Below are 72,089 nucleotides of genomic sequence, written 5' to 3' on the forward strand. Positions count from 1 at the left end.
GAGATATGATTAGATAGATTAGATTCCCTACAGTGTGGAAACAGGCCCATCGGCCCAACAAGTCCACACCGACCCTCCGAAGAGTAACCTACCCAGACCCATCATAAAGTCAAGGTCTGAGTTGTGGAAATCAGTATTGAGTCCTTAAGGTGGTAAAGAGGAAAATGAGGGTTTGTTCCTCAAGCTTGTGCTGTGCTTTTCTCCCACTCTCCCGTGAAGTGCATTGTTGGTTTCAATCAGAGCACACCATTTCCAACCAGTGGCCATGACACTGTCACTCTCTCTCTCTATGTCTTGCAGCTAAATCCAGCCTCAGTGTGGGGCCTGCAGAGACAGGCCCAGCTCCTGTAGAAGCCACCACCTTGCCCCCTGAGGGCTCAGAGGAATGGTCACTAAGGCTGCCTTTTGTAAACCCCACAGGCTCTGACCCTGAGACCTCGGTGGAAAGGTTAGCCTTAGAGATTGTGGGAGCACAAGCTGGTGAGCACCTCACTGCCACAGCTCCGCAGCTGGCTGAGGAAGAAATGCCCCAGGCCGCTGACACTCGGAAGGACCGGCAGAGATCAGTCAGCTACTCAGGCAGGAGAGGAGCCCGTGGTGTCAGCAATCAGGACCCACATCTGAATGTACAGGGAGGAGCGGCAGATGGGGAAATGGGACACAAAGGCTGCAGAAGGGCAGTGAATCCTGAGGGTATTTGATAAGGTGCCACATCAAATGTTATTGCAGAAAAGAAAAGCTCATGGTGTTGGGGGTAATGTAGTGACCTGGATAGAAGATTGGCTGGTGAACAGGAAGCAGAGAGTAGGAATAAGTGGGTCTTTTTCAGCCTGACAGGATATGACAGCGGTATGTCACAGGGGTCAGTGCTGGGCTCTCAACTCTTTCCAATTTACAGAAATGATTTGGATGGAGGGATCGCAGGTATGGATGTAAATTTACTGATGACACAAAGATAGACAGGAAAGTGAGTTGTGAAGAGTATATAAGGAGCCTACAAAATGATATCAGGGGCTAAGTGACAAAGATCTGGCAAATGGATACAATGTGGGACATTGGGAAATTGTCCATTTTGGAAGAAAGAATAAAAAACAACCTCATGATCTAAATGGGGAGTGGGTGAACAGCTCTGAGATCCACAGGGATCTGGGTGGTTCTCAGTGAATCCCTGGATCCCATTATTGTCCATGTAAGAGGAGACTGGGAATGAGTTGTGTAAAAGGACTCAATGCCTGTTCAGAAAAGAATGAGTGAATGGGTCAGGAGAGCAGCACAATATAACTCTCTTGCACAGTTGCACTTCCCCAGCTGAGCAGTTCCCCTCCTCTCCATTAAATGCTAACACATTTTCCTCAAAAGGGGAGAGGATCCCCATCCCCACCACCCAGCACTGGCCACCTGGCCATGAGAGATCTCATTCCTGCCAATGGGACAAAGGGAGGATTGGGTCTGATGGAAGTGAAGGTACGAGCAGTTCATGGTGATGCATGAGCAGGAGAGGTGGTGAGGTGTCCCCAGTGAGTGAGTAGGAAGCACAGAGGGTGGGAATAATGTATAGTCTGGGAGGATGCGGTGGGTAAGAGTCGATGAGTGGCCATGATACATACAACAGTGAGAGTTGTCGTCCATGAGTCTTGGTGAGAGGCATGTGCAATGGTACAGTTAGAGGGAGTGCTGACCCTGACCTGTGAGTGTGAGGTAGCAGAGAGAAGATAGTGGTACTTACACTTGCAGAGCACAGTCTGTCACTGACCTTCTCCATGCACTGTTAGACATTTCCTTCAGCTCAGGTGTTATGGCCCAGGCCAGACCCGCGCAAAACAGTTCAAGTAAGTAATCCAGACCCTGTCTTTTACCAGTTGCTTTAAGCAAGTGTAACGTGGATATTCCAGGAGGGATGCAGCTGACCCAACCACTTAGTTTTAAAGAAAACAGAATTTATTTCCAAGATTGCCAAATAAAACACAAACAAAAATAGAATACTGACTAATAACTTTACCAAAAAGCCAATTATCATCCCAACATAATGATGCTGTTGCAAATACTTATAAAAAATCCTCTAAACACCCCTGGGCACAAAAGATAAAATCCAATAGTGTCTTCCAGGAGAGAAATCAGAGAGAGAAGGTCAGCATGGAGCTGCTTCTCTTGGGTCCAGCAGCTTCACAACACGACTGCTTACTGACCCAACCAAACCAGGGGTCTGCTGAGCTGGGAGAACCTGCCACATCCCTTTCACTGTACAAGTGTTTTTTTTTTTAAAACCCGAAAGCCTTTTGCCTGAGACAGTATCTGTTAGGTATCATCAAACTGGCCCTAAAACCCAACTGAGCTGAGACTTTTGGAAACCTGTGCTTTTCAAAACTTCTCAAAAAGAAACTAAGAACAACATAGTCTTGTTAAAGGAGCAGCCTCATTACAGCATCCCCCCCCCTTAAAGAAAAATGAACCATCCATATCCAAAGGTGGCTTTACTTTAAAGCATCCTTAATGCTAAACCGTTTATACTCGTATACATTCCACAGACAGTAACCACACAAACTGCATGACTACAGTCTGTTTGAGTCTGTTTTACTCCTGCCACCGAACCCCTCCATTTCTCATTCACCTCTCAGCAATGCGGCGGTAATCATGTTTGCTAGTCCTGACACCTGCACCATTTTGAAATTGAATGGCTGTGCCAACAATCTCCATCTAAACAGTCTCACATCTTTGTCCATATATTTCTCCACAAAGTTCAGTGGGTTATGATCAGTGTATATGATTATATCAGACACGTTATTGTAACACAAACATTGAAATGTTGTAACTCCAACACCAAGCTCAGTCTCCTTCGCAAATGTCGAATATTTCTTCTGAGGAATGTTCAATTGCCTGAACAAAGTTCATTATCACAGAAAACCAGGTTATAGTCCAACAGATTTATTTGTAAGTACTAGCTTTCAGAACACTGCTCCTTCATCAGGAAGCTGTGGAGCTGCGAGAGCAATGCCCGATATGTTTTTCTATCGACTTGTTGTCTTGTTGCAAGAGCACAGCACTGATCACTGCACCACTTTCACTGATAGCCATCTTGAGTGACTTTGCATGATTAGCTGTGAAAAATACCAGGACAGTCGTTCACTCGGCTTTCAAAGCTGTCAAATACCTCTGACAGTCTGCTGTTCACTGAAACGTCTTGCTTTTCTTTAGCAATTCAGTGAGTGGAGCTGCCACACTGCTAAAATTTGGTATGAAATTTTAATAAAAACCACTCAATCCCAGGAACCGGAATACTGCTCTATTTGTTCAGGTGTGGGAAACTCCCTAATTAACCTGGTTTTTGTATTCCATGGGGCCATGTGTCACTGTCCAATAAAACGGTATTGGAAAGTTACTTGGGCTTTGGCAAATTCACTTTTCACCAAATCTATCACCAGGTCTGCCTTCCGCAGTCAATTGAACAAGTCTGATAAATGTTGGAAATGTTCCTTCCATCTATGACTAAAAATCACCAGGTCATCTATATATATGACACAATTGGATAATCCAGCAATGACCTTATCAGTTAGAATCTGAAATGTAGCTGATGCATTTTTCACACCAAATGGTGTGACTGTAAACTGATACAGTCCATTCAGCGTTATGAAAGCTAAAATTGCCTTCACTCTTTCTGATAAAGTTACCTGCCAGTATTCTCTGAGCAAGTCCAAATTAGTAAGTTGCTTGCCCCATCTTTTCAACAGAGTCTTCCAAACATGGAATCGGATATTCTTCAGTCCTTGTAACTGTGTTGACTTTGCAATAGTCCACACCTGATCGTTGGGTACCATCTGGCTTTGGCACCATTCATCTGGGTGAGCTCCAGTCACTGTAACTCACTTTGATGATGTCATTTTGCAGCATGCTTTCAACCTCTTTTTGAACCTGTGCCAACTTTAGAGACTTATGTTCGTAAGGATGTTGCTTAATCAGAGCAGCATTTCCTATATCTACCTCATTCTTAATTTGGTTTGTATTTCCCAGCTTATGTCCACATATCTCCCCATGCGATGGTAATAAGTCTTTTAGGTCATTCCGATTTTCCTCTGGAAGGTAACTCAGCTCCTTTGGCTTTCCTTCCCTCTGTCAAAATGCCGTTTGAGCATATTCACAGGAGACACTGTCAGATTTCTGTCTGGAGTCCTTATCAAATAGTCCATCTCACTCAATTTACTTTCAACTTGATAAGGTCCATTAAAACTTGCTTTGAACATTTCACCTTTCACTTGAAGTAACATGAACAATGTATATTCCTGATAGTAAAATTGTGAGTTTTTGATTTCTTATCTACCTTCTGTTTCAATGCATGCTGTGATACTTTTAAATGCTGTCTAGCCAATTCCCAGCGTAATTTAATGATCCTGAACATTTGACACGTAATCCGAATATGAATTCTGATTTACGAATTGACCCTTGATCTGATTGTATCTCTTCGGATAGTCCGAGAGAGTAACTCCTCTCCAATCCTTTTATCTGTGATATTGCATAATGGAATGGCCTCTGGAAAACTAGTGGATACATAGGTTATTGTTAACAAATACTGATTCCCTCTTTTTGTTTTAGGTAGTAGTCCTATGAAATCAATTAAGACTCTTGTAAAAGTTTCCCCAAATGTTGGAACAGGTATTAAAGGTGCAGGTTTTATTACTGACTGTAGTTTTCCAATTACGTAACATGTATGTTATTTCTGGCAAAATACAACAACATCCTTGTGCAGTCCAAGCCAGTAGAAATGATTTTGTATTTTAGCCTGAGATTTTCTCATTCCTAAATCCCCCCTCCCGCCGCCCGCCAGAGGGAGTCATGCACCACTCGCAGCACCTCTTTCTCTTCACCCACTGGCAATACAACTCAATGAACTTCTGCCCATTTCTCATCTACCTGAATAACAGAATGCGAAAATGACATGATGCAAGATTGCAACGCAATCATGCAGCAAGGATAGAATGCAAGAATGTTGGAATGGCAGAGTGCAAGGATGACAATTAATAATGCAAGCATGCACAGACATCCAAAGGAGAGAATGGAAGAACAACAGAATGCAAGATCCAAATGAGAGAATAGAAGAACAGAATGCAAGAACGCAAGAATGATAGAATGCGAGAATGCAAACTTGCAAAGATGCAAGAGTGACAGAATGAAAGAAAATGCAATAACACAAAAATGACATGATGGAAGATTGTAAGAATGCGATAACACATTCCATTTCCTCATTAAGAAAGCATTTTTATGATAGTGACAATCAGGGATGAATTTGGATTCTTTAACGATGAATGCCTTTAGATACAATTGCTTTAATTTTCATCTTTCGGCTGTAACTCCATTAATTTATCTGAGCAAAAGATATTTACATTGTGATCAAACTGGTCCTTGTTTGTGACAACCATCTGATCCAGAATCATAGAATCCCTCCAGTGTGGAAACAGGCCCTCCGGCCCAGCAAGTCCACACTGACCCTCCGAAGGATAATCCACCCAGACCCAGTCCTCAACATTTACCCCTGACTGATGCACATAACCTGCACATCCCTGAACACTGTGGGGCAACCTGGCATGGCCAATGCACCCAGCCTGGATTGAGGGAGGAAACCAGAACCCACGCAGACACAGGGGGAACATGCAAACTCCATTATACAGCCACACGAGGGTAGAATTGAACCCAGGTCCCTGGTGCTGTGAGGCAGCAGTGTTAACCACTGAGCCACCGTGCCACCCCAACCAGGGTCTCTGCTAATTCCACTTCAACTTTCTTATCTGAACTCTTTGATCTCTCCTGTTTCAACTGGTGACTCTGTGACCTTGTTACCACATTGTCAGGTAAAATCCCAGGATACGTGTCCTGCAGTAGCTCAGTTGCCTGAGTTTCCACTGGCTTTTCAACCACAGTAGGCAGCACTCTTAGCTGTGACACAGCTATATCATTAGGAAGGACAAATTATATTGCTGGAGCTGAGAGTTTGTTCAGTACTCCCACCACAACATCTCCACTCTTCACTGGACACACTAACCTCACTTTACATAACTAAGTGCTTCTTGTCTCACTGTGAATTCCTGTAACTCGTACCTTTCCTGGTAATATTCCTTCAGTGGTACATATCTCCTCATCTTTCATCATCACATACTGAGAGGATCCTGTATCTCTGAACATTGTAACCTCTTTACCTGCTGCTCCTGCCCTATGTGAGTAACCTTTACCTTCACGGCTATATGGTAGAAGAAGATCTGGCACTTCCTCCTTTACCAACCTCTGAGCAGCTTGTAAGTTCCTGGTGCAGCTTTCTATCCTCCACTGTGCTTTTCATTATCACTCCAACAAAACTCACTGACTTATCCTGTTTTCCAACATCAGGCTTCCCAGTGCTTTTCCTCACCCACCAACACTGTGGTATCATGTGGCCTGCTTTATTGCAGTGAAAATACTGGAGCTTTTTAATTTCTCCCTCCTCTTCAAGGGTTCCCTTTTTACCCTGTGGGTAAATTATCCTTCTGAGATCGATCTGTACTGAGGTCTACCTTTCCCTTTCCACGTGAGGATTTCTCTTTTCCCCAATTTCTATCCCTCATGGATTGAAATTGATTTTGGAATCCAAACTTTGATTTATGGACCAACTCATAACCATCAGCCATTTCAGCTGCAAATCTTGCCATTTTAGCTCTCTGCTCTTCCACATGAGTGTGCACTGCTTCAGAAAGGGAAGTTTTGAACTCCTGTCTCAGTGCCAATTTCTGAAGTTCAAACTCCCTCTCTTTCTCTCTTTCCTCTCTCTCTCTTTCTTTTTGTTCTGTAAAAGCAATTTATTCTTTTTCTCTTTCCTCTACTTTCAATTCTAATTTAAACTGTTTCATTTCTGTTGCCCTTTCCTTGTGTGTTGCCTCTAACTCAAGCTGCTGCATTCTCAAAAGAATTTTAGCCAGCTCTAAAGATTGTGACAGTGTTTCTAGCAAATTGAAATGCTGAGGTATTGCTGTAACTATCTGTCCTTTCCTCACGGAAGGGGGCAGCTCCAACCCCAGCTTGTCTGCTAATTCCAGCAGCTTGGCCTTAATCAGCTTTTGTAAAACCCCAAAGGTCACTTCTTCCATCCCCAGAAAACTCCCGGTGACTGGAAGGGCCATTGCTATCCCAAGTCCTGTTTAAACCAACCGAATACAACACCCGAAACAAAAGACACAAACACCTACCAGTCACTGCCTTCGAGTCCAACAACCTCAATCCCAATTTGGAACTATAGAACAAATCCTACAAAGAGCCCCATTCTGTTCTGGACCAGGTCAGACCCCCTCAAAACATTTCAAGAAAGTAGCCCAAACCCTAACTTTGCCCGTTTTTTAAAGGAGGTGTAACGTAGATATTCCAGGAGGGATGCAGCTGGTCAAACCACATCGCTTTAAACAGTACTTTTTTTTTACATGATTACCAAATGAAACACAAATAAAAGGGAACAAAATACCGCAAAACAACTTATCGAAAAACCCAAAAGTTCATCCCAATGTAATGATGCTATTCCAAATATTTGCAACAAATCCCCTAAGCAGCTGTGGGCACAAAAGGTAAAATCCAACACAGTGTCTTACAGGAGAGAAGTTAGAGAGAGAGAGACAGAGAGAGAGGGGGTCAGCATGGAGCTGCTTCTCTTGGGTCCAGCAGCTTCCCAACACTACTGCCTACTGACCCAATCAAACCAGGGATCAGCTGAGCTGGGAGAACTCGCCTCTCCTCTGTTATTGTATTATTTTCTTTTAATCTTAAAAGCCTTTTGCCTGAGGCAGTGTCTGTCAGCTACAATAAAACTGGCCCAAAAACTCATCCAAGCCCAGACTTTTGGAACCTATGTTTTTATGACCTCCTGAAAATAAAGCCAATCACAAACTCGCCTTGTTAAAAGAGCAACAAAGTCACACAGGAACCACACTGACACAGGCCTCGGCCTCTGTCTCTGTCCAGGATGGTCGCTTCTACATTTCTAGTCAAACACCCTGTCCATCAGCTCCTCCAGGACTTGGTCAGCACAGTGATGAGTTACTGTGCTTTCTGGGCCTTGCTCTATGGGATAAGGGCAGTTCCTGGCCTGTAACGTGTGACGATTTGTAGAGATGAGGTTTAACTATGGGATCAGCTGCATAAACGGAATAACATCCTGGCAACGACAAGCACAGCACCCTCTCGTGCTGCACAATTCCATAAAGACCGGCTCCAATATTAACATGATGGCATGGTGGCTCAGCGGTTAGCACTGCTGTCTCACAGTGCCAGGGAACTGGGTATAATTCCAGCCTTGGATGATTGTGTTATTGTGGAGTATACACAGCCTGCCAGTGTCTGCGTGAGTTTCTCTCAGGTACTCCAGTTTCCTGCCACAGTCCAAAATGTTCCGGTTAGGTGGATTGGCTGTGCCACATTGTGCTGTAGTGTCCAGGGATGTGCCGGCTGGGTGGGTTAGCTGTAAGAAATGCAGGGCTATGGTTTAGGGTGGGGGTGACTGGTGGGTAGGTGAGCAAGATCTGGGTGGGATGGTCTTTCAAGGGTTATTGCAGATTTAATGGGCCAAATGGCCTCTTTCTGCATGAAAGGCATTCTGTTCTATTCGTGTACAGATGGCAGTGCAGAAAAACACTGGGCTGTGGTGGACGAAGTACCAAAAATATCAGTGAAACAAAAATACACTTTGTCAACAACTTAGAAATTCAGTCCATAGTCAGCATTCGAAGCACTGTTCTCTTGGTATATGCCGATACAAATAAAAAATGTTAAAATCTATCTCAAGGAGATAATTTGAGCATAACAGAGAGCATGAAATTCAGTGAGGAGGATATGATTAGACTTCAGGGGAACATTGTCAAAGAGTGTGGTGCTGCAAAAGCACAGCGGTCAGGCAGCATCCGAGGAGCAGGAGAATCGACGTTTTGAGCAGAAGGTCTTCATCAGGAATGAGGGGGAGGCCCAAGGGGGCTGAGAGATAAATGGGATGGGGTGGTGAGAATTGGGGGGAAGATAGCTGGGAATGTGGTAGCTATATGAAGGTTGGGGTGAAGGTGATTGGATGGAGAAAGGGGTGTACCGGATGGGTGGGAAGGTAGATAGTTGGGTATGACAGTTCAACAGGGCGGTGCTGAGTTGGAGATTTGGATCTGGGGTAAGGTAGGGGAAGGGAGATGAGGAAACTGGTGAAATCCACATTGATGCCGTGTAGTTGGATGGTCCCAAGAAAGATGTGGCGTACTTCGTCCAGGCGTCTGGTGGCTAGAGTTTGGTGGTGGAGGAGGCCCAGGATTTGCATGTCCTTGGCAGAGTGGGAGGAAGAGGTAAAGCATTCGGCCACCGGGCGGTGGGCTTGTTTAGAGCGTGTGTCCCAGAGATGTTCTCTGAAATGTTCTGCAAGGAGGTGTCCTGTCTCCCCAGTGTAGAGGAGACACAAACAAGCTTTGGTGAAATAACAAATAAAATGTAAGACAGAGAAGCAGGGAAGTGATCCAGAGTTTTGGTCAGGATAATGAAGGGATTGAATATATAATGAGCTGCACCATTTAGAAGGTTACACAGGACCAAAGAGATTCCACACAGAAACATTGTTAAAAACAGCAATATGTTGTCAAAGCTTTTGGTCTTCCAATAATCGGGAGAAATGCAAGAAAACCAATTTTCTAACCATCAGAACAATGTAACCCAGTGGGGAGAAAGACTGCTGATTGGTTGATAAGTCTGTGCTAATTGATTTGAGGTGTTAGATGTGGAACACAATGCAGAACATTTGATTTTCAAATTTCGAAGGTAATTTGTTTAAAAAAGATGCAAGTTTTGAACTCAGATCTTATGTTTGCAGAGGATCAATTCCCTATATGCCAGATACTGAGCTGGAGAATGCGCTCGGTGTATTATCTTAAATCGGTTGTTGGTGTAGATACTAGCACACTTTGGATTGTTCAGCAAGTCATGTCCAAACACAATCACATCTGCTGAAAGTGACTTGCACATCAGCTAGTGCTGGTACAGGTGGGAAAAGAGGGTGAGGTGTCCTGAGTAAGAGATTAAGCAGTGCAGAGGGCTGTTGAGCTAGTAGTCTGGGTGGCATAGGGCCTGGGATGCAGTTTAGTTAGATTTGGGTGAAACTATTTGAGGGAAGATTCTGCATGCACCAGTAAGAGCTGATGATCATTAGTCTTGGTGGGATGCATTAGCAGAGTTCGAATGAGTGTGAGGTAGCAGAGAGAGCATAGTGACACTTACCCTTGCTGAGTCCAGAAGCTCCTGAAACATCTACCCTCACCACTAGGTGTTCCTCAGGACCATGGATATTGCACTGACCCAACTGGCAACTTAAAGCAAAGTTGGCAGATCCTGGTCCCACGGTCTCCACTGTTATCCCTGAAGAAAAAGCACAGTCCATCTCTCCCACGCCCTGGCAATCAGGACATCCAGGTCCACAAGAAGTCAGGTCGCATCTGCCTCTGTTGGCCAATGGTAGGCCAAACCTTCTGACACTACAACTCTGAAGGGCAGTCCCTGGCTTATAGAAATCCTCCTGGTGTATAGCTGGCAATTCAATGTGATGCTCCGGGTCGCGGGTATCAGAGAGTGTCTCAATAATAGTACCTACTATTATGGCTGGTGAATGTGGCAAACATGTTTCTCACTGTTTTCTGTATTTTTCATTGTGGACTGGAGTTAAAAACAAAGAACAGTTGATAAACCAAAGGATTTCAGGAGGATTGACGCATGTTTTGAAAGCCAGTTATCTGACATTCATTGTGAGCAATGTTTACACAGCTGCTTGATTGAGCAGTGGTTAATGTGTCATTGCAGATGAACTGGAGTGAAGGGGTTACATACGGATGGAACTTTAGACTGTACATGTAGCTGACTAGTCAGTGCCCTAGCAATTAGGTATGTACAGTACAGGCCTCCTGCCTCACAACCAGCATGTGTCTGTTTCTCAGTTATCCAAACAGCCTGAGGTTGTGAAGAGGTTCGGGAGAAGCTTTTCAGATGCGGTAGAACTCAGGAGCTCTCTCTATTCTCTGCCATGAAAAACACTTTAAGCCTGAACAAAACCAATTCATTTCCTCTCCAACAGTTGCTATAAGTTGTGACTTTCAATAACTAAGTCTGAGATCTTCTCGACATGACCCAGCCACACTGTGCTCTTTGAGGAAAAAGTGAGGTCTGCAGATGCTGGAGATCAGAGCTGAAAATGTGTTGCTGGAAAAGCGCAGCAGGTCAGGCAGCATCCAGGGAACAGGAGAATCGACGTTTCGGGCATAAGCCAGCAACACATTTTCAACACTGTGCTCTTTGCAAACCAGTGGAAACATCTGGAGAAAGAAGACTGAGAAGCAGCGTTCTGACCAGCACAAGAACCATTTCAGCATATCCCATGAACAGAAAACACTCAACTGCTTTCCCAGTTTTCCCTCCATCCTTAACACCCATGTTATTTCCTGTCCGTCTGTCTATGTGTAAGGGACAGTTTTTAAGAGATTAGAATTAGAACATTGTCAATTGTCACATGTACTCAACTTCACAAGTACAAGAGCACAGTGAAAGGTTTGCAATGGCACCATCTTCGGGACAAACTACCTCGGGACAGTTTTTAGATAAAAAATAGAGAAATAAAGGGGAATAAAAGGAAAAATGTTACATTACTTACACTTATTCACAGTATCAGTTGGAAAAAAATGAAATAAAGTTAACAAGATAATCATGACGGTAAAAACAATGGCTGCAGATGCTGGAAACCAGATTCTGGATCAGTGGTGCTGGAAGAGCACAGCAGTTCAGGCAGCATCCGAAAAGCTTCGAAATCGACGTTTCGGGCAAAAGCCCTTCATCAGGAATAAAGGCAGAGAGCCTGAAGCGTGGAGAGATAAGCTAGAGGAGGGTGGGGGTGGGGATAGAGTAGCATAGAGTACAATAGGTCAGTGGGGGAGGAGATGAAGGTGATAGGTCAGGGAGGAGAGGGTGGAGTGGATAGGTGGAAAAGGAGCTGGGCAGGTCGGACAAGTCCAGACAAGTCAAGGGGATCGTGTTAGCCTTTCTACAAAGGGCTACAGTAGATCAATGCAGGGACTTCCACACGTGGTCTGACCGGACTCACAAACCTCTGACCACCCGCACCATTCCCCAGTATAACATCCATCCTGCTTCCCTCTGGCATCTCACCCACTGGCCGTCCCCACTCCCCTTGGGCATCTCATCCAGGCTGTCCCCACTGCCAACTCACCGGGTGTCCCAGCTCCCCTCGTGCCTACAGCCTGCTCTACATCAGGCAAAAACACCGAAATGGGGAAAAGGGGAAAAGAAAAAGGACCAGAAAAAGTGAAATAAACTGATGGATTGGAGCAGCTCCGGTTGGAGCGTCCCACTCCACCTCCATCTTGTCGTCTTACTGGAGTGTGAGCTACACTGTAGTAGAGTTATATGCTGACTGTTCCTCTTTGTTTACCTGAGACTCCAGTATTACCTGAAACAAGCTGTAATTCATGTTCAGTGGCAGAAACCAAGTTTCTGACAATCAGGGTCTGAAAGGAATGTGATTTTGGGAATTTTGGATATCTTTTAAAATGAATAATTTGGACAATAAGTACAGAAATAGTGGGGCTTGATTAACAGTGTATTATCTTTGTGAGCTATAACAATGTTTGGGCACTCGTGTGAGATCGATTTGATAAAGAATCAATAAGGGTTTGGGAATGGTATATGTGTTGGTGATGGAAAGCATCAGGTTCTGTATTACCTTACAGCGATGGCACTTGTTAAAACAAAGAATTTCCTGCAGCGGGCAGAGTTGTCCCTCACAGTTTTCAGGGAAATTACAAAGACCATGTTGCTTGACTTGGTGGGTGACCTCGAGGTGGCATTGCCTGGCAGAGTGAGGAATGCAGCGATAATTGAAATACTGGCACAGCACTTGGGTTGAGAGGAAATACAAGAAAGGCTGGGTCCTCCAGGGAGTGAAATATCAAATCAGGTCGTGCTCAGTAACAGTCATAGCAGCTTCAGTGAGAGGAGACAATGGGATAACTAGCGAAGGCAGAACATGGAAAGGACAGAGCAGAAAAATACAGAGATGAGCAACAGAAAAGAATAAAGAAAAGAGCAGGGAAAGATAAGGAAAGGGAAATGCTGTTGGAAAGAGTGGAATGAGTAAAGGTGAATTAGACCTGCAGAGAGAGACAATGTGAGAGAATATGTCTATCAGGTTAAAATGATACCATCAAACCAGAGACTTCAGGCAGAGAATCTGAATAATTTGAACAATTTGAAGGCTGGCGCAGAAATGTTTATCCTTGTTGAAGCCCTACCAAGACTGTCCTTCTCCTGAGTACAGCCGTGATATTCTCCCCAGTCAAATACACAACTCCCACTCCACTCTTGCCTCCCCTTCCCTCCTTCTGGTAACATCTGTACCCCGGAATATTGAGCTGCCAGTCCTACTTTAACAGGAGATCTATCAGCACAGGGTCAGGATTTAAGGACACAGCCTGGACAAACCTGTATTGAATGCAAAAGTGTTCAGCAAAGCAATTGTGACAGGTGCATCCGAGCATTAGGAGAATTTAAATATTCACCAACATCCCACGGTGAGGACCAAAGGCTAGTAACTGATCGCCAGGCAGCAGTAAGGGCCAATGATTCAGAGCTAATCCATAAAATTAAACCTTTCTTCAGTCACGCTCACAACTTCAAAATAGCTAAAAAATGGCACAGGAAAATGAAGGCAATGGCCAAGGTAAGGAACAGAGAGCTGGAAATGCCCCAAGATCCCCTCCACAGATCAGAAGCCAAATTATTGAGGGTGAAGGTGAAAATTAGGAGCCAAGGTGTACCCGTTGTTCCAAAACGAGGCACTACTGCTCAGAATGTAGGAAACTGAGAAGGAAACCCATGGGGTACATTAGAATTCATAAGAATGAGGCTGAAAAGGAATTGAATAAAATAAATACCACAGATCAGATTGTAACATTAATGACAAAGGACAATCTGGTGGACACACTCCTGTGAATGCAGAAGGATTGCATACAGTAGACGAGAGAAATGAATGTCTTTTTTTCTCTAAGAAAATAACTCCAATTTGTTCAAAGGCAGCATAACTATACGAAACCATGCAGGGGTGACACAAACTCTCTTGATGGAGATGCATTTACTTTTCACCACAGAGAGGTTACTGAAGCCAGTCTGTTAGTAAGTAGGATGGATGGAGAGTATACCCTACTTTCTCTGTTTAACGTCCAGTTGGAGTGTGACTTGTTGACTGGACCAGTGGTAAAGCAGTTAGCTAAGAAATTTCCTGTAGAATGAGGTGATTTATTCCTGGGGAATGATTCATTTGGAATAATAGTTGTACCTTTGCTGAAAGTCCAGATGAGCCGAAGGAGGCAAAACAGTTGCAGAAATGGCTTCCGGTATTTTCTATGAGGTATAATGGCCAGAGAAATAGATAAACAATGTCCACGCCAGTCCAAACCCGGCTCCTCCACATGATAAACAAAGGACATCACCAGAGAATCACAGGGTCACTGCAAGCAGATGTGAGGGAAGCTGAAACTCTGTTTAAAAATTAAAATGGCTCCAAAGAGGTATTTGGGATGTCCTCGTTAATTGAAGCTCAGGAATTAGAACCAGGGTTAAGTTAGTTAGCACAGGCAAGTCATACTGAAGCTGAGGCTGAAGGAGTTCCAGAGAGTTATGATGTTAGAAACAGAACATAGATTTATTTCAAGTTCTGTGGAGAAACCTAGATTGGACTGTTTTAAAGATAAAAGAAAGGATACATTGGGTTATTTTTATAAAAATGTTTTTTTTTTTGCGTGTGCATACTTTCAACGAAATGCTCGAGTTATTTGCTGCAGGTCACCAACCTGAGTTTTATGACTACGAAAGAGCTAATATCTGGATTTGCTTTCAGGTGAGGAAAGGCATGCTGGGAAAACATTGCTCAGGTCAGCTCCCTCTCTGTCATTTCTGTTCCAATGATGCCAACAGCGACAAGGAATCCTCGGAAAAGTCCACCTTTTCCCTAAACAGAGGATTCCCCGCACAGTGGTCGACAGGGATCTGAGCTGTGTATTTAACTTATCTCCCTCACTTCGGCCCTCACCCCCTCTCTTCCCTCCCACAACACTGATAGGGACCCACTTGTCCTCACCTTCCACCCATCCAGCATCCACATCCAGGGGATCATTAGCTGCTATTTCCGCCTCGTCCAGCTGCATTTCATCACAGAGACTTATTCCCTTCCCCTCTCTTCTCAGCCTTCCACAGGTACAATTCACTCTGTGACAAACTGGGTACAACCCTCCTCCATTCACAAAATGTCCGCACACCCACATGGCACCTTCCCCTGCAACACCAGCCCCTTTACTCCCTCCAACCTCCCTATCCTAGGCCCCAGACCTACCCTCCAGGTGGAGCAGCACTTCACTCAATCTCGTCCATTGTATTCACTGCTCACAATGTGGTCTCCTCTCCACGGGGAAGACGAAGCATAGACTGGGTGATCACTTCACAGAACACCGGCATGCTGTCCACAGAAATGGCCCTGCACTTTCTGCCACTTGTACACACCACCACATTCCCCTGGCCAACATGTCTATCTTGGGCTTGCTGCAGTGTTCCAGTGAAGCTCAGTGCAAGCTGGGAGAACACGTTTCTGCTTGGGGAGCCTGCAGCTTTCTGGACTCAGTACTGAGGTCAACAATTTTAGGGCTGACCACATTCTCAAATGTCCTTATCCCACCCCCTACACATCGGGCATTGCCATCACATGGGCTGTGTTGTTTTTGCAGCATCCCATGGTCAGAGGTGGCACAATATGGCCACCCGTTGGGATAAATATTAGCTTGCCTGGTCCAGCATTAAAGTGAGGTCATAGGGTAGCACAAAGGTGGTTTTGAGAAGGTACATATCATGAGATTATGGGTATCGACACCTGTCCTCAGAGGGGTCCATCACTGATCAGGTATTTCACAAGTTTGGATGTAAAGAATAACAGGGAAGGAACAATGACAATGTTGCATGTAATTATTTTAACGCAAAATGTAAACAAAAAACACATATCCCACTGGGGAAATCAGAGTATCATTGACATATCCTCCAATCTGAGCTGGGAATAAGTGACTGACTGGGCCCCATGTGAAAGCCATACCTGGAGTGGTCTCTGGCCTCTCCCCCACATGTTGTGGAACAGCTCAAATAAAGATTGATTGTGCCACTGAATACCAATCTCAAGGCTCCTCTTCAACATATCTCCCCAAAAGGCTGCTACTACACCCAACCCATCGTCAGCCTGTAATGGTCACCATGAGCAGCTATTCATTCTCCCAGGCTGACCTTTACCCTCTCCTTTGTTGCTCTATTGATTTTTTCTCTCTCTCTCTGGGCTCTACCTCTGACTATAGTTTAATCCTCCTCCCTTCTCCACCCCATTATCAGTATAAATACCAACTCTTGCCCATCTACAGGCAGATCTGAAGAAGGGTCACTCAACCCAAAACATTAACTCTGTTTTGTCTCCACAGATGTAACCAAAACCACTGAGCTTTTCCAAGAAATTTCAGATATTGATCCTGATTTCCAGCATTGACAGTTCTTTGGTTTCTTTGAACACCATTCCTCAAAGCTGCATAACTTCGATGTTAATGTTAGAGTTTTGGTGGAATGTCCAAGATTGTCTGTTCCTTCAGTTCTCATAAGAAACACACAGATACTTGTGTATTTGCAGATAAGAATAAACGCGTGCACGCGCGCGCGCACGTGCGCACACACACACATACACACACACACACACAAACACACACACACAGACACACACACACAGACACACACACACACACACACACACAGTTACACTTGGCCTAAATTTAACCAAAGCCTGGGGATTAGCATCCAATCATCGGTGATTGGTCCATTCCCAATGGCAATGTCTGTACCAATTACAGTTTACTTACCAACCACTCTTCCCTTATCCAGTATAAATGTTGCTGTTGAACTGTACTCTTGAAAAATTATCCAAATGCATGTAAGACAAAAATCTAAAATAAGGCATCTTTTTTCCAGCACTGCTCAAGTTCTGTGAAGCCAAATGACTGTCAAATCTGACTTTTCCCAAGTCCTGTCTCTTATTTTTATCCGTGATGTCCTGGTGCCAGTGTTGGACTGTGGTGTTTGTGTTTGCTTCAGAGAGAGTATGTGTGAGTGTGGGAGAGTGTGTGTGAGAGAGTGCATGTGGGAAAGAGTTTGTGTGATGCACAGATTGTGTCTGTGAGAGAGGATCTGTGTGAGTCTATGGGTGAGTGTGAATGTTTTTGTGTGCATGTGAGAGAAGGAGCGTGTAATAAGTAATTCAAAAAAGTATTTCTAACTCAGGTAGAATGAACAAAAGTACTTCTCAATGTAATGCTGTTAAAACAGGAGAGTAAGGACGATGTTACAGGTATACAACCATGTGCTGGGATCACCTGTGGTGTGACACGAACACAAGATCACAGCTGAGGCCAGCTTCATGGGTACAAAACTTGTCTATCAGTCTCTGCTCGGTAAATCTGCATCGTTATGTATCTCCAACTCCATCCTGGAGTAAGCTTACCTGAAGATTGGAGGCTGCATGCCCTTGACCATTGAAGTGTTCCTTGACTGGGAGGGAGTCATGGTGAGGAATCACTAAAACAACTATTGAGTGATGTCAACAAGTTTCATCCCACTCTCAGACTTACCATGGACTACTCTTCCAAATCAGTCTCATTCTTGGAGACACATATCTCAGTACCTCACTCTACTGCAACCCCACAGAAATCCTCACAATGCTGCACCTCTCTAGTTTCCATCCTAAACTTGCAAAAGAAGCCATCCTCAACATGCAGTCCCTGTGCATACACAGGATTGGTTCAGATGAGGAGAAATGTGATGGACCTCTGAAGGTTTGGAGGGATGCTCTCATAAGACCAGGATATGATGCTCAACTTATTGATCTCCAGTTCCGACATGACACAGTGAGAATCCACAGTGACCTCCTCAGAAGACAGACACAGGGTAAGACCGATAGAGTACACTTCATTGTCCAGTACGTCCATGGTGCGGAGAAACTACACCATGTTCTTCACCGCCCTCAACATGTCATCAATGATGATCAGCATCTCGGCAAGATCACCCCTACACCTCTTAGCTTTAAACAACTGCCAAACCTTAAACAGATCTTTGTTTGCAGCAAACTACTCAGCCTTCAGGACACCTTTGACCAACACCATGGCAACCTCTGCAGGACATGTCAGATCATCGACATGGACACTACCATCACACGTGGGAAGACCACCCACCATGTACACGGCAGATACCCATGTGACCCAGTCAATGCTATCTCCCTCATACACTGCAGGCAAGGATGCCCCAAGGCATGGTATATCGGTGAGACCACCCAGACACTACAGCAATGGATGAACAGACACCACACAACAATTGCCAGACAGGAATGTTCACTCCCAGTCAGGGAACACTTCAGCGCTCAGGGACATTCAGCCTCTGATCTTCAAGGCAGATTTCGAGATACACAACAATGCAAAATCACCGAGCAGAGACTGATAACCAAGTTCCAGATCCATGAAGCCGGCCTCAACCCGTATGTCCTGCTACAGGTGACCCCCACAACACAGTCCTGTATCTATTAAACCTTCCTCACTGTCCTGTTGTGACAGTATTACCTTGATCAGTTGCTCTGATCTCTTTACCTTATTATGTTTTGAATTGATAATTACTCTCTCTCTCACACACACAGAATCACACACATCCTTGCTCACATGCCCACACTATCTTGCACAAACACACACACAGACTCACACAGACCCTCTCTCACAGACACACTCTCTCTCACACACACTGTCTCACACAAACACACAGAGACAATCTCTCACACACACACTCTCACACTGTCTCACACAAACACACATGCAGACCCTGTCTCTCTCTCTCACACACACACTCTCTCACACACACTGTCTCATGCATACACACACACAGACCCTCCCTCACACAAATACACACACTCTCTCCCTCACACACATACACACACACACAATCACACAGACCCTCTCTCACATACACTCTCTCGCATGAACACACACGCACAGAGTCACGCAGAACATCTCTCTCTCACACACTCACAAATCTATTGGGTGAATCATTTCATTCAAGACATTTGTGTATTTGCAGATACATCTTTTTTCAAAAAGCACACAATTTGTAGTAACAGTCAGCCATTGCAATCCTGTAAATTCCAACTTTTGGAATTAAATCAGCTGGATTCCAAATTAAATCTCTGGACAGATTCTGGATAGGCCCTCTCACCTACAATGCAGTGTCTAACCTGAGGTATCACCTTTTTTATAATCCTATCGCTCTGGCTGGTTGCCATGACAGCAGAGCACTGACATTGATTTTATAAACACTTTACACACTGTCTAACATTATTGGTCACCTGCAGAGACATATTACCTGATACTCCACTGACACCAGTGGTATGATCTTTTAATCTCTCTGCCCTTGATCTCTCGGCCGATAACCTCTGTGTCTTTGCCCTGCTCACTCCCTGCACCGAATGAAGGAGCAACACGCCGAAAGCTTGTGTGATTTCAAATAAACCTGTTCGACTGTATCTGTGTGTCGTGTGACTTCTGACTTTATTTATATCAAGTATTATTTGTGCTACATGAAATTTAAAACATGTAAACTGAATACCATGAAGATGTTTTATATCAGTATTTTTATTTTTGTGAATATTTCAAGGATTTTTACACAGACGTTCATTCACACGACGTGGGCATCATCGGTAAAGACAGTATTTGCTGCTGATGCTGAATTGCCTCTGAGAAGGAAGGAGCAAGTTCAAATGGGGTCACATCAGTGACTGTCATCCCTGTCTTTTAAATATTACACAGAGTGAGCAGTTTAAATGTTCCTTGTTGTGAGCACGTTAAACAATATTTGCTGCAATGATTTAAGCGACATTTGCTGTAACCATTTTATGTAATAATTTTGCTTTGTTTATGCACTGCAACCAGCGAAAGTTACATCTGTGGTGACTATTTATAAATATCTGATGGAAGCTTTTTTTAAAGTGCTCTTCAGAAAATTTCCACAACATGAGGAGTGATGGACAGTGTGGATAAGGGCTAATTTGTGCACCTTAACAAAGTGAAACATTGTGTTTGTCTCACTGATCCAGGAAGGACTGATCGAGTGCACTGTGTCTGTTTAAAGGATCATGGGGAGTGTTGAATGAACCTACTGTGTGTCTCTCACAGACGTCAGGGAGAGCAGACTGACCTCACTGTGTCTTTATCACTGACCCAAGGAACCTGGATTGTTCAATTGTGATCCCAGAATGACTCAATTCACCTCATCATTTCATAAGTTTCACTAATTGAGCAAAAGGGTATGTTACCATGCTCTTCAGCTGTTCTCTGAACTTAGTCTGGGTCACGGCATATATACATGTGTTTGTGCAGCAACTGAGAAGCTGGAGAATGAATCCTATATCTCGTGAAAAGTAATGTAAATATACAGCCTTATACCCTAAACGATACATGCGTCTCCACATAGAATACACCAGAAACATTGACCATAACAGGATGAAATTCCCTGAGATAACAAACATTAAAATGATGGATTTCCTTCGGCTCTCCAAGTGTCGGTCCTTGGAATGCTGCCCCCTGCTGTCAGACTGGAGTCTCCTGCGGGCTCTGCTGGCCACGAAAATGTACCTCCCAGTGAGAGCATTGAGCAGCAGAACCAGAACAAATGGGAGCACTGGGGTCAGAATGTAGTGAATCAGCTCAATCGATCCCCAGACTTGCGATAACATAACATACCTTTTCACCAAACAAAACCAAGGCTTGTTCCTCAGCTTATACCGAGGTGTTAACATAAAATACCAGGAAATGTTCTTTAAACAGCTGAGCACAGTTATTGTTCCCAGAACCACGGCTGCTGTTTTCTCAGTGCAATAGTTGCCTTTCATCTTTTGACAACAAATGGCCACAAATCGATCAAAGGTGAAAGCAACAGTGAACCAGACAGAGCAGTCCATAGCTGCAAAAACCAGGATGGCGTGGATGTTACACACAGGGATGGTCTGCAGAAATGTAAATTCAGTTTTATAAATAATTCGATGTGTCTCAATATCAGATTAATGATGTTGAGCAGTAAGTCCACTGCTGCCATGGCCACCAGGTAGCGAATGATACATTTTGAAAGATCACACTTTCTCTGCGACAGAATCACTATTGTGACTATATTAACTATGAGAAAGGGAGATAAACAAGATCATGTTATGTTAATCTGAGAACAAACCTTATTACAGTTACAGTCAGTAAGTTACAGTACTTGTTGAAATATTCAAAACTGTTATTACATCCAGTAACGATATAATAATGGAACATTAACTGGAATTATTGAATGGATATTTCGTGTCTGTCTCCAGAATGCAAACAACATGCCAGACATAAGTATGAATAATAAATTGAAAGGAAGGGATAAATTAGACACAATTAAAATCATTGCGAAATGTTGCTCAGTATATTATTCAAACCAAGGACCGATTTATCCCGAGTTCTGAGAAATTGCATCTAATGGTTTTCAAAGGAATGCTGGATGCGTTAGCAGATGCGCTGGTTTTAATTTTGCAATAGTCCCCAGAAGCTGGTGAGAATGGAGAGCAACTGCTTCTCCAATCACAGGCTGGTTCTCTCCATGCTTTCTGTTGGTAGGTTAATGATGAGGATGTCAGTGACCAATAAGCCACAACTAAATTAAATGGCAGGGTAGGCTCGATGGGCTGAATGGTCTCCTCCATTGCCTACACCCCTAAAAACTTGTAAAGTCAGTAATCAGAGCACACAGATTTAATATGATTGGCACAAGGAGTAGAGGATGACATGAATATAATTGCTAAACACAATAAATGATTTGGATTTGGAATTCACAGTCTAATAGAGTGACAGATAGATTCAATCGTAGCTTATAAATATGGAACTGGAGAAATATGTGAGGGAGGAAAAGTTAAAGGACATGGGGAAACAGAGTGTGAGGGAGAGAAGAGTGAGTCCAAGATCAGTGTTGTGAATTTAAGGAAGGGTAAATCTGAGAGCATGAAATTAGATCAAACTAAAAAGAACAGGGAAATGAGGTTCAGGGAGAACACAATAGTGGCAGAATTTTTTTATAAGATTAGATTACTTACAGTGTGGAAACAGGCCCTTCGGCCCAACAAGTCCACACTGGTGTTCTGAAGAGCAACTCACCCAGACCCATTCCCCTACATTAACCCCTTCACCTGACACTACGGGCAATTTAGCATGGCCAATTCACCTAACCTGCACATTTTTGGACTGTGGGAGGATACTGGAACCCTGGAGGAAACTCACTGAGACACAGGGAGAATGTGCAAACTCCACATGGACAGTTGCCTGAGGCGGGAATTGAAACTGGGTCTCTGGCACTGTGAGGCAGCAGTGCTCACCACTGAGCCACTGATTATAGATAATAATTACATTCAAAATGAGAAAGGAAAATTTCCAAATGGAGCACCCCACCATCTGTGTTAAAAATGGCATCAAACTTCAATAAAAAGCAAATAATTGTGAAAATTTGGCTGGCCGTCAGCAGTTTGAACAAAAAATAATAGTCTGCACAGAATGGGTAAAATTTTAACAGGAGTGAACAATTAGAGTACAAGAGAAACCTAGCGAGCAATACAGGGGCAAGAACAAGGTGGGCCACAGTGAGAGGCCTTCATTGACATTGCTCGCTATTACCCTCATTAACACCAAATCTCACCTCATTAATATGCAGATTCCCATTCTACCATCCACTGGATAGAAACTAGACACTGAGAATTCCCAATGTGGAAGTCTGACTGGGAACCTGGTGACTCCAGCTCACTGCTTGTTCCTCCAGCCCTCCAGCTTGGAACCCCAGCACCAACAGCTCAAGGTCCGGTTTCTGGGTGGTGACCGCACACAGCCCACGGTCACAGACATTGGAATCTGACATGTGCCAGTCTCACCACACACCATCCTGGCACATCTCCGAGCCACTCGTAGGGCACTGCCAAGGAGGCCACTCCTGTGGAATGACGGCTGGGGAATATAATAGTGGGAATCGGAGTTGGGAAGCTGGGGAATGATGATACTGAAGGGAGGCAACTTACTATGTAAGGGGGAGGGGTTCAGTGAGAGTCAGCAACAGCCTGGATACAAGGAGGGGGCCAGTGCATTCCCAGCCCTGGCACATTGACCCGACCGGACTGGGGTTACAGCTGGAGGGTACGTAGATGCAGATGAGTTGGGCGGGGACTCGGGGAGGTGTGAGGTCTGAGAGGTTACCAGGGCAGGGGGTGCTTGCAGGAACGGTCATTTTATCCTTGAGAGTTCCCCTGTGTGCAGAGGAGGAGGCTGGAACTCAGTGTCTGAGGGAAGCCTGCTCTTGCCTTCCATCCTGCTGTGACTCAGAAATGAAGATGGCTGCACCTGAACATGAGGCCAGCAGGGTAAGTGTTTGGATGTGCAGCCTCGGGTGGGGGTGGGGTATCTGCAAGTCCATACAATGGGAGGGCCCTTCAAAGGGCACGGTCACTCGGCACACACCCAGACACTGAAAGGCAGACCCTTTAATATTGTACATTGCAGCTCCTTCCCCAAACAGCTCAGAGCATTTAGTGTCATACAGGTTTACAGCATGGAAACAGGCCCTTCAGCCCATCTTGTTCATGCTTCCCAGTTGGTATAGTTAAATGTACCCAGTTTGGATACATTTAGTCAATATCCCCCATAACTGTCCCAACAACGTGCCTGTCTAAATATTTCTTAAATGACAAAATTGTACTCACTTCCACCACCACCTCTGGGAGCCCATTCCAGACACTCACCACTTTCTGAGTGAAAAATTGCCTGATGCACATTTCTGTACCTCTCCCCTCTGAACTTAAGCCTTTGGCCTCTAGTTGTAGACTCCCCTACCGTGGGGAGAAGCTGTTGGCTATCTACCTGAGCTATGCCTCTCATGGGTTTACAGACCTCTATAAGGACTGTGACAGAAAGGACATTTGATGACTCATTTACTGAGGTAGTATGGGCTGAGGTTCCATACAGGAAAGAAGAGGTCACCCTGTTGGGAGATTTCTATAGGACTCTGAATAGTTCCAGAGATGTAGTGGAAAGGATAGCAAATATGTTTTTCGATAGTAGTGAGAGTGACAGGGTAGTTGTTATGGGGGCTTTAACTTTCTAAATTAAGACAGGGCATAATGTAGTTCAAGCACTTCAGATGGGTCTCTTTTTGCCCAATGTGTGCAGGAGAGTATCCTGACACAATATGTAGGGAGGCCAACATGGGGCAAGGCCACATTGGATTTGATATGGGGAAATGAACCTGGCTAAGTATTAGATTTGGAAGTAGGTGAGCACTTTGGTGATAGTGACTACTGTTCAGTTATGTTTACTTTAGCGATGGAAAGGGACAGGTATATAACACAGAGCAAGAGTTATAGCTGGGGGAAAGACAATTACGATGCGATTAGGCAATATTTAGGATGCATAGGATGGGGAGGGAAACTGCAGGGGATGGGCACAATTGAAATAGGGAGCTTATTCAAGGTACAGTTACTGCGTGTCCTTGATAAGTATGTACCTGTCAGGCAGGGAGGAAGTTGTAGATTGAGGGAACAGTGTTTTACTATAGAAGATGAAGCTCTTGTCAAGAGAAAGAAGAAGGCACATGTTTGGATGAGACGTGACAGCTCAGTTAGGGCACTTGAGAGTTAGCCAGGAAAGACCTAAAGAGAGAGCTAAGAAGAGCTGGGGAGGACATGAGAAGTCATTGCTGGATAGGATCAAGGAAGGCTAAGGCCATCTATAGAAATATCAGGAACAATAGGATGACCAGGGTAAGATTAGGGCCAATCAAGGATAGTCATGGAAAGTTGTGTGTGGAGTCAGAGGAGATAAGGGAATAGCTAAATGAATATATTTTGTCAGTATTCACACTGGGAAAAGACAATGTAGCTGAGGAGAATACTGAGCCAAAGGTTACTAGCCTTGAGGAGTTGTTAGCAATTCTGGCAAGTGTGAAAATATATAAGTCCTCTGGACTGGATGGAATTTATCCTAGGATTCTCTGGGAGGCCAGGGTTGAGATTGCTGAGCCTCTGGCTTTGATCCTTGTGTCCACATTGTCTGCAGGAGTTGTGCCAGAACATTTGAGGATAGCAGATGTTGTTCCCTTGTTCAAGAAGGGGAGTAGAGATAACCCTGGTAATTATAGACCAGTGAGCATTACTTCCGGTGTGGGTTTGGTTCAGTTAGTAAAGGTTATAGGAGATAGGATTTATAACCATCTAGAAAGGACTAATTTGATTAGGGATAGCCAACACGGTTTTGTAAAGGATAGATTGTGCCTCACAAACCTGATTGAGTTCTTTGAGAAGGTAACCAAACAGGTGAATGAGGGTATAGTGGTTGCTGTGGTGTATAGGGATTTCAGTGAGACGTTTGATAAGGTTCCCCATGGTAGGCTATTGCACAAAATATAGAGGCATGGGATTGAGGGTGATTTAGTGGTTTAGATCAGAAATTGGCTAGCTGAAAGAAGACAGAGAGTGATGGCTGACGTGAAATGTTCACCCTGGTGTTCTGTTGCTAGTAGTGTACCAGAAGGATTTGTTTAGGGACTACTGAAAAAAATATTTTTTATAAATGGCCTGGATGAGGGGATAGGATGGGGAAGTAAATTGTTAGGTGATAGTAAGGTCAGTGGAGATATGGAGAGTGCCAAAGGATGTTCTAGGATCCAGAGGGACATAGATATGATGCAGAGCTGGGCTGAGAGGTAGCAAATGGAGTTCATGTGGAAAAGTGTGAAGCAATACACTTTGGAAGAAGTGACAGGAGTGCAGAGTACTGGGCTGATGGTAAGATTCTTGGTAGTGTAAATGAACAGAGAGATCAAGGAAAACATGTATGTAGATCCTAGAAAGTTGTCACCCAGGTTGATAGCGTTGTAAAGAAGGCATATGGTATGTTAGCTTTTGTTAGTGGAGGGATTGGGTTTCAGAGCCATGAGGTCACGTTGCAACTGTACAAAACTCTGGTGCGGCCGCACTTGGAATATTGCTTACAGTTCTGGTCACCGCATTGTAGGGAGGATGTGGAAGCTTTGGAAAAGGTTCAGAGGAGATTTACTGGGATGTTGCCTGGTATGGAGGAAATTTCTTTCAAGGAAATGCTGATGGACTTGAGGTTGTTTTCATTAGAGAGAAGAAGGTTGAGAGGTGACTTAATTGAGACATATAAGAGAATTAGAGGGTTAGATAGGGTGGACAGTGAGAGCCTTTTTACTTGGATGGTGTTTGCTCGCACGAGCGGACATAACTTTAACTTGAGAAGCGATAGATATAGCACAGATTTCAGAGGCAGTTTCTTTACTCAAAGAGTATTAGGAACGTGGAACGGTCTCCCTGCAACAGTAGTAGACTCTCCAACTCTCAGAGCATTTAAGTGGTCATTGCATAGACATATGGATGAAAATGGAATAGGGTAGGTTTGGTGGGCTTCAGATTGGTTTCACACATTGATGCTACATTGACGGCCAAAAGGTCTGTATTACGTTGAAATGTTCGATGTTTTATGTTTTAAGGTCGTCCCTCAGTCTTCGACTTGCTGGAGTACAAAGTCCCAGTCTCTCCAGCCTCTCCCCAAAACGTAAATCTTCCAGGCTTGGAAGCATCCTAATAAACCTTCTCTGGACTATTTCCAGTTTAATCTTAACCCTTTGATAGGAGGGTGACCAGAACTGCACACAGTACGCCAAATGTGGCCTTTCCAACATCTTGTACAGCTGCAACAAGACATCCCAACTTTTATACTCACTGCTCTCCCCAGTGAAAGCAAGCATGCTGAAAGCCTTCTTGACCATCCTGCCTACCTGTGTCTCCAGTTTCAAGGAGCAATGAACCTGTACCCCTAGATCTCCTTGTTCTATAACGCTACCCTTGGCCTGACCAATGACTGGGTAAGTCCTGCCCTGGTGTGACCCAGCAAAATGCAACACCTCGCGTTTATCTAAATTAAACTCCATCTGCCATTCAGGTCAGCTCTCGGCCCAGGGAAGAAGAGTTTATAATCGGGACAGCTTCCTTTTCTTTTGGTTCATTGTTTGATTTTTTTCTCTTTTGTTTATGTCTGGTTTTGGATTCTTTATTTTAAGATGGCGCCTGAGAATGGAGACTTGGTAAACCTTTCTCTGTACTTCTGTACTTGAGTACACGTGACAATAAAATCGAATTCTGACACAGATTTATGTCATTGATAAAGAAACTTCAGGCAAAATAAGGATATCTTTCATTATAAAATGAGTTAGGATGATTTGGAATGTACTTCCCTGAAAACATTTTAGAAACAGATCTAAAAGGAGTTTACAAGGGAATTGCCAAGTACTTGACCAGCAAACATGTGTCCAGCTGTGGGGAAGGAGAGGGACAGAGCAACTCATTCTATTAATCAGTGAGCTGTGTACAATGAGCCTGTAATGTTTCTATCATCCAAGGTTCTGTGAATAAGGGAGAGATCAAAGAGGAAGAGGACTTAGCTAAAGGAAAAGAGACCGGAAAAGCAAGACGTGGAAGAGGGAGAGACACAAAGTGAAACAAATGAACTTTTAGAGCGGAATTAAATTAAAGAAAACTAGAAGGAGATAAAAGGCTGCTCAGGCTGGTACTTTTTCACTGAAGCACAGGAGGTTAAGAGGTGACATTATCGAGGTTTAGAAAACCATGAGGGGCAGAGGTAAGGTGAAAGGCAGGTGTCCTTGGCCTCAGGGGGGGCATTTCTTTTAAAAGGGGAAATATTTTAAAGGTGACTAGAGAAAAATTTAAAAATGACATCTGTGACTTTTTTTTTAGCAAAGAGTGTGGTTCATGTGGGAGATAACCTTCCAGAGGAAGTGGCGGATGTGGGTACAGTCACAATGTTTAAAAAGACATTTGGAGAAGTAAATGAATAGGAAAGGGTTGGAAGGATATGGTCCAAGCACAAAGAAGTGGGACTAGTTTAGTTTGGGATTATGGTCAGCATGGACTGGTTGGAGCTAAAGGATTGTTTCTCCACCGTAACATTGTTTAGTGGATAGTGATGAGAGCACTGAGGGTGGGAATAATTAGACAGGACAGACCTAAAAGGGTTTGAACACAAAAATGAGAATATTAAAGTGAGAAGTTGTTGGATCAAGAACATTTTTAGTCAAAGAACACAAAGGTAAATGATAAACCAAAGTTTACCATTCAGTTCAGAGTTCAGAACAGGCAGCAGAGCTTTGGGTGAGTTTGGGTGTACTGAGGTTTGACACCGTGACGCTGAAGATGATATCAGTAGAATCCTCGAATCTGGATTAATCAAACCCAGAGACGGTGTAGTGTGCAGCATCCTGGATGAAGCAGGCAGGAGACGTGATATTACAGAGGGGATGGTAAACAAGCTTTGCAATGGAGAGGATGTGGGGTCAAACCTCAGGTTAGGGTTAAAGGGCGTCCTGAGGTTACAAACATTTTGGTTCAGACTGAAGCCAGGGGGGATGGATGAAGTAGAATGATAGAAAACCGAATTTGTGATGGGAACCAAAGACAATGGCGTTGGTCTTCTCAAGATTAAAGTGAGAATATCAGGAATCAACTTAATTATAATTTGACTGGCGGGAGACAGAGACTTCGTTACAGCAGGAGCAGCAAGCAGCAGAATGGGAAATGACAAGAACGATAATAAAGTTATATCATGATTCACAGAATTACTAACCAGACAGAGACACTTACCTGAATACCATCAGCAGCGAGATAGTAAATTTGCCGCATAATCCAAAGTATACATTGGATCCGAGGTTCCAAATACATCTGCTGATAATTTGTAGAAAAATACTCGATTATCCCGGAGAGACTCCTGCCCATTGTGGGAACATTGCAGTCTGCTCTCCTCAGATTCTGCTCTGTCATCTCTCCCTGTTTCAAGGAATGTTGCAGCTGAGACTCATTTATTAATAGAAGGAGGAATCCATCCAGAGACTCAGTTAGGGCCCACAGAGATTGACATTAATTACAGTCACTGAACAAACAGGGTCATTGAACTCCTTTCAATCCAGTGCCTTTGTCCCAGAGTAAAGTAAAACTTATACCTGGTCTGGAGAGAATATGTGAGGGTTGCTGAGGAAAGGAACAATGAAAATATGAGAATGGGCCCACAGCACCAGTGTTTACGAGAAGTGCCCCCTGCTGATCCATGAAAACATTGAGCTTGGTGCCTTTAAAGAAGAGTTTGGCAAATGACAGCTATTATGCACAGTATTGCACGCTGGCTCAATCACTGCTGCTTGACCGTGCCAAGGTCCTTGGTGGGTTTCCACCAGGTGCTCTAGTTTCCTTGCACGGTCCAAGGATGTGCAGTTTAGATGGGCTGGCGATGCCAAATTGCCCATAGTGTCCAGGGATGTGTAGATTAGGTGGATTAGCCATGGGTTTTGGGGAGAGAGGACAGCAATGTGTCGTGATGTGATAGCCTGCATCAGAGGGTTAGTGTGGCCTCTATGGGAGTTATTTGATAAAGTAATCAGAACTTGCTGAGTGTAGCGTGTTTTATGTTATAATCATAGATGTTCAAAGGATGAGGTGCCAGTTTGTTGACTTATTCGGAAAGGGTAAACAACTGGATTGAAGGATCAATAGCTTTCTGAGTATCATATTTACTGAGGGACAGAACTCAGAGAGAAATGTGAATAGGTGAAGTTTGGTTACAGGGAGAGGGTTCTTGTGGTGCAGTGATAGTGTCCCTACGTCGGGGCCAAGAAATCTTAGGTTCAATTCCCACCTGCTCCAAAGATGTATAACTTCAAAGCAAGTTAGATAGATTAAAGTAAAATATACAGTTCTTCCCTCATGGCTAGTATTAGGGAAACTGATCTTTGTAATACATATGTTAATGACATTGTCAAATATGTTATATATAAAGGGCATGGTTTCAATTTTGGTAGTAAATAAGAGATACAGAAAGATAGTGATTAGTGAGAAGGATAGTATCAGACATCAGAAGATCATTCAAGCAAAATGTTGCACAACTGATAGAAAAAGGAATGCTGCAGAATCTCAGGAATCAGGCAGCATTCATGGGGAGAGAAAAACAGAGTTAACGCTCGGGAGTCATCATAGAATAGGAAGCAAGCCATTCGGCCCATAGAGGCCACACTAACCCTCTGATGCAGGCTATCACATCACGACACATTGCTGTTCTCTATCCCCGAAACCCTTCATTATCCCATGGCTAATCCACCTAATCTACACATCCCTGGACACTATGGGCAATTTGGCATCGCCAGCCCATCTAAACTGCACATCCTTGGACCGTGCAAGGAAACTGGAGCACCTGGTGGAAGCCCACCAAGGACCTTGGCACGGTCAGGCAGCAGTGATTGAGCCAGCATGCAATACTGTATGACTCAGAACCGAATGGGGTGGGTGGGGGTGAAGATTATTTTATACTTTAGACAGAGGCAGAAGAAAAGTGAAATAGTATCGAGGCCCAGTGTAAAAGACAATTGAGTGGTTAATGGGGTTGGAAGAGGAAAGAAAAGATGTAAAATGGGGATAAATGAAAGTGTGAAAAGGAGTGCATGGGTCCTCTCTATTAGGAGCAATGTAAATAAGACAGAAACAAGAAAGCTGTGTGTGTAAAATAGCTGAGAATATAATAAAATGTCAGAAATTGCAGGAATTAAAGTGAAGAAGAGACATGATACAAGCTGGGAAGATCGATGTTGGGTCCACGAGGCTGGAAGATTTCTCTGTGGAAAATGAGATGTTGTTCCTCAAGCTTTATTAGATTAGATTAGATTACTTACAGTGTGGAAACAGGCCCTTCAGCCCAACAAGTCCACACAGCCCCGCCGAAGCACAACCCACCCATACCCCTACATTTACCCCTTATATAACACTACGGGCAATTTAGCATGGCCAATTCACCTGACCTGCACATCTTTGGACTGTGGGAGGAAACCGGAGCACCCGGAGGAAACCCACGCAGACACGGGGAGAACGTGCAAACTCCACACAGTCAATCGCCTAAGGCTGGAATTGAACCCGGGTCTCTGGCACTGTGAGGCAGCAGTGCTAACCACTGTGCCACCGTGCCGCCCACAGCTTGTGCTGTGCTTTGTTCCCACTCTCCCATTAAATGCTCTGTCAGTCTCATTCATCGCACACCACTTCCAACTAGTGGCCATGACACTGTCTCTCTCTCTCTCTCTCTCTGTGCCTTGTGGGTACTACCAGCATCTCCACCATCCCCAAGAGTGACGTGGCTGTTCCCCACAGAAGCCACCTCCTCCCCCTGTGAGGATGAGAGTACTGAAAGGCACCCCACCAGCTCAGACCCTGAGACCTCGGTGGGAAGGTTAGCCTTAGAGAGTGTGGCAGCACAAGCTGGTGAGCACCTCACTGCCACAGCTCCGCAGCTGGCTGAGGAAGAAATGCCCCAGGCCCCTGGCACTCGGAGGGACCGGCAGAGACCAGGCAGCTGCTCAGGCAGGAGAGGGACCCGTGGTGTCAGCAATCAGGACCCACATCTGAATGTACAGGGAGGAGTGGCAGATGGAGAAATGGGACTCAATGGGCCCCATTACCCAAAGGCTGCAGCAGGGCAGTGAATCCTGAGGGTATTTGATAAGGTGTCACATCAAAGTTCATGCAGAAAATAAAAGTTAATGGTTTTGGGGGAAACATAATGACCTGGATAGAAGATTGGCTGGTGAACATGAAGCAGTGAGTAGGAATAAGTGGGTCTTTTTCAGCCTGACAGGATGTGGTAATCGTATGTCCCAGGGGTCAGTGATGGACTCTCAATTCTTTCCAATTTACAGAAATTATTTGGATGGAGGTATCGAAGGTATGGAGCTAAATTTACTGATGGCACAAAGATTGCTGTGAAGATGAGTTGTGAATAGTACATGAGGAGTCTACAAAGGATATGGATTGATTCACTGAGTGGGCAAAGATCTGATAAATGGAGGAAGATGTGGGAAAGTGGGAAACTGTACATTTTGGAAGAAAGAATAAAAAACAAATACCTTATCTGAATGGTCAGAGGTTGCACATCTCTGAGGTGCAGAGGGATCTGGGTGTCCTGGTACATGAATCACTGAAGGTTAGTATGTAGGTGCAGCAAGAATTCAGGAAAAAATGAATAGAATGTTATGGTTTATCATGAGGGGAATTGAATGCTGCAGTATGGAGGCTATGCCTCAGTTATACAGCACATTGATGAGACCACATCTGGAGGACAGTGTACAGTACTGGTCACCCTACATACAGGATGTTAACATGGTGGAAGCTGTTCAGAGAAGGTTTATTGGACTGATCCCTGGAATGTGCTGATTACCTGATGAGACTATGCCTGTATACTGTAGTGTGTAGAAGAGTCAAAGTTGACTTAATTGAAACATATAAGATCCTGAGGGGACTTGGCCAATTGAATGTGAAAAGGTTGTTTCCTCTTCCGGGAGAATCTAAAACTGAGAGGTCACAGTTTAAAAATAAGGTTGCCCCTTTCCGCGAATCATACACTGGAACCCTAGCTCCCTCTGCTCCTGTATTCCCCTCACAGTCATCAAATTGAGCCTGGATTGTCTCTCCATGTTGCTTCTACTCAAATGTATTAGCTCTCATTTCTCTGCATTGCAATTAGTCTGCCAGGTGTCTGCCCATTTGTGCAATTTGTTAATGCCTCTCTGAAGTCACTCAGCATCATCAGCACGTTACGCCATTCTCTCTCACTTAGTATAATCTGCAAATTGAGAAAGTTTGCCCTCAACACCCATGTCCAAATTGTTTATATAAATTGGCAAAAGCAAGGAACTCACCCGAGGGAGTGTCATTGTCACCCCATCAAGGAACACTGTTCAATTTGTTTCATATGACCTATCCTTGACAAAGCCGGGTTAACTGTCTCCAATTAAGTTAGTTTTTGCTGTTCTTATTCAGTATATCCTGCATTATGGTCTCCACCAGATGATGTCAAGCTGCTTGGTCTGTTGGTTCCTGGATTATACTTTGCTCCTTTCTGAAAGAACGCTACCACATTTTGTAACCCTCCAGGACTATTCCTGTGAACAGAGAGGTCTGGAAAGTTCCTGTCAATGGCTTTGCAATTTTCTCCCTCAAATCTGTCAGCAAACTAGATGCATCCTGCCTGTGTGTCATGACTTCTCTCCCTGAAGTGCCAGATCTTTTAGCACCTCTTCTTCATCTGTCACTATAACGTTCAGTTGCTCAACATCCAGATTCTTCACTTGGCCATTCTCACTATTTTTTTAATTTGGTAAAGACAGAACCAAAGTACTTATTTAGTACCTCTATCATATCATTTCATTCAGTGAGCAGATTATTCTGCCTGTTCGTCTATGGGCCCCACTCTATCCTTAACTAATCTTTCACTATTAATATGTTTTAAGAACATTTTCCTGTTTGAGCACAGCCTGCCATCCTTTCCTCTCGCTTCCTCCTAGCCTTCCTTACTCGAGCCTGAGCCTCTCTCCTGCCTTTGTGGTGATCTTCCTGATTTCCCTTGCTGTTATTATTCTTGTCAATATCATGGGCTTCCTTTCCTTCCTCAGTTATCCCACGTACACTCGCTTTGGATAAAGTCCTTCACCTGGATCGTGCATTTCATCAACGTGATTTGGCTGCAACGTGATTGGTGATTTGGGGAACAATTGTTTAAAATAGGTGAACACCTATTGGCTATCAGGCGATTCCATCCCCGGTTCCCTTAAATCCACTCTCGGTGTTTACTTCAGGTCAAGCAAAAGAATTTCAATGACAGGGCACATTTTTTCTGTCCTTATTGTTGATGCTTTTGAGCATGTAGTTTAGAAATGATTCCGGGGAAGTGATTTGGATTTCAAGGTTTTCCTCATTCTGGACAATGCACCAAGCCATCCTCCCACCACTGGTGAGCTTTCTGAAAACATCAACGTTTTATTCCTACCTCCGAACACAACCGCTCTTATTCAACACATGGACCTGGGTGCAATAACAGATTCTAAAGCTTAATATTTAATGTATACATTCAGGAAGCTGACTGCAGTAACTGAGGGGGATCATGAGGATAGTGTTCTTCAATTTTGGAAGAGCTTTAACATCCATAATGCTATTGACATCATTGTATGTGTTTTGAGTGCAGTTGCTTTTTTGCGACCCATAGACTGTTGTGGTACTGTCCTGGTGATAAGTACGGCTGTGTGACTGTACAAGATGGCTTAGTTTATGTAGATTGTTTTGGAAAGGAAATATTTTTCCCTTGTGTAAGATTAACAAAATGTGTAGACTTGTAATGCTTCCCTAAAAACACCAGATTAAATACATTTCTGTACTAAATTGTATAACTTCAATTATGTAAAATCTTAGTGATACACGAGGGCCCTGAGAACTGTGACCTAACTGGAGCCAGAATCTCTTCTAATAAACAGGGGGGAGCTCATTGCCTCTCATGATTATTTGCACACATTAGAAGGATTTATTGTCCGTTGTAACAGAGATTGTTCGAAGAATCTAATCATTTGTTCGACTCCTCCCAGATCATCCCACCATGTCATGGACACTGTGAGTTGTCCTTATAACACTCAGTCTATATTAACCCTTTCAGACCCATGTACGACATGTGATTTGATTTATTATTGTCAAATGTAGCTACATTCAGTGAAATGTTTTGGTTCGCGGGTGGTAGAGGTGCATCATAACACACAGACAGATCAGTGGGTATTTAGACAGAGCAAGGCATACTGGGTTACAGCTACACAGGAGATACACAAACACAGCATCAGCATTAGGTTTGAAATTAGAGAGGTCCATTCAGCAGTCTAAGAACAGCAGGGAAGAAGATGTGGCATCTCCTGCCTGATGGAAGAGGTTGGAAGAGAGTCTGACCGGGTGGGAGGGGTCTTTGATGGTATTTGCTGTCTTTACACCTCATCGAGAACTATAGATGAAGTAGCTAGATGGAAGGTTGGCTTGTGTCATGATCTGGGCTGTGTTCATAGCTTTCTTCTGGACCTGGACCAAGCTGTTACCATACCAAGCCGTGATGCACACAGATAGAATGCTTTTCATGGTGCAGTTATTAAGGTCGGTGAGAGTCCTTACGAATGTGCTGAATTTCCTTAGCCTCATGAGGAAGAAGACTCATTGTGGTGACCTCCATGATGTCCTCTCTATATCTCTATTCAATTCTCTACACAGCTCCATGCTTTCTTCCATACACCTCCATTCGGTCCTCCATATACCTCATTCAGTCCTCTACACACCTCTATTCAGTCCCCAAGACTCCTTCATGCAACCTCCCATGATTTGGAGACACCGGTCTTTGACTGCAGCATACAAAGTTAAAAATCAGACAAAACCAGTATATAGTCCAACAAGGTTATTTGGAAGCACTAACTTTTGGTGCACTGCTCCTTCATCAGGTGGTTGTGGAGAATAAGATTGTAACACATAGAATTTATAGCAAATGTTTACAGTGTTATGTAACTGAAATTATAATTGGAAAAGACCTGGATTGATTAAGTCTCTCATCCTTTACAATCACTATGTTGGTTTCAGTTCTTTCATATGTAAATCGCAAAACTCCTGGTATTATTACGAGACAATCGATCCAGAAACTCAGTTAATGCTCTGGGACCAAGGTTAGATTCCTGCCATGACAGATGGTGGAATTTAAACTCTATTAAAGAAAACATCTGCAAATAAGAATACACTGATGGCCATGGGAAAACCCATCTGGTTCACTAATATCCGACAGGGAAGGAAATCTAATGGCCTCACCTGGATTGGCCGACATGTGACTCCAGACTCACAGCAGTGTGAGTGATTCTCAACTGTCCCCTGAACTGGCCTGGCAAGCCATTCAGTTGTACCAGTCATTACAAAGTCTCAGAGAAATGAAACTGGACGGATCACCTGGCACCGCCCGAGGCAACGAAAATGCAGCAACAGTCCCCTGTTGATCCTGCAAAGTCCTCCATACTAACATCTGGGGGATACTGGCAACACTGGGAGAGCTGTCTCACAGAGTAGTCAAGCAACAACCTGACATAGTCATACTCACAGAATCTTACCTGACATTCTATGTCCCAGTCACCACCATCACCATCCCTGGATATGTCCTGACAGACCCAGCAGAGGAGGCAGCACAGTGGGGATACAGTCGGGAGAGAGTTACCCTGTGAGTCCTCAACATTGACTCTGGACCCCATGGAGTCTCACGGCTTCAGGTTAAACATGAACAAGGAAAGCTCCTGCTGATTACCATGTACCACCCTCCCTCAGCTGATGAATCAGTTCTCCTCCATGTTGAACAACACTTGGAGGAACCACTGAAGGTGACAAGGGCACAACATGTACCCTGGGGGGGGGGGGGATTTCAATGTTCACCATCAAGAGTGTCTCGGCAGCAGTACGACTGATTGAGCTGGTTGGGTCCTAAAGGACAGAGCTGTTAGACTGGGTCTGCGGCAGGTGGTGAGGGAACCAACAAAAGGGAAAAACATACTCGACTTCATCCTTACCAATCTGCCAGCTGCAGATACATCTGTCCATTACAATACCAGGAAGAGTGATCACCACACATTCCTTCAGGAGACAAAGTCCTGTCTTCAGGTTGAGACTAAACTCCCACATGTTGTGTCGCACTAAATATTTGTGATAAATGAGACAGACTTCAAACAGTTCGAGCAACTAAAACATTGGTGTCCACAATGTGATGTGGGCCATCAACAGCAGCACAGTCTGTGACCTCATGGCCCAGCACATCCCCCACTCAGCCATGACCCCATCAAGAGAGAAGATCAACCCTGGTTCAATGGACAGTGCAGGGGAACATGCCAGGAACAACACCAGGCACAGCTGAATATGAGGTTTCAACCTGGTGAAGCCACCAAACTGGACTACTTCCATGCCAATCAGCATAAGCAGCAAGTGATAGACAGAGATGTGTGTTCCCACAATCAACAGGTCAGATCTAAGCTCTGCAGTCCTGCCACATCCAATCATGAATGGTGGCGAACAATTAAACAACTCAGGGGAGAAGGAGGCTCCATAAATATTCCCATCCTCAATGAGGGAAGAGCCCAGCACATCAGTACAAAAGGTAAGGTCTTTGCAGGAATCATCAGTGAATGATCCATCTCACGCCCCTCCAATGGGCCCCAGCTTTGCAGATACCAGGCTTCAGCCAATTCGATTCACTCCACATGATATCATGAAATGGTGGGAGACACTGGACACTGCAAAGGCTATAGGCCCTGACAACATTCCAGCAATAATACCTGAAGACATGTGCTCAAGAGCTTGTCGCTTCCCTGACCAAGCTGCTCCAGTACACCTACAACACTGGCATCTATCCGACAATGTGGAAAATTGCCCAGGTATGTCCAGTACAGAAAAAGCAGGTCAAATCCAACCCAGCCAATTCCCGCCCCATCAGTCTATTCTCGATCTCCAGTAAAGTGATGGAAGGTGACATCAGCCGTGCTATTGAGCAGCTTCTGCTCAGCTATAACCTGCTCAGTGACGCCCGGTTTAGGTTCCACCAGGAGCACTCAGCTCCTGACCTCATTACAGCCTTGGTTCAAATATGAACAATTCCAGATGGGAGGTGAGAGTGACAGCCTATGACATGAAGGCCATTTGGATCGAGTATGGCATCGAGGAGTCTGAGCAAAACTGGAATCAATGGGGGACAAGCTCTCCCATGGTTGAAGTCAGACCAGGCACAGAGGGAGATTGCTGTGGTTGTTGGAGGTCAGTCATCTCAGTTTCAGGACATCTCTGCAGGAGTTACTCTGGGTCAAGCCCTTGGCCCAAACATCTCCATCTGCTCCATCTTAATGTACACATAAGCCCCTTCCCTTCCTCACAAAATCAGAAGTGGGGATGTACACCGATGATTCGACAATGTTCAGCATCATTAATGACTCTTTAGATATTGAAGCAGTCCGTGTTCAAATGCAACAAGATCTGAACAATGTCCAGGCTCGGGGTCACAAGTGACAAGTAATATTCATGGCACAGAAATGCCAGGTGATGACCATTACCAATAAGAGACAGTCTACCAACTGACCCTTGAATTTCAATGGTGTTACTATCACTGAATTCCCCCAATGTCAACATCCTGGCGGTTATCATTGACCAGTAACTCCAATGAACTCACCACATAAACACAATAATTACAACTATCTGTCAGGAACTCAGTATATCTCTGTGAGTAAACCACCTCTTTACTTCCCAAAGCCTATCTACCATCTACAAGGTACAAGTCGGAGTGTGATAGAATACTCCCCACTTGCCTGAATAAGTGAAGCTCCAACAGCACACAAGAAGCTGACACCATCCTGGATAAAGCAGCACACTTGATTAGCAATACATCTGCGAGCATCCATTCCCTCCATCTCTGATGCTCAGTAGTAGTAGTCTGTAGTATGTGCTGTAGAAAATCACCAGAGACCATCAGACAGCACCTTCCAAACTCACATACACTTCCATCTGGAAGGACAAGAGCAGCAGTTATACAGGAATGCCACCACCGTTAAGTTCCCCACCAAGCCCCTCACCATCCTGACTTGGAACTACATCATCGTTTCTTCACCATCACTGGGTCCAAATCCTGGAATTCCCACCGTAATGGCATTGCAGTTCAAGAAGGTAACTCACCAACATCTTCTCAAGGGGCAGCTGGGGTCAGGCAATAAATACTGGCCCAGTCAGCGACACCCAGATCCCACCAAGAATAAATAATTTCCTCCGTGCTGTCCTCTACAAAGATTCATCCTCTGCACCGTGTGATAAACTGACCAGTGACATGGTGAATGCCTGTCACTCTGCAGTAAACACTGAGATAAACTTGACAGCCCACAAGTAAACACAAAGTGAATGAGCCTTTAGAAAGTTAGCTCAGAGCCAGATGATGCATCCTATGTCGCTGCATGAAATGTGCCCATGCCCCTGACTGTGAACCAACCTGGCAGAAGCAGGTACGACATCATTGTCTCTGAGCTCCACAGTGAAGGGTGAGTTAATCTGAAAGCAGCCAGAATGATGTGGTGAGGCTGGGGTTTGGTGATGCCCACACACACCGACAAAGTGTGGGAGAGGACAGTGTTGATGGAGCATGCAGTGAAATGGTGCTGATGGTGGAGATGGATGAAGGCCTGGAGAAGCAAACAGTGAGCTCCTGCCTCCAGGTAACTGCCCAGGCTTTCCTGTTGGGAACTGGCACCATCTGGTTTCCATAGGAACTGAAGGAAGGATTAGAATCTCAATCGAAATGAGGCAAGATCAGCTCCTAATGAGATAGAACAGCATGAAAATGAAGTGGTCACCCCTCACCAGTGAGGTTCAGAATTCACTGTTTAAACCAGAAAGGGGGAAATTGGAAATACTTTTCACAACAAAATCTAATGCTTTCATTCTTGCCATATTTCCCCAACTTTCTTGTCTTTGCTCATGTCACTCAAGGCAGCAGAAAATTCAACTAAAAAAAAATTACGAACAATGTTCTCTTTTATCTACTTACAGGATTGATGATTCCAATGGTTGCCCAGGCCTGAGGACTTTCGATGCTAGTCATCCTGTAGCATCCAGAGCAGATCTATGGACTTCCTGTAGGACTCACATGGACACCAGAACCATGATCTGACCCCTGACCCCGCAGCGTCCTGACCTCAACACAGAATGAAATCGGCTCTGTCTGTGAATTAGATTCCCTACGGTGTGGAAGTAGGCCTATCGGCCCAACAGGTGCGCACCGACCCGCCGAAGAATAATCCACCCAGACCCATTCTCCTATCCCTATTTACCCATGATGAATGTACCTGACCTGCATATCCCTGAACAATGGGATGGGCAAATTAGCATGGTCAATTCACCGAATTTGCATATCTTTAGATTGTGGGAGGAAACCTGAGCACCAGGAGGAAACCTGCACAGACACGGGAAGAATGTGCAAACTCCACACAGACATCACCCGTGGTGGGAATCGAACCCAAGTCCCTGGTGCTGTGAGACAGCAGTGCTAACCACTGAGTTACCATGCCACCCAGAGTAGGTTTAACTAGCCTTTGTCCAGTCCCAGACCCTGTGACTACTCCAACCCGAGGAGGCCCTGCCCGACCAGGCCCAACTCACTAACATACAGGAGAAGTAGACACGCTCAACCAACACCCAGAAACGTCCAGAAAACTTCAAGGAAACAGGAAACACCTGCTGGCCTGAAGGTGATGCTGAAACAGCACAGTTACAAGACCACCCCCCACCCCACCCCCTTTCCCAGCATACTTCTCACAAATGTCCAGGCTATCAAAAACAAAATGGATGAACTCAGATCCATACTTACCTACCAGAGGGAACTCAGAGGCTGTTGTGTGCTGTGTTTCACGGAGACTTGGCTACCCCTGCCATTCCTGACTGCTCCCTACAAGCTGAGGGTTCTCCATACACCACATCGACCACACAGCATCCTGGGGGAAGGTGAAGTGCAGTGGGATATGTGCTTAGATGTAACAACTCTGACAAGCCATTGCTCTGCTTGACCGAGAATACCTTACCGTAAAATGGCACCCTTGCGCCCTTCCTTGAGAATTCACCTCCACCATCTTGACAGCAGTCTGCATCCCACCCCATGAAGATGTGAAGAATGCCCTGGATGGATTTTCCACCATCATAAACATGATGAGACAAAATTCCCCGAGTCCTTACTCACCGTGGCAGTGATCCCAACTGATCCAACCCCAGAGGGCGCTGCCAAGGTCCCACCAACACATCTCCTGCCCCACTAGAGGACCCAACATCCTGGACCAGTGTTACACAACCATCAAACACACCAATAGTTCCATCCCCCGCAGCACACATCAGAAAATCAGATCACAACACTATGCCCCTCCTCCAGAATGAGGCAGAGCAAGACAGCGGACAAAGATACATCCCTCCCTGACGCGCTCAATGCTTTCTATGCACTGTTCAAGCAGAAAGCCAGCAGTGCGGTGTTACATTCCCCGATAGCTCCAGGGACATCCGTTCCCTCTGCCACTGCTGCTGATGCCTGATCAGCCTTCCTCGGAGTCGACACATGGAAAGTGACAGGCCCAGTGGAGCCCCTAGCCATTCAATCAGATCTTGTGTGGACCAGCTGACATCTTGACCGGTGAGGAGAAAGTGAGGTCTGCAGATGCTGGAGATCAGAGCTGGAAATGTGTTGCTGGAAAAGTGCAGCAGGTCAGGCAGCATCCAGGGAATAGGAGAATCGACGTTTCGGGCATAAGCCCTTCTTCAGCATTCCTGAAGAAGGGCTTATGCCGAAAACGTCGATTCTCCTGTTCCCTGGATGCTGCCTGACCTGCTGCACTTTTCCAGCAATACATTTCCAGCGCTGACATCTTGACCTACAAGTCGAAGTCCCCAATTGCTTCAAGAAGCCCACCACCATCCCAGTACCTACGAAAGCATGTGCAATGTGGCTTAATGACTCCCGCCCAGTGGCTCTGATCTCCATAATACTGTAGTGCTTCGAGAGGCTGGTCATGGCCCACATCAGCCCTGGTCCCCCAGCCTGACTCAATCCCCTGCAATTTGCCTTCCGATATAACAGTTACACAGCATTTCCCAATCCTGCCCTCATCCCTGGAACATCTGTATAACAAGGGCATCTACATCAGACTCCTGCTCATCGACTACATCTCCACCTTCAACACTATTATCCCCTCCAGACTGATCCCAAAACTCTGAGACTCTGAGTCTCGGCTCCACCCTCTGCAGCTGGATCCTCAGCTTCCTGACCCACAGACCACAATCAGTGAAGATAGACAGCATCACTTTCTCCAGGAATACCCTCAACACTGGAGCCCCCAAGGATGTGTTCTCAGTCCCTACTGTACTCCTTGTACACCCACGGCAGTCTGGCTAAAGTCCGTATAAACACCATCTCCATGTTTGCTGCAGACCCCACTGTGGGAGGATGGATATCAAACACCAGGAAGGAGATAGAGGGCTTGTTGCCATGGTGCAGTGAGAACACCCTCTCTCTCAGCATCAGCAAAACTGAAGAACTGATCATTGACGTCAGAAAGACAGGAGGAGAACATGCCTCCTTCTACATCAATGGAGCTGAGGCTGAGAGGGTGGAGAGTGTCAAGTTCCGAGGAGTGACAGTAACTGTCAAGCTGTCCTCGCCTTCCCACATAGCTGTGACAATCCACAAGGCACAACAACGCATCTTGTTCCTCAGGCAACTTCGGGAATTTGGCCTGTCCATAAGGTCCCTCACCAAACTTTACAGATGCAACACAGAGAGCATCCTGTCCCGGTGTAACAACCGCTCTGCCCAGCACGGTAAGGAACTACAGGGGGTTGTGTGCACAGCCCAGACCATCACAGAAGCCAACCTTCCATCCATGGACTCCATTTACACGGCTCGTTGCCGTGGAATGGCTGCCAACATCATTGAAGACCCCTCCCACCCCGGTAATGATCTCCTACAACCTCGCCCATCAGGCAGAAGGTACAGAAGCTTGAACACACCCACCAGCAGCTTCAGGAACAGCTTCTTCCCAGCCGTTATGAGCCTGATGAATGGAACCTTAAACTTCAAATAACGCTGACCTTGTAAATGTTGATCTTGCCCAGTGCACACGCTGTGGGGTGTAACCTGTACATCTCTGTCCACGTTTCTGTTCACCCTGTGATCTGTATATCCCTGCTTACTGTGATCTATCTGTACTGCTCATAAATGAAGCTTTTCACTTCTTCTAATCAATCAATCAAACAATTAATGTGTCTCTTTTCAGCCTGAATCACAGCGTTTTAACATGTCTCTCTGCTGTCAGTGCCTCAGACAACATGTTACTGAAGTGGTCCTTACTTTAAACTAAGGGAGGCAGAGTACCCCAACTGACTGGCTGGAGGAACAGCAATTATCTCTCCAGCCTTTTTTGAACAGGAGTGTATTATTTATAACTATCCATTTCTTTCGAACCACTTCAATATCTCCAGATAATTGAAAGACTATGGTCAATGCCTAAATCTCTCCTTCTCTCAGTAACTCATGTCCATACAGTCCGCGTTTGCTCCAGGTCCTATTCCATTGTGGGAATAGTGTACTGGATTGAAAGGGTTAACTGAACATGTTTGTTCAGTGACTGTACTTGATGTCAAACTCCATGGAATTTAATAGTGTCCCAGGAGGGTTTCCCTTTTCTATTAATAACAAATTCCTTACACTGTACAAAGCTATAGTATCAGTGACAGCATCACCTCCAGCATCACCCCCAGCACTAACAGGGACCGGCAGCTCCAGACACTGGGAGCTCGGGAGAAGAGAGATTCAAATCTGAGAACAATAGATTGGAATTTTACAACCATGGGTTGGAATCTGAACACAGAAGATCGGAATTTTACAACAATGGACAGGAGTTTCTCAGCAACAATTGATTATATTTCTGCAAATTACCACTTGATGTCATTAACAACTCGGATCCGTTATATACTCCTGGTTATTCAACACATTTACTATCCCACCCTTGTTATTGTTGGTGTTCCTGGTAAGTCACTAGCTCTTAATTAACTCTTAGAACTATCTTTAACTGCATCACTTTTCCTGCCAGTTGCCCTGTCCTCCTCGCTGCTTTTGCTGTTATTCCTGCTAAGTGTCAAAGTCTACCCATGAGATCTGTAAATCATATTTCACCGTAGTAATGCTCTTATCATTTCAATTTGGAAAGAGCAAAGCCATTATCTTTCGTTCCTACTATAAGCTTTAATGCCTATCCACCGATTCCAATCCTATCCTTGGCCAAGTCATGAGCACCAGTGAGATTGTTCAGAATCTTACAGACCCATTTAAACCCGAATTGGGTCACCCTTGTGTTCGTTCCTGGCACTGACTCAGGTGGCCACTGTTCCCAACATGTATCTCATTACAAGAAGCTTTTCAGTCAACTCACTTTCCCAGTTCCCCATCCTGACCAACATTTCCTGATCCCCATCCTCCTCCACCCCTCGACATCAGGGTGAAACAAATACAATCTCTCAGAACTGGCTGCCACAGGAATGTAGCTGTCTGAAAACCAGAAACTTATAGAATGTGCCTTGCATTGTTTCTTCAAAGTTTCCCTCAATTGCAATGAACTTACCCGGACAATGAATGGTGCTGGATGTGATATTTATTCCACTGCCTGTGTGTCAATCTATTCCCGTGCTGCAAGTGACCCTTGACCCCTCTTCTGTCAAAACTGCCAAAATGTGACCAAACCCCTGCCTTCCAAAATCTAAAACCAGTCAATGGTCTTGGTGCCATGACTGCTGGCTATGAGAGAATGTTCCTGTATTTGTACTGGAGAAGGTCTACTCCAACACAATTTATTCAATGACCTGCTCAACCCCTCCAGCCATACACCTCCCTCCACACCACCCCCATGTAGTTAACTACACCAAGGAGTCAGCACAGTTACTGGTAGGGCACTGGGTAGAAATCTTGAAAAGAGACACCAGTGGGTGCAGATACATGGTACCATGAGAGTGGCATCACAGGTAGACAGGGTGGTATAGAAGGTGTTTTTCACACTTACCCAAAGCTGGAGGGCATAGTTTTAAGATGAGCGGGGAACGATGTAAAATCGACCTGAGGGGCAACTTTTCCCCACAGAGGGTGGTGCGTGTATGAGACGAGCTGCCAGAAGAAGTGGTAGAGGCGACTACAATGACAGCATTCAAAACAAACTTGGACAGATACGTGGATGGGAAAGGTCAGAGGAATATGGGGCAGATACATGAACATGGGACTCATTCAGAGGAGGAAACCTGGTTTGCATAGACAATTTGGATCAAAAGACCTTTTTCCATGCTCTATAATTCTCCAATTCTATGGCCCAGAGCTGAGGATGCAGGGCAGGAGAACTGGCAGGAGAAAACATCGACCAGAGACCATCCCTCAGTGTAGACCCCACTGCAGGCCAAACCAGTTTCATCTCCAATGGCAACAGTGCACTGGTTTAAACTGTTTCCCGCCTTACTAAGCCCTCTGTGCAGAAACTAACATCAGTGAGAATGCAGAGACCATCCAATGATGCAGCAATGATACAGTCCAAACCATCTTCAGCTGCTTCATCACTGACCATCCCTCCATCCTGGGGTTAGAATTCAGGATGTTTGTTGATTGTTGTACAACATTGTGTATCATTCCCCATTTGCTGGTCACAGGAAATCTCAACATCCACACATAGCACTGCCTGACCAATATTCAGTCCTGGGCTGACTAGTGCCACTTAACTCCAAAAAGTGTGAATATAACCATTTCATTTGTTATTAATTGCTTTACCATCACTGAATCTCCCACTCCCAATCTCCTGGGGGATTACAATTGACCACAGACTGAAGTGGACCAGCTCTGGAAATGACAGTGTTATAAGACCACATAAGAGGTTGTACATTTGTGGTACATACCTCATGTCTGTATGACCCAAAGCGTGTCCACCATCTACAAAGGGCAAGGCGGGTGTGTGATGCAATACTCTGTACTTTCCGAAATGAGTTTAGCTCCAAAATACACCAGAAACTTGACATCATCCAGTGTATAGCAAGCCCTTTGATTGGCATCACATCCACAAACATTCTCTGCTTTAACATCAATGCACGGTGGCTGCAATCTGAGGCTTGTGGAAGATGCACTGCAGCAATGTTTTAAAGGCCCTTTCACAACATCTTCCAAAACTGTGACCTCCACCATCTCGAAGCAATCAGCCATCAGCTGCACAGCGAAATTATCTTGGGACCATATTGCTGTTCCTTCACTATCACAGAGTCAACACGGTGGAACTTCCTCCCTAACATCTCTGTGGGTATACCTACATTACATGGACTTCGGTAGCTGAAGAAGGCAGCTTGGCAGCGTCTGAGCGGGGGCAATCAGAGATGGGCATGGAATGTTGACCTAACCAGCATCGCCCATATTTTATGAATGATAAAAGATGGTAATCAAGGACTACTGTTCTTTCATTACACAAAATCCCTAAGTAAATATGAGAGTGAACAATATACACAGATATATGATAACATAAATCCATCTGCATTGGATGAGGATCAGGAGCAGGATATGTGTGATGATATGCTCGATGGTCACTTGATATTAGTGAATGAAGTTCTTCCGCACTAAGTTTGAATGACTCTGTAAAGATGAAGAGCAGGAACCTGATCATTTCCTCCACTCTAATACAGGGTCACTGACCTCAGTTCTGCTTCAAAAACTGAAACATACCTCTCATGGTCTTGGTGATTTCCCCTGCATTCCCTTGTTTTCAATATAAATAATTTGTCAACACAGTGTCAATCTTCATAGAATATCTTATAAACTGCTATTCCTCATTTTCTGTATCATACAACATATGATTTTTTACTTAGTGATTGATTTAGTAGGATGGTAATTTTTGAGTCCAGCAGATTACTCAAACATAGGTATGAATACTTCAATACGTTTTCAGAAAGAAGGACACATTTGCAAATCTGACAAAGTACTCTGTGAAATTGTCAACTTTTCTACCAGCTTGATTAACTTCCATATTTATTTTTCTTCCTCACAGTTAACATCATCACAATTATACTTTTGTTGCAAGGAAAGTGTGGTCTTACAAAATGTATTACTCGATACCTCGTGGCGATGTCAACAGCAGACATACTGGTTATTATACTCGATCTGCTGTTGAGACACATTCCAATTGTTTACAAGAGAGAGTTTCGTTTCCTACGGTCCATCCCCATCTGTAATATCCACGCTGTCTTCCTTTATGCAGCCACCGACTGTTCTGTCTGGTTTACCGTCACTTTTACCTTTGATCGATATGTGGCCATTTGCTGCCCAAATCTGCAAATTAAATTTTGTACCGAGAAGACAGCAGCTGTGGTTCTGGGAACAGTGACTGTGCTGAGTGGTTTGAAGAACATTTTCTGGTACTTTATGTTCACATCTCAGTATTTGCTCAGGAATCATCCCTGGTTTTGTTCAGTACCAACTGATATTCTGTCATCTCCAGTCTGGGGAACAATCGAGTGCCTTCATTATATCCTGACCCCAGCAGTGCCATTTGTTCTCATTCTGCTGCTCAATGCTTTAAGTGTCAGGCACATTTTAGTGGCCAGCAGAGTCCGCAGGAGACTTCGGGCTCACAGCAGTGGGGAGAATCCCAGTGACCCAGAAATGGGGTCTCGAAGGAAGTCCATCATTTTATTGTTTGTTATCTCAGGGAATTTCATCCTGTTATGGTCAGTGTTTGTGGTAAACTCTCTCTGGAGACGAATGTTTTCAATGGGGTATAGGGCAATATATCTACATTATTTTGTTCGAGAAATAGGATACATTCTCCAGCTCCTAAGTTGCTGCACAAACACCTGTATATATGTCGTGACCCAGACTAAGTTCAGGAAACAGCTGAAGAACATGGTAAAATACCCTTTTACCCAAATGGAGAAATTCATTAAATGGTGAGATGGATTGGAGAATTCAGGGATTAGGAAAGTGTTCTGTCTCAAAATCCATCCAATCTACTTTCTATGGGGTCAGTGATGCAGACACAGTGAGGGGAGTCTGCACTCTCCAATCTTTGTGAGACAGACTAAGTATGTACAGTTGGCAGCCCTGGTGCTCCACGACAGACACAGAGTAAATGGTCTGTTCTCCCACAGTCAATGATGTCGACAAAATGGGGTCAATCTGCTGTTCCCAAGGTGTGTGATACAGATGCAGTAGGGACAATCTGCCCTCTCTAGGGTATGTGTCAAAGACACAGTGAGTTTGGTCTGCCCTCACTGGGATTCATGTGAACAAACCAATCTGAATGAGGAGTAGGAGAAAGTGAGGACCACAGATGTTGGAGAGTCAGAGTTGAAAAGGCAGTGCGGCAGCAGATCAAGTAGCGCCCGTGAAACAGGAGAGTCGGCATTATGGGCATAAGTACTTCATCATTCCTCATGAACTTCCTTGGAGTTTCTGATGGACCTGGGCAGAGCTGTTACCACAACAAACCGTGATGTACACAGTTAGAGTGCTTTCTACGGTGCAACTTCAAACCTCGGTGAGTGTCGTTATGAATGGGCTGAATTTCCTCAGACTCCTGAGGAAGAAGAGGCACTGTTGTGAATTCCGTGAGTCCACTTGACACTTCCAAGCAGTGCTTTATAAACTTCCATGCAGTCCTCTATACAGCACCATACAGTCTGGTATGCACCTCCATGCAGTCCTCTATACAGCACCATACAGTCTGGTATGCACACCGTGCAGTCTGCTATACCCCTCCATGCAGTCCTCTGAATATCTCCATGCAGTCTGCCATATACCTCCATGCAGTCCTGTACACACCTCCATGCAGTCCTGTATACAAGTCCATGCAGTCCTGTATACACCTCCATGCAGTTCTCTATACACCTCCTTACAGTTGTTTGTACCCCTCTATGCAGTCCTCTATATACCTATGTGCAGGTCTCCATACAACTCCATATAACTCCATTCTGCTATACATCTCCATAAAGTCTTCCGTACTGTCCTCTGTACCACTCCAATCGGTGCTCTGTACCCCTCCATACAGTCCTCTAAACACCGTCATTTTAGTCCTCTGTACACCTCCAAGCTGTCCTCTCCACCCCTCCATGCAGTCCTCTCTACCCCTCTATGCAGTGGGGGAAAGGAGGTGATGCTGGCTGTTATTATCATGAGACTAACAATCCAGAAACTGAGTCAATGCTCTGGGGACCCAGGAGTGAATCTGAAGAAGTGGTCCCCCGGGGAGAGGTCTCTCGGTTCCACTATTGGTCAATAAACACACCTGTCAACGAAACTTTGTCAATCGCACAAGCAATCACATATTGTCTGATACAGCACTGGGTTGGCAGACTCTGATTCACCCAGAAGTATGAACACTTCTTGGCAATCAAAAGTATCCAACAACTTAGAGAGTTTGCATGAGGTTTATACACACTGTTCATAGTCAGACACGGAGCATGATCGCATAGTAACAATCAATGAATGCATGATATCACTTCATTGATAGTTGCTTCAACCAATGATTTTGATTTATAAAGAAGTTAAATCATAAATCAGCTTGCAGGGTGCAGCGAGCCATTCCCATTCCAAAGGCTTGCAGTGTGTGGTTAATATTTCCTCATTTTATCTGTCTACTTCTCATTCTAATGGTTAATGGTTATTGGTTTATATAGGTTAACTGCAGTTGGTGATATAGACACAGTGAACCATTTTGTCTAATCTAATTTAGCAATGCAGAAGCCATTTTGTCCAGCTCCTTCAGCCATTTTGTCCTACCTCCCGGAGACCCATATCCTCAAATCCTGCCATGACAGATGGTGGAATTTGACTTCAATTCAAAAAAAGAGTATCTGGAATTAAGATTCACTGATGACCATGGCAAAATACATCTGGCTCACTGATGCCTGACAGGGTAGGAAATCTGCTGTCCTCACCTGGTCTGGCCTACATGTGACTCCAGACCCACAGCAGTGTGATTGATTCTCAGCTGCCCACTGTATTGACCTGGCCAGCCACTCAGTTGTACCAGACATTACAAAGTCTGAAAGAAATGAATTGAATTGATTTGAATTGAATTTATTATCATGTGTACTGAGGCACAGTGAAAAACTTTGACTTGTGAGCAATACAGGCAGATCACAGAGTTAAGTTGCATAGATAAGTAAATAATAGGTAAACATTGGCAAAAAAAAAATACATATATAGAGGCAATGTTAAGAGTTTGTGAGTCCTTTCAGTATTCTAATAACAGTAGAGTAGAAACTGTTGTGAAACCGGCTGGTGCGTGTGTTCAGGCTTCTGTACCTTCTCCCTGATGGTAGAGGTTGTCAGAAAACTTTGCCAGGGTGGGATGGATCTTTGAGAATGCTGGCGGCCTTTCCTTGACAGTGGGCCTGATAGATGGATTCTATAGATGGGAGGTTGGCCTTTGTGATTGTCTGGGCCGAGTTCACCACTCTCTGTAACCGTCTCCGATCTTGAATGGTACAGTTACCATACCAGGTCGAGATACATCCAGACAGAATGCTCTCGATGGTGCATCTAAAAAAGTTGGCAAGGGTATTCATCGTAATGCCAAATTTCCTCAGCTGCCTGAGGAAGAAGAGATGTTGTTGGACCTTTGTAACCAGTGTGTCCACATGAAGAGTCCATGAAAGCTTGTTGTGGATGACCACTCCCAGGAGCTTGACACTCTCCACTCGTTCCCCTCTGTGATGTTAGTGTGTAGAGGGGGGCATGAGTAGCACCCCACCAAAAGTCAATAATGCGTTCCTTGGTTTTGCCGGCATTGAGAGCTGGGTTGTTCTCAATGCACCATTTTCCAGATCTTCCACCTCCCATCTGTAGTCTGTTTCATTGTCATCTGAGATTCGACCGACTATGGTGGTGTCATCAGTGAACTTGTAAAAGGCATTAGTGTGGTATTTGGTAAGGCAGTCATGGGTATACAGTGAGTACAGTAGGGGGCTGAATACGCACCTCTGGGGGGCTCTAGTGTTGAGTGTTAGTGAGGATGAAATATTGACCACAATCTTCACTGATTGTGGCCTGTGGGTCAGGAAACTGAGGATCCAGTTGCAGAGAGTGGGGCTTAGTCCAAGATAACTATGTTTAGTAATCACAAGGGGATAATGGTGTTGAATGCTGAACTGTAGCCAATGAGTAGGATCCTTATGTAGCTGTTCTTGGTGTCAAGACATTTTGGGAGGAGTGAAGGGCAAGTGATATGGTACCTGATGTGGAACTGTTGGTCCAATAGGCAAATTGGAGTGGGTGAAGAGTAGTGCGAAGGCTGGAGTTGGTTAATGCCATGACCAACCTTTCAAAGTACTTCATGACCACCGAAGTTAGGGCCACTGGGCGGTAGTCATTGAGACACGCTGCATGAGCCTTCTTAGGCACAGGGATGATGTTGGCCCTCTTGAAACAGGCAGGGTCAGAGGCCTGCTGCAGAGAGAGGTTGAAGATGTCTGAGAAGACCTCTGCCTGTTGTTCTGCACATGCTCTGAGTGCATGGCCTGCTACTCCGTCTTGCCCTGCCTTGGATTCAACCGACGGAAAACTGATCTGACCTCTGAAGCAGTGACTGTTGGGATAGCTTCGTCAGGACTTGTCGGAATTGGTATTACCTCTCAAAGCGAGCAGAGAAGCTGTCGAGACAATCTGGGAGGGATACGTCATCGCCTGCTATCTTGCACTGTCTCTTTTTAGAACCTGTGATGTCATTCAGTCCTTGCCATAGTCGCTGGGTATCTGTCTGGGTTTCTAGTTTGGAGAGGCATTGGTCCTTGACTGTCTTAATGGCTCTGCGAAGGTCATACTTGGATTCCTTATATTTGAGTGTGTCTCCTGATCTGAAGGCCTCATGCCTGGTTTTTAGTAGGTTCTATACGTCCTGATTCATCCAGGGTTTCCTGTTGGGGAACACCCGGATTGACTTCCTCGGTTTGCAGTCCTCCCCACCCTTGCTGATAAAGTCTGTGACAGTGGTGGCGTACTCATCCAAGGTACCTGCAGACTGTTTGAACATGGCCCAATCAGCCTATTCTAGACAGCACTGGAGTTGATCCTCTGCCTCCTCCGACCAGCACTGGATTTGAATCCGCGAGGGGGGTCTCCTGCTTGAGCTTTTGCCTGTAAACCAGGAGAAGAAACATGCATTGTGGTCGGAGTTCCTGGAAATGAGGGCGGGGGATGGAGCGGTAAGAATCCTTCACAGTGGTGTAGCCGTGGTCTAAAATATTCTGGCCCCTGGTGGGGCAGGTACTGTTCTGGTGGTACTTGGTCAATACCTTCCTTAGATTGGCTTGATTGAAGTGGCCAGTCACGATAAACAGGGCCTCGGAGTGTTCCGTCTCCAGGGTGTTATGGTGGAGTACAGCACATCCAGAGCTTCCTCAACCTTTACTTGTGGTGGTATGTACACAGCAGTTAGTATAACAGTGGTAAATTCCCGTGGGAGATAGAAGGGGTGGCATTTGACGGTGAGGAATTCAAGGTTTGGGGAACAATGGCTGCACAGGGTTGCAATGCCCATGTACCACAAGTTGTTGAATCCAAAGCAAACCCCTACAGAATTGCCTTACCTGAGGACAATGCACAGTCCATACGATGGATAGAAAAACCATCAGCCTGAAGTGTGCAGTCGGGAATGGATGGGATGAGCCCGATTTCTGTGAAGCAGAGGGTGCAGCTTCCTGCCGTTCACACTGGAAGCTGAGCCATGATCTGAAACTGGACGGATCACCTGGCACTGACCTAGGCACCGAAAAATGCAGAAACAGCCCTGTGAATCCTGCATTCCCTGTTTGCTTTCTATCATCTTTTCCGTCTTGCTTACTGTAAAGATTTTGATCTGATTGAAACTGATATAACTTCTGACCATTGCTATCATGTCATTGCAAGCCTTAGCTCAATTAGAAGAACACACCAAGTTGACAGAGCTCATCGAAAGGGACTTTCAATTGGATTAGCTCCACGACCACATGAATATAATGAGCATTTTCACACGTTTCACAGACTTGATTATATTTCCCACAGTAAAGACAAAGTGGTGACACTGAGCTGAGGGCAGTGGTCAGTTGTCACATTCACAATGGAACACCCGTCCTCAAGCTGCAGTCCTCAACCTTGTCTCTTAACTGCAGCCTATCGCTGCCTTTCCCTCAGGATATATGTTTAGTGCCTTACAAACCATTACTTTATACACAGTTTGCCACTTGGTTCTGTGTTATATTGAGTAAAGCTCTGTGTCTACTCAATCAGTTGATTAATTTGTTCCCTAACTGCCCTTTCTGTGATAATACTCTGGTTTTGAGATCCATTTCCCCTTGCTGTTTATTTATTAAAATGACCAATTAATGAGACTATGATGCACGTGCTCCTCTTCAGGACTATTTTGGCTGTCCCAGTCTACAGTTGTTCCTGGTTAAGATGCAAGTTGCGGCACAGTGGCTCAGTGGTTAACACCACTGCCTCACAGCGGCTGGGACCCCGGTTTGATTCCACCTTTGGGCAGACTGTCTGTGTGGAGTTTGCACATTCTCCCCATGTCTGCGTGGGTTTACTCTGGTTGTTCCGGTTTCCTCCCACATTCCAACGATGTGCTGGTGCGGTGAATTGGTCATGCTATATTGCATGTAGTGTTCAGGGATGTGTAAGCTTGGTGCATTAGCCAGGGGAAATCTCAGAGTAGGGGAATGGGTCTGGGGGTGATACTCATCGGAGGGTCGGTGTGGACTTGTTGGGCCAAATGGCCTGATTCTAATTATAATTAAATCCACGATCTATCAACTTTGAAATAAAGGATGTTTACGTAATCTGAATTAATCGTTTCCATCATCTTTACGCATCGCACAACTCGCACAAAATTGTAACTAATATTCAGTTGAGCAAATCCACCTCACTTCTGTGGCTACATTACATGTGGAATGCAGTTATATACTGAAGAATATGATCACCACGTTGTGACAGTGCTATCGTCAACTAAATCCTGCACTGAGCTACAGTGAACTCTGACAAGTATCAGATGTCTTGCCATCGATGACTCTTTGAAAACCTCTCCATTTACCACAGAATTGAGAAAGCATTCCAACTGTCAGATTGAGGTCACTCCAAACAGTTCCTGAGACTTCAGAGAAATGGACCATTTTGTCAATGTTAATGGAAAGTTATAAAATGATCAAACTAAAGGAAAATACTGCAGGTGCTGGAAATCTGAAATAAGAACAGAAAAGGCTGGAGTGCTAATGGAACAGCATCAACCTGAAATGTTCACTTATCTCTCCACGGGTTTAGCCTGATCCTATAAAAGAATAGAATATTGCTGTAAGTTCGGATCACTTGTTATCCTGTGAAAGAGAGTGTGTTGAGCTGATGGTTTCCATTTCTGACAACTAATAAATTTTCAGGTTCAATTTGTAATCAGTTATCAACTTGATAGTTGATGGAGAAAGACAATTGGTCAGGTTGTGTTGAGATAATGAAGACATACTTGAATGATTATTAAATCAAATCAATGTGCAGGGTGATGGGGAAAAGGCAAGTGCTCGCCACTGTGTCAACACGTATAGACAGCCCATGCAGACATGAAGGGATGAATGGCTTCCTTTTGACAAGTGGGTGATTATGAAACCTGATCTCCCTTTTCCTTTCCTGGGTGTGTAGGCCACATGTTGGATTGTGCTTCAATAGATGTTCTCCAGTGCTCAACAGGAGCTAACACAAGGAACAGCGAAGAGACTGTATAAATTAATGGTCCTGAAAATATCTTGTCAGTGGTAAATGGCTCCAATACTCGCCGTGACCTGAGTTGAACTGTTCCAGTACAAAACTGGCAACCACCTCCTAACATAGGGATTTAAACAGGATAATCTCAAAGAGTAGAACAAATTAAATCCAGATAATTACCACCCCATCAGTCAGATAAGAATTAACAGCCACATATTGGAAAGTGTATGAAGAGTACTCCCGAGCTGCACTCCCTCAGCAATAACTAGTTCACTGGTGTCCAGTTCTGCAGGGTTGCTCAGCACCAGACCTCATAACAACTAATATCCAAACAAGGTCAAAAGAGCTGGACTCCTGAGGTGAGAGAGTCTGCACTTGACATTAAAGCAGCAATTGACCAAGCCTGACCTGAAGGAAACCTAAAATGATGAGAAATGGGATGAAACTCTCATTGGTTGGAGTCATTCCTGGCACATTGGAGGATGGGTGTGGTTGTTGGAAGTCAGTCACCTCAGCTCCAGGACATCGCTGCAGGAGTTCCTCAGGGAAATGTCCTCGGTCCAGTTATCTTCAGCTGCTTCATCATGGACAATCCCTCCATCATAAGGTCAGAATTCAGGATGTTTGTTGATTGTTCACAAAGTTTTTCCCATTCCTGACTCGTCAGACACTATGCCGGTATATAGCAACACTTGGGCAGTATTCAGACCTGAACTGAAAGTAGCATGTGTGCCACACAAGTGTCAGGTATCTCCGAAAAGAGAGAATCCAACCATTTCTCTTGACATTGATTGGTCTTACCATCACTGAATCCCTCACTGTCCACATCCTGGGGCACGGTTGAATGGGGTTACCATTGACCACAGACTAGCTGGACCACTTATATAAATCCCATTGTTACAAGATCATGTCAGAGATTGGTAATTCTGTGATACATTTCTCGTCTCTTGCCTCCCCAAAATCTGTTCAATATCTGCAAAGGGCAAGTCAGGAGTGTGATGGAATATTCCTCACTTGCCTGGGTAAGCTCTGCTGCAACAACAGTCAAGAAACTTGATAATATCCAGAATAAAATGCTCTTGTCTGGCACCACATCCACAAATATTCACAGCTTCCATCAAAAAAGCACCCAGCAGCAAAGTGTGGCACGTGGAAGATGTACTGCAGCAACTTTGCGACAGCCTTGTCACAGCATCCCCACATACAGTGAGGGGAGTCTGCACTCTCCAATCTTTGGAATACAGACTGAATATGTTCAGTTGGCAGTCCTGGTGCTCGACAGAGTAAATGGTCTGTTCTCCCACAGTCAATGATATAGACACAATGGGGTCAGTCTGCTCTATCCAATGTGTGTGATATAGATGCAGTCGGGACAATCTCAACTCTCTAGGGTCTGTGACAAAGATACAGTGAGGTTGGTCTGCCCTCCATGGGATACAAGTGAAGACACAAATATGAATGAGGAGTAGGTCAGTTAGCCTTTTGAGTCTGATCTGGGATTTGATCAGTTCATGGTTGATCTTGCTGCAACCTTAATACTTGTTTCCACATACTTTCCAACCCCACTGACTTCCCTTGTTAGTGACGAGTTCATGTTAATCTTCCAGACAAGTCATTAGTGAGTCTGCCTCCATTGTTATCTGGAAGAGCATTCCACAGACTATGTGAACAAACAAGTAAATATGAAATACGTATTGGAGCCATTTGCCACTGACAAGATATTTTCAGGACCATTAATTTATTAATATTAATTTAACAAATTAGCCCCTGCATTATAATCTGCCATTTGATAAGATCATGGTAGATCTGGCAGCAGTCTTAATCCTCTTTTCCACCTACTTTCTAGCCCCATGGAATCCTTTGTTAGTGAAGAGTCCACATAATCTTACATAAAGATATCAATGAGCCTGCCTCCATTGTTATCTGGAAGATCCTTCCACAAGCTATTGTACAGTGAGGTGAATCACATGTTGTATGTGCTGCCACAAATACTTTGTCAGTTTTAAAAGGGAATTTACAGAGTTTGGATGAGTTCAATGTGTTTGAAGTCAACTAATTAAAAGACTTTTGGACTAACTGCTTCAAACTGTGATGTTCAAGTGTTTCAGGTTCAGCAGAAATATTCATTAGGTAAGACAGGTCCTTGGAAATTGTGAATAATATCTGATTGTATTAAGTTTCATGAAGTAAAGCTGACTCATCTGACAACAAAACTCGATTGAAAGAACATGCAAAAGTCACAAATGTTATAAGACCATAAAATAGAGGAGCAGAAATGAGGCCAGTCAGCCCAATGAGTCTGCTCTGCCATTCAATCATGGCGGATATGTTTCTCAAACCCATTCTCCCACTTTCTCCCCATAACCCTTGACCCCCTTGAAAATCAAGAACCTATCTATGTCAGTTCTAAATATACTCAATGACCTGGCCTCCACAGCCTTCTGTGGCAATGAATTCCATAGATTCACCACTCTCTGGCTGAAGAAGTTTCTCCTTATCTCCATTTTGAAACATCTTCCCTTTACTCAAAGCTGTGCCCTTGGGTCCTAGTCTCTCCACCCAATGGAAACATCTTCCCAACATCCACTCAGTCCATGCCATTCAGTATTCTGTATGTTTACCTAAGATCACCCCTCATCCTTCTAAACTCCATCAAGTATAGACCCAGACTCCTCAAACATTCCTCAGATGTTAACCTCTTCATTCCTGGGATCATTGTCCTGATCCTCCTCTGAATATGCTCCAGGGCCAGTACGTCATTCCTCAGATGGGGGGGGGGGGGGGGGGGGGTCCCAAAACTGCACACTGTACTCTGAATGTTGTCTGACCAGAGTCTTATAGAGCCTAAGAAGTACAGTGGCTGCTTTTGTATTCAAGTCCTCTCAAGATAAATGCCATCATCGCATTTTCCTTCCGAGCTATTGATTCAACCTGCAAATTTAACTTGAGAGAATCCTAGACTAGAGTTTCTTTGCACTTTAGTTTTATGATTTTTTGCCCCATTTAGAAAATAATCTATGTCTCTATTATTCCTACCAAAGTTATGACCTCACACTTTCCCACGTTGTACTCCATCTGCCAATTCTTTGCCTACACTTCTTACCTGTCCAAATCCTTCTGCAGCCTCTCGGTTCCTCAATACTACCTGTCCTTCTAACCACCTTTGTATCATCTGCAGCTGAGCCAGAGTACCCGCGATTCCTTCATTGAGACAATTAATGTAGAAAGTGAAAAGTTATGGTCCCAACACTGAGCCTTGCGAATAACAAATTCTCACCAGCTGCCATCCTGAGAAGGACCCTTTCACTCCCACTCTCTGCTTTCTGGCAGACAGCCAGACTTCTAACCATGCTAGCACCTGGCCTCTAACATCATGGGTCCTTATCTTATTCAGTAGCATCCAATGAGACACCTTGTCAAAGGCCTTCTTGAAGTCCAGGTAGACAATATCCATTGGCTCACCTTTGTCTAACTTGTTTGTTACTTCCTCAAAGAATTCTAACAGATTTGTCAGGCATGACTTCCCCTTGATGAAACCATGCTGACATTGCTGCACTATCTCTTCAGCTATGTCCCTTAGAACTCTGGGGAGTAGTCCATCTGGTCCAGATCATTTATTCACGTTCAGACCATTCAGTTTTTCTAGCACCTTCTCCTTGGCGATGGGCACCATACTGAGCTCTGCCCCCTCACGCTCTTGTATTTTTGGGATATTACTGTTATCTTCCACTGTGAAGACTGAGGTAAAGCAATTACCATTTCCTTGTTCCCCACTACTATCTCTCCAGTGTCATTTCCCAGCATCCCAATGTCCACGTTTGCCTCGTTTTTGCTCTTTATATATCTAAAGAAACTCATACAGTCTTCATTTATATTACCGGCTAACTTGCCCTCATATTTAAGTTTCTCCCTCCTTATTTCTTCTTTTGTTGACCTCTGTTGGTCTTTGTAAGCTTCCCAATCCACTGCCCTTCCCCACATTATATGATTCCTTTTTTTTTCATGCTATCCCTGACTTCCCTAGTCAGCCATGGTCGCCTCATTCTCCCTGTACCATGTTTCTTTTTCCTCGGGATGAATCTCTGCTGTGTCTCCTGAATATCATTATCTCTGATTTTATCTTCTCCCTCTCAAATTGCAGAGTAAATTCAATCACATTATGATCACTGCCTCCTCAGGGTTCCTTCACCTTAAGCTCCCTTATCAAGTCTGCCTCATTGAACAGCACTAAATCCAATATTGCCTGCTCCCCCATGGGCTCCACTGCAAGCTGCTCCAAAAAGCCATCTCGGAGACATTCCACAAATTCCTTTCCTTGCAATCCACTGCCAACCTGATTTTGCCAATCCACCTGCATATTGAATTCCCCCATGATCACTGTAGCTTTGCCGTTCCTCCACATCTTTTCTATCTCCTGGTGTATCTCGTGTCCCAGTTCCTGAATACTGTTTGGAGGCCTGGACATATCTCCAACACTATTTTTTTAAACTTTGTGTTTCCCCAATTCTACACCATCTGACCCTCCTTTGTTTCTTACTATTGATTTAGTTTCATTTCTTACTGATATGGCAAACCCACCCCCTCTGCACACCTGCCTATCTTTTCAATAGGAGGGAAATGCTTGAATATTCAACTCCTAATCCTGATCCCCTTGCAGCCATTCGTTTGCCTAGTTATCTTCATCATAAATACAAGACAGGCATCAAACTGGCTCTGAAACCTAACTCCTGGATACAAAATCACTTCCTTCCTTGAGACAACACAGCTCAAGTGCTCACATGGACAAAAGCCCCTGCCTCCTGTCTTTGAAAGTTGCTAAACCCAAAAAGGCATCCCTTTGATCGAGCAAAACCCAACCTGGGCCAGGAGCATACTCCAACTTTCCTCAGGATATTGGGAGCACTCACAATGTTGCACTCGACTCCTTGTTTTGTAGTTCGATTCTCCCCCCCCGCTCAATGTTTGTTCACACACATTGTTTGACCTCAACTTTCTCATAATGTGTTAATGGTTAATTTAATTGGCTTTCCCATCGGCATAACTTGCCTTTTTTTGCACTGTCTGTTGTTCTATCTCAGGACGACAGGCCTATCCGTGGCTTTAAGTGGCAAGCGCAGTTTTATCTGATAAAAGACTGGAGACATCTTCTCTCTCCTACAATAACAGTGTTAATTATAGGCCAGTGAGCCTTACTTTGTTTGTGGGTAAGGTATTGGAAATTGTTACAAAACATAGGATGTATAATCATCTGGAAAGGAATAATATGATGAGAGACAGCAAACATGGTTTTGTGAAGGGTTGGCCATGCCTCACTAACCTTATTGAATTATTTGAGAAGGTGACAAAACAGGTGAATGAAGGTAAGGTGGTTGATGTGGTGTTACTGGACATCAGTAAGACGTTTGATAAGGTTCCACATGGTAGGCTATTGCTCAAAACAAGGAGTTTGGGGATTGAAGGTGATTTAGCGGGTTGGATCAGAAATTGATGAGCTGAAGGAAGACAGAGGGTGGTGATTGTTGGGAAGTGCTCATCCTGGAGCTCAAGAGGGTGGTGGTTGTTGGGAAGTGCTCATCCTGGAGCTCAGTTCCCAGTGGTGTGCCACAATGATCTGTTTTGGGGCCACTGCAGTTTGTCATGTTTATAAATGATCTGGAGGTGGGCGTAGAAGGATGGGTTAGTAAATTTGCAGATGACACTAAGATCGGCAGATCTGTGGATAACGTCGAAGGATGTTGTGGGTTACACAGGGACATACATAGGATGCAGAGCTGGGCTGAGAAGTGGCAAATGGAGTTTAATGCAGAAAAGTGTGGGGTAGTTCACTTCGGAAGAAGTGACAGGATTGCTGGGGTAATGGTAAAATTACAGAATACTGGGGTAATGGTAAAATTCTTGGCAGTGTAGATGAACAGAGAAATCCTGGTGTCTAGGTCCATCAATCCCTGAAAGTTGTCACTTTCAGAGTTGTTAAGAAGGCAGACGTTGTGTTGTCGTTTATTGGTTGGGGGATTGAGCTTTGGAGTCATGAGGTCATGCTTCAGCTGTACAAGACACTGGTAAGGCTGCACCTGGAGTATTACATGCAGGTCTGGTCACCGCGTTATAGGAAGGATGTGGAAGCTTTGGAAAGGGTTCCGAAGGGATTTACTAAGATGTTGCCTGGTATGGAGCGAAGATCTGAAGAGCAAAGGCTGAGGGACTTGAGGTTGTTTTCATTAGAGAGAATAAGGTTGAGAGATGACTTAATCGAGACATATAAGATAATCAGAGGGATAGACAGGGAGGACAGTAAGAGCTTTTGTCATCAGACAGTGAAGGTTAATACGAGGGGACATAGCATTAAATTGAGGGGTGATAGATTTAGGACAGATGTCAGGGTAGTTTCTTTACTCAGAGAGTAGTAGGGGCGTGGAATTCACTGTCTGCAACAGGAGTAGACTCACCGATGTTAAGGGCACTTAAATGTTCATGGGATATACATAGGGATAATAATGGAACAGTGTAGGTTAGATGGGCATCAGATTAATTTCACAGGCCGGTGCAACATTGAGGTCTGAAGGGCCTGTACTGTGCTGTAACATTCTATGTTCTATGTTCTATGAAAGTGGCCACCAGGTTGATAGGGCTGTTAAGAAGGCATATGGTGTGTTAGCTTTTATTGGTAAAGGGATTGAGTTTTGGAGCCATGAGGTCATGTTGCAGCTGTACAAAGATCTGTTGCGGCCGCACTTGAGGTATTGTGTACAGTTCTGGTCACCACATTACAGGAACGATGTGGAAACATTGGAAAGAGTGCAAAGTAAAGGTACCAGGACGTTGTCTAGCATGGAGGGAAGGCGTTGGAAAGAAGAAGGTTGAGGGTGATGTAATAGAGCCATACAAGATGATCAGAGGGTTCAAAAGATTGGACAGTGAGAGCCTTTTCTCTCGGATGGTGATGGCTTGCAATAGGGGACATAGCCTTAAGTTGATGGTGCTTGATGTCGGACAGAAGAGAGAGGTAGGTTTTTTACTCAGGGAGTAATAAGGATGTGGAATGGCCTGTCTACTGTAGTAGACCCGCCAACTTTAAGGGTATTTAAATGATCATTAGTTCAACATGTGGCTCATAATGGAATAATGTAGGTTAGATGGGCTTCACATTGGTTTCACAGGTCGGCACAACATCGCGGACCGAAGGGCCTGTACTGTGCTGTAATGTTTTATGTTCTATGAATCATAACATACAGACAGATCATTGTTTATTTAGACAGAGCGAGGCATCCAGGGTTACAGGTACACAGGAGATATAGAAATCTTCATTAGATTTGAAGATAGAGAGGTCCATTCGGCAGTCTAAGAAGAGCAGGGAAGAAGGTGTGGCTCTGTCGTCTGCAGATACATCTGTCCATGACAGTATCAGGAAGAATGATCACCAAACAGTCCCTTAAGGAGACAAAGTCCCAATTTCACATTGAGAATGACCTCCATCCTGTTGTGCGGCACTATCACTGCGCGAAATGAGACAGACTTCAAACAGATCGAGCAACTCAAGAGTTGGCACCTATGATGTGACGTGGGCCATTAACAGCAGCACAATCTGTGACCTCATGGCCCAGTATATCCCCCACTCAGCCATGACCCCATCAAGAGAGATGATCAACCCTGGTTCAATGAAGAGTGCAGGGGAGCCACGAGCAACACCAGGCACAGCTGAAGATGAGGTGTCCACCTGGTGATGCCACCAAACTGGACTACTTGCATGTCAATCAGCACAAACAGCAAGTGATGGACAGAGCTAAGTGATCCCACAATCAATGTATCAGATCTAAGCTCTGCAGTCCTGCCATATCCAGTCGTGAATGGTGGTGGACAATTAAACAACTCACTGGAGAAACAGGCTTCACAAATTTCCCCATCCTCAACGATGGAAGATTCCAGCACATCAGTGTAAAATATAAGAATGAAGCATTTGCAGGGATCTTCTGCCAGAAGTGCTGAGTGGATGATCCATCTCACCCTCCTCTAATAGGCCCCAGCATTACGGATACCAGTCTTCAGCCAATTCGATTCACTCCACATGATATCACAAAATGGTGGGAGACACTGGACACTGCAAAGGCTATGGGCCCTGACAACACTCCAGCAATAATACTGAAGACATCTGATCCAGAACTTGCCGTGCCCCTGGCCAAGCTGTTCCAGTACAGTTACAAAACTCGCATTTACCCAACAACATGGAAAATTACCCAAGTATGTCCTGTACATATTTAACAGGGCAAATCCAACCCAGCCAATTACTGCCCCATCAGTCAATTCTTGACCACCAGTGAAGTGATGGAAGTTGACATCAGCAGTGGTATTGAGTAGCTCCTGATCAGTAATACCCTGGCCAGTTTGAGACCTGCCAGGACCACCCAGTTCCTGACCTCATTACAGCCTTGGTTCCAACATGGACAAAAGAGCTGAGTTCCAGAGGGAAGGTGAGAGTGTCAGCCTGTGACATCAAGGCCAATTGGACCAAGTGTGGCGTCAAAATGTCTGAGCAAAACTGGAATCACTTGGGTACAAGCTCCCCGATGGTTGGATTCCGATCATACACAGAGGAAGATGGTTGTGGTTGTGGAGGTCAGTCATCTCAGCTCCAGGACATCGCTGCAGGAGTTCCTTAGAGTAGTGTTATTGGCTCAAACATCTCCAGCTGCTTCATGATAAGGTCCCCATAAGAACCTTCCCACTGAGCTCACCACATAAGCACAGTGACTACAAGAGTAAGTCAGAGACGAGCGAGGTGTACCAAAGTGGGTAAATCACCTCCTGACTCCCCAAAGCCTATCCACTATCTCCAAGGCATAAGTCAGGAGTGAGATGGAATACTCCCCACCCACCTGGATAGGTGCAGTCCCAATAATACTCAAGAAGCTGTACACCATCCAGGACAAAGCAGACCTCTTGATTAGCACCACATCCACTCCCTCCATCGCTCACGCCCAGTTGTAGCAGTGTGTAGTATCTACAAAATGCAAAGTAGAAAATCATCAAAGATCATCAGACAGCACCTTCCAAACCCACAACCACTTCCATCGAGAAGGACAAGAACAGCTATATTTAGGAACACACCACCTTCAAGTTCCCCACGAAGACCCTCACCATCCTGACATGGAAATACATCATGGTTCTTTGACTATCACTGGGTCAAAATCCTGGAATTCCCTCCCTAATGGCATTGTGGGTCAACCCACAGCAGGTGAACTGCCGTGGTTCAAGAAGGAACTCACCACCACCTTCTCAAGAGTAACTCGAGATGGACAATAGATACTGGCCAGCAAATGATGCCCAGATCCCATCCACGAATAAATAATGTCCTCCACACATCTCTGTGCTGTCCACCATACAGATTCATCCCCTGCATTGTGTGATGCCTGTCACTCTGCACTCAAACTCAGATACACCTGACAGCCCACAAGTAAATGCAACATGAATGAGGCTTTAGAATTTCACTCAGAGCCAGATGATGCATCCTATGTTGATGCATGAAATGTGCCCATGCCCCTGACTGTGAACCAACCTGGCAGAAGCAGGTACAACATCATTCTCTCTGAGCTCCACAGTGAAGGGTGAGTTAATCTGAAAGCAGCCAGAATGATGTGGTGGGGCTGGGGTTTGGTGATGCCCACACACACCGACAAAGTGTGGGAGAGGACAGTGTCGATGGAGCATGCAGTGAAATGGTGCTGATGGTGGAGATGGATGAAGACCTGGAGAAGCAAACAGTGAGCTCCTGCCTCCAGGTAACTGCCCAGGCTTTCCTGTTGGGAACTTGCACCATCTGGTTTCCATAGGAACTGAAGGAAAGATTAGAATCTCCATCGAAATGAGACAAGATCAGCTCCAAATGAAATAGAACGGCATGAAAATGAAGTGGTCACCCCTCACTAGTGAGATTCAGAAATCGCTGTTTAAAGCAGAAACGGGGAAATTGGAAATACTTTTCACAACTCACTCTGGTGCTTTCATTCTTGCCACATTTCCCCAACCTTCTTGTTAGTGCTCACATCACTCAAGGCAGCATTGAGCACTTACAGGATTGATGATCCAATGGTGGCTCAGGCCTGAGTACTTTCAATGCTGGTCATCCTGTAGGATCCAGAGTAGATCTATTGGCTTCCCAAAGGACCCACATGGACACCCTGAACCACGATCTGACCCCTGACCCCACTGCGTCCTGATCTCGACCTGGAATGGCATCGGCTACATGACCCCTAGGAGGCCCAACTCAGAGACTCTGAGACTTGGCGCCACCCTCTGCAGCTGGATCCCCAGCTTCCTGACCCACAGACCACAATCAGTGAAGATAGACAGCAGCACCTCCTCCACGATAACCCTCAACACTGGAGCTCCCCAAGGATGTGTTCTCAGCCCCTACTGTACTCCCTGTACACCCACGGCAGTCTGGCTAAATTCCAGACAAACATCATCTCCACGTTTGCTGCAGACCCCACTGTGGGAGAATGGATATCAAACAACAGGAAGGAGATAGAGGGCTTAGTGACCTGGTACAGTGAGAACACCCTCTCTCTCAGCATCAGCAAAACTGAAGAACTGATCATTGACGTCAGAAAGAAAGGAGGAGAACATGCCTCCTTCTCCATCAATGGAGCTGAGGCTGAGAGGGTGGAGAGTGTCAAGTTCCTCGGAGTGACAATAACCGACAAGCTGTCCTGGCCTTCCCACATAGATGTGATGATCCAGAAGGCACAACAACGCATGCTCTTCCTCAGGCAGCTCTGGGAATTTGGCCTGTCCATAAGGTCCCTCACCAAACTCTCCAGATGCAACACAGAGAGCATCCTGTCCCGGTGTAACAACCGCTCTGCCCAGCACGGTAAGGAACTACAGGGGGTTGTGTGCACAGCCCAGACCATCACGGAAGCCAACCTTCCATCCATGGACTCCATTTACATGGCTCGTTGCCATGGAATGGCTGCCAACATCTTTGAAGACCCCCCCCACCCCGGTGATGATCTCCTACAACCTCACCCATCAGGCAGAAGGTACAGAAGCTTGAACACACCCACCAGCAGCTTCAGGAACAGCTTCTTCCTAGCCATTATTAGACTGATGGATGGAATCTCTAACTTCAAATCACGCTGACCTTGTTAATGTTGATCTTGCCTCGTGCACACCCTGTGGGATGTAACCTGTACGCCTCTGTTCAAGTCTCTACTCACCCTATGATCTGTGTATCCCAGCTTACTGTGATCTACCTGCACTGCTTGTAAACAAAGCTTTTCACTGCACTGAGGGAAACGTGACAATCAATCAATCAATGTGTCTCCCTTCACCCTGAACCACAGCTTTTCAATATGCTCCGCTGCTGTCAGTGCCTGAGACAACATGTCACTGACGCTGTGCTTACTTTAAACAAGGGGAGGCTGAGTGCCCCAACTGATTGACTGTGGGTTAAATATCCAGGGATACCAGTCTGTTGGGGAGAACAGACAGGAATTTCAGGGAGGTGATGTAACTCTGATATTCAAGGACGACATCAGGGCAGTGCTGACAGATGATAGAGGAGAATGAAGTTGAATCTATTTGAGCGGAAACTAGAAAGTCTAAGAAGAAAAAGTCACTGATAGGTGGAGTCTATATAATGCCATCACATTGGGTTGGGAAATAAACAAAGAAATATCTAAGGCCTGTAAAAATGGTACGGCTATGATAGTGGGGAACTTTAATCTACATGTAGATTGGTTGAACCAGCTCAGGAAGGGGAGCCGTGAGGAGGGGTTCGTTGAGCATATCCGTGCTAGTTTTCTTGAACAATATATAATGGAACTGACGAGGGAGTAAACTATCTTAGACCAGGTCCTGTGTGACGAGACAGGAATAATTAACGACCTCACAGTAAGGGAGCCTTTTGGAAGGAGCAAACACAGTGTGGGTGTAGTTAGAATACAGATGGAGAGTGTGAAGACAAAATCCAAAACCAGGGTCCTGTGTTTGAACAAGGGGGACTGTAATAGAATGAGGGAGGGCCTGGCTGAAGGGGATTGGAAACAAAACTTTCATGGTGGGACAGTTGACAAGCATTGGAGGACTTCCACAGAAATCTTTCAAAGTGTGAAGGGAAACTGTATTCCAGTGAAAAGGAAGGTCTGTAAGAAAAGGGGTAATCTGCCCAGGGTGTCTAAGGAAATAAGGGAAGCTATCAAAGTGAAAGAGGAGGCACACAAAGTGGCTAAGAACAGCAGGAAACTAGAAGATTGGGAAAACTTTAAACGCCAACAGAAAGCCACAAAAAGAGCTGTTAAGAAAAGTACGATAGAACATGACAACAAACTGGTGCAGAATATAAAGACAGGCAGCAAATGTTTACACAAATACATACAATGAAAAAAAGAGTGGCTTCAGTAAATGTTGGTCCTTCGGAGGATGAGAAGGGGCATTTAGTAATGGGACATGAGGAAATGGCCGAGGCATTGAACAGGTATTTTGTCTCAGATTTCACAGAGGAGGACACTAATAACAGGCCAGTAATTTACAAACAGACGAAGGTAGGTGAGGACCTGGAAACAATCATTATTACAGAAGAGCTAGTTTTGGGTAAGCTCATGGAGCTAAGGATAGATAAGCTTCCTGACCCTGATGGAAGGCAGCCCAGGGTACTAAAAAAAAGGTGGGATATTATAGACTGGTGAGCTTCATCCATGTAGTGGGGAAGATGCTTGCGTCTGTTATTAAGGAAGAAATGGAAGGGCATCTCAATAGAAATTGTCCCGTTGGACAGATGCACCATGGATTCATGAAGGGCAGGTCATGCTTGACAGATCTTTTGGAATTCTTTGAAGACATTTCAAGCAAGGTGGACAACGGGGCCTCAGTGGAGATGTTGTACCTCGATTTCCAAATGGCCTTCAACAAAGTGCCGCACAAAAGGCTGCTGCATGAGGTAAAGATCCATGGTGTTACGGTAGTGTATTAGTCTGGATAGAGGCTTGTTTGACGAGCAGGAAGCAAAGATTGGGGATAAATGAGTGCTATTCTGGTTGGCAATCAGTAAATAGTGGTGTGCCTCAGGGATCGGTGTTGGGACAGCAATTATTTACAATTTATATCAATGATTTGGAGTTTGGGACCACGTGTCGGGTGTCAAAGTTTGCAGATGACACCAAGATGAGTGGCAGAATGAAGTGTGCAGAGGACTGTGAAACTTTGCAGAGGAATATAGATACACTGAGTGAGTGGGCTGAGTGAGTGGGCACAGATCTGGCAGATGGAATGCAATGTTCATAAATGGGAAGTCATCCATTTTGGTAAGAGTAACAGTAAAGCAGATTATTAATTGACCGGTAAAAAGTTGCAGCTTGCTGCTATGCAGAGGGACCTGGCTGTCCTTGTGCATGAATCGCAGAGGGTTGGTCTGCAGATACAAGTAATTAGGAAGGCAAATGGAATTTTATCCTTCATTGCTAAAGGGATTGAGTTTAAAAGCAGAGAGGTAATGTTGCAGCTATACAAGGTACTGGTGAGGCTACACTCGGAGTACTCCTTTTGGTCCAGTTTTGGTCTCCTTTCTTGAGAAAGGATGTAGTGGCATTGGAGGGGGTGCAGAGGAGGTTAACCAGGTTGATTCCAGAGTTGAAGGGTTGGTTTATGAGGACAGACTGAGTGGATTAGGATTATATTCATTGGGATTCACAGGAGTGAGGGTGGAATCTTGTGGAAACATATCAGATTATGAAGGGAATATATAAGATAGAAGTAGAGAGGATGTTTCCACCAGAGGGTGAAAATAGGATGAGAGGACACAGCCTCAAGATTAGAGAGAGCAGATTTAGGACTGAACTGAGAAGGAACTTCTTCACTCAGAGGGTTGGTAATCGATGGAAGTCCTTGCCCAGGGATGTAGTTGATGCTAGTTCAGGAAATGTTTTTAAAGCAATAGTAGATATTTTTGAAAATAAAAGCATTAAGGAATACGGTGAGAGGGCGGGTAAATGGGGCCGAGTCCAGGAAAAGACCAGCTACGATTTTATTGAATGGTGGAGCAGGCTTGGAGGGCCGGACGGCCTGCTCCTGCTCCTAGTCCTTATGCCCTTATGATTGGCTGAATGACAGCAATTATTTCTCTCGCATTTTTTTGAACAGAGATGCATTGTTTGTGATCACCCATTTCTTTGGAACCGCTTCAATATCTCCAGAGAATTGAAAGATTATGGTCAATGCCTTTATCTTTCCCTCTCTCAGTAACTCACATACGTGCAGTCCAAGGTGGGTACAAGTCCTATTCCATTGGGGGAATAGTGTACTGGATTGAAAGGGTTTAACTGAACTGGTTTGTTTAGTTTCTGTAATTAATGTCAAACTCCATGGACCATAACTGCGTCCCAGGAGGGTTTCCCTCTTCTATTAATTACAGATTCCTTACACTGTACGAAGCTATAGTATCAGTGACAGCATCACGTCCAGCATCACCCCCAGCACTAACAGGGACCGGCAGCTCCAGAGACTGGGAGCTCGGGAGAAGAGAGATTCGAATCTGAGAACAATAGATTGGAATTTTACAACCATGGGTTGGAATCTGAACACAGAAGATCGGAATTTTACAACAATGGGCAGGAGTTTCTCAGCAACAATTGATTATATTTCTGCAAATTACCACTTGATGTCATTAACCAGTGGCTCAATGGTTAGCACTGCTGCCTCACAGCACCAGGGTTCCAGGTTTGATTCCAGCCTCGGGTGACTGTCTGTGTGGAATTTGCATGTTCTCCCTGTGTCAGTGTACGTTTCCTCCGGGTGCTCTGGTTTTCTCCTACAGTCCAAAGATATGCCGTTCAGGTGGATTGGCCATGCTAAATTGCCCATAGTACTGGGGGAATTAGTCAGAGGGAAATGTGTCTGGGTGGGTTACCTCTTCAGAAGGTCGGTGTGGACTGGTTGGGCCTGTTTCCACACTGTAGGGAATCTAATCAACAACTCGGATCTGTTATATACTCCTGGCTATTCAACGTATTTACTATCCCACCCTTGTTATTGTTGGTGTTCCTGCTAAGCCTCTTGCCTGCTATTAATGCTAAAAGTAATGCTAAAAAGTTGCGGACGGCACGGTGGCACAGTAGTTAGCACTGCTGCCTCACAGCGCCAGAGACCCGGATTCAATTCCTGCCTCAGGCGACTCTCTATGTGGAGTTTGCACATTCTCCCCGTTTCTGTGTGGGTTTCCTCTGGGTTCTCCGGTTTCCTCCCACAATCCAAAAATGTGCATGTTAGGTGAATTGACCATGCTAAATTGTCCGTAGTGTTAGGTGTAGGGGTAAATGTAGGAGTATGAGTCTGGGTGGTATACGCTTCGGCGGGTCGGTGTGGACTTGTTGGGCCGAAGGGTCTGTTTCCACACTGTAAGTAATCTAATCTAATCTAATCATTAACTGCATCGCTTTTCCTGCCCGTTTGTTTTTCTGTCTCCCTTGCTGCTGTTGCTATTGTTCCTTTGAAGCATATGCCCACCAATTAGATCTGTAAATCATGTTTCATTCTATTAATGTTCTTGACATTAATCCCTGTCCATTGACTCAAACCCCATCCTTGGCCAAATCATGAGGATCAGTGAGATTGTTCAGAATCTTACCAATCCATTTACAGTCAAAGAATTAGAGAGATGTACAGCCGGGAAACAGACTCTTCAGTCCAACTCATCCATGCCGATCAGATATCCCAAACTAATCTAGTCCCATTTGCCAGCATCTGGCCCATATCCTTCTAAACCCCTCGTATCCATCCACCCATCCAAATGTTGTGATTGTACAACAGCCTCCACCACTTCCTCTGGTAGCTCATCCCATACACGTATCACACTTTGCATGAAAAAGTTGCCCCTTAGGTTCCTTTTAAATTTTTCCCCTCTCACCCTAAAACTATGCCGTCCAGTTCTGGACTCCCCACATCAACTTTTTACCCTATCCATGCCGTTTATGATTTTATAAACCTCTGTAAGGTCACCCTTCAGTCTCCAACACTGCAGGGAAAACAGCCCCAGCCTATTCACACTCTCCTGATAGCTCAAATCCTCCAACCCTGGCAACATCCCTGTAAATCTTTTCTGAACCCTTTCAAGTTTCACAGCACCCTTCCGATAGGAGGGATTTGAACCCAAGCTTTGTCAACCTCATGCTCTTTCCTGGCACTGATTCTGATAGCCCCCATTTCCACAATGTGTCTCATCACAGGGACCTTTTCAATCAACTCACCTTCTCAGTTCCTCATCCTGACCAACACATCAATCCATGCCACACACCCACCGCCATTCCTGCTACATCAGGAGTAAACAAGCATGCTCTCTGAAGACTGGGAGCCAAAAAGCAGAGTTGTCGGCAAACTGGAAACTTTTAGATAGTGCCTTGCATTGTTTGTCAAAACTGTTGCTCAATTACGATTAACTTATCCAGATAATACCTTTTCCTGGACTTGCTATTGGTTTCACTGCTTGTGTGCTCATCTGTTCCCAAGCTCCAAGTGACCCGTGATCCCTCTTTTGTCCAAATTGCCCAGTGTATCCAAACCAAAGTCTGACAAAATCCAAAATTAGGCAAAGGTCTCGGTGCCATAACTGTTGGCTATCAGAGAATGTTCCTGTATTTGTACTGGAGAAGGTCTACTCCCCCACAAGCTTATTCAATGACCGTCTCAACCCCACCTGCAATCCACCTTCCTCTACACCACCCCCCTGTAGGTAACCACACCAAGGAGTCAGCACTGTTCATGGGAGGGCCGTGGGGAGAGTTATCGAACACAGACACAAAGGGATGCAGGCACATAGCACCATGAGAGTAGCATCACAGGTAGACAGGGTGGTGAAGAAGGCATTTGGCAAACTTGTCCAAAATCAGAGGGTATTGGTTATAGGTGAGAACGATAAAATTTAAACGGGACCTGAGGGGCAACTTTATCACTCGAAGTATAGTGTTTCTATGGAAAGAGCGACCAGAAGAAATGTTAGTATTTGGGACAATGACAACATTTAAATCAATTTTGAAAAGGTACATGTAGGTAAAGGTAAAGGTAAAGCTTTGAGGGATATGGGACAAATACAGGCAAATAGGACTAACTCAGTTCAGTAAACATGGTCGGCATGGAGAGAAAGGTCTGTTTCTCTGCTCTGTGACTCTATGGCCCGGAGCTGAGGACACATAGCAGAAGGATTGACAGGAGAGAACATCAACCAGATACTAATCCCTCATTATGGACCTCACTACATGCCCAATCGCTTTCACCTCCCATGGCAACAGTGGGTGTTTTAAACTGTTTCTAGACTGGCTAAGCCCGATGTGCAGATACCAACATCAGTGAGAATGCAGAGACCACCCGAGGCTACAGATATGGTACAGTCCAAACAGTACCTTCGACTGTTTGAAAGAGTCCACTGTCTGTACCCGATGGTGGGCTTACAGAACTCTGTCCAGTCACTAACAATGCTATTGCTGGGCTCAGTGACCATGTGTAAACCCAGATAATAAATATTCTTCTGAACAAGATGCGTTGTCTCACACATTTGCCATCCATCCTATCATTTCACTGCCTGACAATGCAACCTGATTTCCTGTACAATTTTCCTCACTTATTTCCCTGAATCATGTTATCAAAGTTTGAAATGTTGCCCGACAACCCAGAATGTGCCTCAGCAGATCTAGTGGAACAATACGGGAGCACTGA

The 72,089-nt window shown here is 44.8% G+C and overlaps 1 protein-coding gene across 1 annotated transcript; it reads left to right on the forward strand.

The window, feature by feature from the left end:
- The first annotated feature begins 37,785 nt into the window (after window positions 1-37,785).
- LOC148148640 (putative G protein-coupled receptor 139) lies at window positions 37,786-47,612 on the forward strand. The gene is made up of 4 exons (XM_087992358.1): window positions 37,786-37,888; window positions 38,908-39,001; window positions 43,367-43,677; window positions 46,711-47,612. Exons 1-4 carry the CDS (start codon window positions 37,786-37,788, stop codon window positions 47,610-47,612), a joined length of 1,410 nt encoding a protein of 469 aa, XP_087848484.1.
- Window positions 47,613-72,089: the final 24,477 nt, after the last annotated feature.

Source organism: Chiloscyllium plagiosum, unplaced genomic scaffold (assembly GCF_037043375.1).
Source record: "Chiloscyllium plagiosum isolate Xiang-an unplaced genomic scaffold, Cpla_swu_hap1 HiC_scaffold_12, whole genome shotgun sequence".
In the NCBI taxonomy this organism is placed as follows: Eukaryota; Metazoa; Chordata; class Chondrichthyes; order Orectolobiformes; family Hemiscylliidae; genus Chiloscyllium; species Chiloscyllium plagiosum.

Coding starts and splice junctions, on each gene's coding strand:
- LOC148148640 (XM_087992358.1), top strand. CDS start 37,786: ATGGCATCGAGGAGTCTGAGCAAAACTGGAATCAATGGGGGACAAGCT. Junction 39,002..43,366: donor ATAAACTTGACAGCCCACAA/GTAAACACAAAG, acceptor CACTGTACAAAG/CTATAGTATCAGTGACAGCA. Junction 43,678..46,710: donor TGTTATTGTTGGTGTTCCTG/GTAAGTCACTAG, acceptor TCTTCCTCACAG/TTAACATCATCACAATTATA.